Source organism: Cetorhinus maximus, chromosome 7 (assembly GCF_964194155.1).
Source record: "Cetorhinus maximus chromosome 7, sCetMax3.hap1.1, whole genome shotgun sequence".
NCBI classification, from domain to species: domain Eukaryota; kingdom Metazoa; phylum Chordata; class Chondrichthyes; order Lamniformes; family Cetorhinidae; genus Cetorhinus; species Cetorhinus maximus.
Window position 1 is genome coordinate 89,347,761 of NC_135885.1, and position 72,089 is coordinate 89,419,849.

The following is a 72,089-nucleotide window of genomic DNA, read 5'->3' on the forward strand; positions in this document are numbered from 1 at the left end:
CGAAGTCTCGCTGTTTAAACTGTCCCAAACTTTCACTGTCCAAACTGTCCAGAGATCTCACTGTTTAAACTGCCCAGATGTCTCGCTGATTAAACTGACCTGAAGTCTCGCTGATTAAACAGTCCCAAAGTCTCTTTGTTTAAACTATCCTGAAGTGTAGCTGTTTAAACTGTCCAGATGTCTCACTGTTTTAACTGTTCAGCAGTCTTGCTGTTTAAACTGTCCCAAAGTCACAATGTTTAAACTGTCCAGAAGTCTCGCTGTTTAATCAGACCCAAAGTCTCACTGTTTAAACTGCCCAGATTTCTCGCTGTTTAAACTGTCCCGAAGTCTCGATGTTTAAACTGACCAGAAGACTCAATGTTTAAACTGTCCCAAAGCCTCACTGTTTAAACTGTCCAGAAGTCTCACTGTTTAAACGACCCCGAAGACTCGATGTTTAAACTGACCAGAAGTCTCGCTCTTTAAACTGACCCAACGTCCCATTGTTTAAACTGTCCCAAAGTCTCACTTTTAAACTGCCCAGAAGACCCACTGTTTAAAGTGCCCAGAAGTCTCGCTGCTTAAACTGTCCAGAAGACTCGCTGTTTAAACTGTCCCAAAGTCTCGCTGCTCAAACAGTCCAGAAGTCTCACTGTTTAAACTGTCCCAAATTCTCGCTGTTTTAACTGTCCAGAAGTCTCACTGTTTCAATTGCCCTGAAGTCCCGCTGTTTAAAGTACCCAGAAATCTCACTGTTTAAACTGCTCCAAAGTCTCGCTGATTAAACTGTCCAGAGGACTCGCTGTTTAAACTGTCCCAAAGGCTCACTGTTCAATCTGCCCAGAAGGCTCACTGTTCAATCTGCCCAGAAGCCTCACTGTTTAATCTGCCCTGAAGACTCGTTGTTTAAACTGCCCCGAAGTCTCACTGTTTAAACTGTCCAGAAGTCTGACTGTTTAAACTGTCCAGAAGTCTCGCTCTTTAAACTGACCCAACGTCCCATTGTTTAAACTGTCCCAAAGTCTCACTGTTTAAACTGCCCAGAAGACCCACTGTTTAAATTGCCCAGAAGTCTCGCTGCTTAAACTGTCCAGAAGACTCGCTGTTTCAACTGTCCCAAAGTTTCGCTGTTAAAACTGTCCAGAAGTCTCTTTGTTTAACCTGTCCCGAAGTCTCACTGTTTAATCTGCCCCGAAGACTCGTTGTTTAACCTGTCCCGAAGTCTCACTGTTTAAACTGTCCAGAAATCTGACTGTTTAAACTGTACCAAAGTCTCGTTGTTTAACCTGTCCCTAAGTCTCACTGTTTAAACTGTCCAGAAGTCTGACTGTTTAAACTGCCCAGAAGTCTGACTGTTTAAACTGTACCAAAGTCTCACTGTTTAAACAGCCTTGAGGCCTCGCTCTTTAAACGGTCCAGAAGTCTCGTTGTTTAAACTGTACCAAAGTCTCGCTGTTAAACTGTCCAGCAGTCTTATTGTTTAAACCGTACCAAAGTTTCGCTGGTTAAACAGCCCTGAGGCGTCGCTATTTAAACTGCCCAGAAGTCTCACTGTTTAAACTGTCCCAAATTCTCACTGTTTAAACTGTACAGAAATCTTGCTGTTTAAACCGTCCAGTAGTCTCACTGTTTTGACTGCCCAGAAGTCTCACTGTTTAAACTGTCCAGAAGACTTGCTGTTTTAACTGCCCAGAAGTCTCGCTGTTTTAACTGCCCAGAAGTCTCGCTGATTAAACTGTCCAGAAGACTTGCTGTTTAAACGGTACCAAAGTTTCTCTGTTTAAACTGCCCAGAGGTCTCACTGTTTAAATTGCCCCGAAGTCTCGCTGTTTAAACTGCCCAGAAGTCTCGCTGTTTAAACTGTCCCAAAGTCTCACTGTTTAAACTGTCCTGAAGTCTTGCTGTTTAAACTGCCCAGAAGTCTCGCTGTTTAAACTGTCCCAAAGTCTCACTGTTTATACTGTCCTGAAGTCTTGCTGTTTAAACTGCCCAGAAGGCTCGCTGTTTAAACGGTACCAAAGTCTCTCTGTTTATACTGTCCTGAAGTCTTGCTGTTTAAACTGCCCAGAAGGCTCGCTGTTTAAACGGTACCAAAGTCTCTCTGTTTATACTGTCCTGAAGTCTTGCTGTTTAAACTGCCCAGAAGGCTTGCTGTTTAAACGGTACCAAAGTCTCTCTGTTTAAACTGCTCAGAAGTCTCGCTGTTTAAACTGCCCAGAAGTCTCGCTGTTTAAACTGTCCCAAAGTCTCACTGTTTAAACTGTCTTGAGTTTTGCTGTTTAACCTGCCCAGAAGGTTCGCTGTTTAAACTGTCCCGAAGTCTCGCTGTTTAAACTGCCGAGATGTCTCGCTGTTTAAACTGTCCCGAAGTCTCGCTGTTTAAACTGTCCCAAACTCTCACTGTTCAAACTGTCCAGAAGTCTCACTGTTTAAACTGCCCAGAAGTCTCGCTGATTAAACTGACCAGAAGTCTCGCTGTTTAAGCTGTCCCAAAGTCTCGCTGCTCAAACTGTCCAGAAGTCTCACTGTTTAAACTGTCCAAAATTCTCGCTGTTTAAACTGCCCAGAAGTCTCACTGCTTAACCTGCCCAGAAGTCTGACTGTTTAAACTGCCCAGAAGTCTCGCTCTTTAAACTGACCCAACGTCCCATTGTTTAAACTGTCCCAAAGTCTCACTGTTTAAACTGCCCAGAAGATCCACTGTTTAAAGTGCCCAGACGTCTCACTGCTTAAACTGTCCAGAAGACTCGCTGTTTCAACTGTCCCAAAGTCTCGTTGTTTAACCTGTCCCGAAGTCTCACTGTTTAATCTGCCCTGAAGATTCGTTGTTTAACCTGTCCCGAAGTCTCACTGTTTAAACTGTCCAGAAGTCTGACTGTTTAAACTGTACCAAAGTCTCGCTGTTTGAACTGCCCAGAAGTGTCACTGTTTAAACTGTCCAGAAGACTCGCTGTTTTAACTGTCCCAAAGTCTCGTTGTTTAACCTGTCCCTAAGTCTCACTGTTTAAACTGTCCAGAAGTCTGACTGTTTAAACTGCCCAGAAGTCTGACTGTTTAAACTGTACCAAAGTCTCGCTGTTTAAACTGTCCAGCAGTCTCAATGTTTAAACCGTACTAAAGTCTCACTGTTTAAACAGCCTTGATCCCTCGCTCTTTAAACGGTCCAGAAGTCTCGTTGTTTAAACTGTACCAAAGTCTCGCTGTTTAAACTGTCCAGCAGTCTTATTGTTTAAACCGTACCAAAGTTTTGCTGTTTAAACAGCCCTGAGGCCTCGCTATTTAAACTTCCCAGAAGTCTCCCAGTTTTAACTGTCCCAAATTCTCACTGTTTAAACTGTAAAGAAATCTTGCTGTTTAAATTTTCCAGTAGTCTCACTGTTTTAACTGCCCAGAAGTCTCGCTGTTTAAACTGTCCAGAAGTCTCGCTGTTTTAACTGCCCAGAAGTCTCGCTGATTAAACTGTCCAGAAGACTCGCTGTTTAAACTGCCGAGATGTCTCGCTCTTTTAACTGTCCCGAAGTCTTGCTGTTTAAACTGTCCCAAACTCTCACTGTTCAAACTGTCCAGAAATCTCACTGTTTAAACTGCCGAGATGTCTCGCTGTTTAAACTGTCCCGAAGTCTCGCTGTTTAAACTGTCCCGAAGTCTCGCTGTTTAAACTGTCCCAAACTCTCACTGTTCAAACTGTCCAGAAGTCTCACTGTTTAAACTGCCGAGATGTCTCGCTGTTTAAACTGTCCCGAAGTCTCGCTGTTTAAACTGTCCCAAACTCTCACTGTTCAAACTGTTCAGAAGTCGCGCTGTTTAAACTGCCCAGATGTCTCGCTGATTAAACTGACCTGAAGTCTCGCTGATTAAACTGTCCCAAAGTCTCTCTGTTTAAACTGTCCTGAAGTGTAGCTGTTTAAACTGTCCAGATGTCTGACTGTTTAAACTGTTCAACAGTCTTGCTGTTTAAACTGTCCCAAAGTCACAATGTTTAAACTGTTCAGAAGACTCAATGTTTAAACTGCCCCAAAGCCTCACTGTTTAAACTGACCAGAAGTCTGATGTTTAAACTGCCCCGAAGACTCGATGTTTAAATTGTCCAGAAGAATCGCTGTTTATACTTTCCAGAGGTCTCACTGTTTATAATGCCCCGAAGACTCAATTTTTAAACTATCCAGAAATCTCGCTGTTTTAACTGTCCAGATGTCTCGCTGCTTAAACTGTCCCAAAGTCTCGCTGTTTAAACTGCCCAGAAGTCTCACTGTTTAAACTATCCAGAAGTCTGACTGTTTAAACTGTCCAGAAGTCTGACTGTTTAAACTGCCCAGAAGTCTCACTGTTTAAACAGTCCAGATGTCTCACTGTTTAAAGCGTACCAAAGTCTCGCTGTTTAAACAGCCCTGAGGTCTCGCTGTTTAAACTGTCCCGAAGTCTCGCTGTATAAACTGACCCAAAGTCTCACAGTTTAAACTGTCCCAAAGTCTCACTGTTTAAACTGCCCAGAAGTCTCACTGTTTAAACTGTCCTGAAGTCTTGCTGTTTAAATTTTCCCGAAGTCTCGCTGTTTAAGTCTTCCAGAAGTCTCACTATTTAAACTGTCCCAAAGTCTCGCTGTTTAAAATGCCCAGAAGTCTCGCTGTTTAAACAGTCCAAAAGTGTCACTGTTTAAAATGCCCAGAATTCTCGCTGTTTCAACAGTCCCAAAGTCACGTTGTTTAAACTGCCCAGAAGTCTCGCTGTTTAAATCTTCCTGATGTCTCGTTGTTTAAACCGTCCAGAAGCCTCGCTGTTTAAACAGTCCAGTAGGCTCGTTGTTTAAACTGCCCAGAAGTCTCGCTGTTTAAACTGTCCCAAATTCCCACCGTTTAAACTGTCCAGAAGTCTCACTAATTTAACTGTCGAGAAGTCTCGCTGTTTAAACTGCCCTGAGGTCTCGCTATTTAAACTGACCAGAAGTCTCACTGTTTAAATTATTCCAAAGTCTCACTGTTTAAATTGTCCAGAAGTCTCACTAATTTAACTGTCGAGAAGTCTCGCTGTTTAAACTGCCCTGAGGTCTCGCTATTTAAACTGACCAGAAGTCTCGCTGTTTAAATTATTGCAAAGTCTCACTGTTTAAATTGTCCAGAAGTCTCACTAATTTAACTGTCCAGAAGTCTCGCTGTTGAAACTGCCCTGAAGTCTCGCTGTTTAAACTGTCCAGAAGACTCGCTGTTTAAACTGTCCAGAAGTCTCGCTGTATAAACTGTCCAGAAGTATCGCTGTTTAAATTGCCCAGAAGACTCGCTGTTTAAACTGCCGAGATGTCTCGCTCTTTAAACTGTCCAGAAGTCTCGCTGTTTAAACTGCCCAGAAGTCTCGCCATGAAAACTGTCCAGAAGACTCACTGTTTAAACTCTCCCAAAGTCTCACTGTTTAAACTGCCCAGATGTCTTGCTGTTTACATTGTCCGAAAGACTCCCTGTTTAAAATGCCCAAAAGTCTCACTGTTTAAACTGTCCAGTCGTCTCGTTGTTTAATCAGACCCAAAGTCTTGCTGATTAAACTGCCACAAAATCTCATTGTTTAAACTGCCCAGAAGTCTCGCTGTTTAAACTTCCCAGATGTCTTGTTGTTTAAACTGTCCCAAAGTCTCGCTGTTTAAACTGTCCTGAAGTGTCGCTGTTCAAACTGTCCAGATGTCTCACTGTTTAAACTGTCCTGATGTCTCACTGTTTAAACTGTTCAGCAGTCTTGTTGTTTAAACTGTCCCAAAGTCACAATGTTTAAACTGCCTGGAAGACTCAATGTTTAAACTGTCCCTAAGCCTCACTGTTTAAACTGTCCAGAAGTCTCACTATTTATACTGTCCAGAAGACTCGATGTTTAAACTGTCCCGAAGTCTCATTGTTTAAACTGTCCCAAAGCCTCACTGTTTAAATGGTCCAGAAGTCTCACTGTTTAAACTACCCCGAAGACTCGAAGTTTAAACTGTCCAGAAGTCTCGCTGTTTAAACTGTCCAGAAGTCTCACTGTTTAAACTACCCCGGAGACTCGGTGTTTAAACTGTCCAGGTGTCTCGCTGCTTAAACTGTTCCAAAGTCCGTATCTCAGGAAGGATGTGCTGGCCCTGGAGAGGGTCCAGAGGAGGTTCACGAGAACGATCCCAGAAATGAAAGGCTTAACATATTAGGAACGTTTGAGGACTCTTGGTCTATACTCGATGGAGTTTAGAAGGATGAGGGGGGATCCGATTGAAACTTACAGAATACTGAAATGCCTGGAGAGAGTGGATGTGGGGAAGATGTTTCCATTAGTTGGAGAGACCAGGACCTGAGGGCACAGCCTCAGAGTAAAGGGAAGACCTTTTAGAACAGATTTGAGGAGAAACTTCTTTAGCCAGAGAGTGGTGAATCTATGGAATTCATTGTCACAGAAAGTTGTGGAGGCCAGGTCATTGAGTGTATTTAAGACCGAGATAGGTAGGTTCTTGATTGGAAAGGGGATCAAAGGTTACAGGGAGATGGCGGGAGAATGGGGTTGAGAAACTTATCAGCCATGATTGAATGGCGGAGCAGACTCGATGGGCCGAATGGCCTAATTTCTGCTCCCACGTCTTATGGTCTTATGGTCTCGCTGTTTAAACTGCCCAGAAGTCTCACTGTTTAATCTGCCCAGAAGTCTCGCTGTTTAAACTGTCCAGAAGTCTCACTGTTTAATCTGCCCAGAAGTCTCGCTGTTTAAACTGTCCCAAAGTCTCGCTGTTCAAACTGCCCAGAAGTCTCACTGTTTAAACGGCCCCGACAACTCGTTGTTTAAACTGCCCTGAATTCTGACTGTTTAATCTGTCCAGAAGTCTCGCTCTTTAAACTGTCCCAACGTCTTGTTTTTTAAACTGTCCCAAAGTCTCGTTGTTTAAACTGCCCAGATGTCTCGCTGTTTAAACTGTCCCAAAGTCCCGCTGTTTAAACTGCCCAGAAGTCTCGCTGTTTAAACTATTCCAGAAGTCTCGCTCTTTAAACTGCCCCGAAGTCTCACTGTTTAAACTGTTCAGAAGTATCGCTGTTTCAACTGTCCCGAAGTCTCTCTTTTTAAGCCACCTGAAGTCTCGCAAGACCAGAAGTCAGTGTCTATTGATGGGGCAGGCAGAATTTCTGCCCACATCAGATCTTCCAAAAGGGCCTCTGGAGAAACTTCAGAGCTAGACCTTGAAAAATTCAGCCAAACTTCAGCCAAGTCCTATTACAGGTGCCACATAAAGCCAATTGGCAGGATTTATACCTCTAGTGCATGTAATTTAGTTGCAATATTATGGTATACTTTGATTAATTGTTTTCTCCTTATTTACGTCAGTGATTGATGGTTCTGCTTCTAAGTTGTGACCATGTCTGAACTCCATTCAACTTAACAAGCTTCTTTTTTTCCCAAGGTACCTTTTTAAAAGTGTGATTTATTCCTCCCCAACATGTTTAACTACATTTACTATCGTTAATTTATATTTAATTTATATTTACTGTAGTTACCATAGATGCTCTATTTACCTCTCTGTAAGAATATCAGGACCAGGCCCTGAATCTCTGAATCTTGAGCTTGTCATGTGCATGCAATCGGCGGGCTCAGAAGCGGATGTGAAATGCGCTCCCGGCCACGATCAGCCCTCAAGCGCAATATCACACTGGCTGGCCAATTAACGAGCAGCCAGTGTAAAACACGCACTGAGAAAGGCTTGGCACTGGGGGGGCGGGGGTGCGGTGGGAAGAGCGCATGCGCCAAGAAAGGTGAGGGTTGGGGTGGGCACTGCTAATGAGCTCCCTGAAGGCAGACAGCTGCTGCGGACCTGCCTCAGGGAGCTGCAGACCTGGACAGATTAAATGAGAAGAGAAAGGTGCAGCAAACTGTGTCTATGCTGCACATTCAAGCACCTGACAGCAGAAGTCAAAAAACCTCAGACACCCAGACATCTTTTTTTTATTATATTTCACCCCCCAGACATTTCATCCCGCCCTGGATCAAGGTTGTAGCAAAAATGAAAAGCTCACCAGGCCGATTGGCCTGTCTGCCAACCATAAAATTGGACGGGCAATGTAAAATCACGGTCAACAGATTTTTTAATGACCTTAATTGGCCCTTTAATTGTCGGCAGGCATGGCTCCGACTCCCGTGCGCAGCCCCTGACCTCACCATTACACATGTGTGCCATGACACTGGGATGCATGTCCGACGTCATTTCATGCAATTTTACATGCTTTCAGGTCCAGCGCGGGCCTGACCTCAGAATGCAAAATTCAGGCCCAGGAGTAAATAAGGATGAGGTTTTTGGAAGCAGAAGTGGAGATTTATAGAGAGGTGGGCTATGTTATAGAAATATAAGGATGGTATGTTGCTACTAACATGGATATGGGGATTGGAAACTGAGCCCTGGGTGTCACATCTCTTGGCTAATTGCAAGATGGCAGCTGTGAAGTTGATGGAATCAATTTTGGCTCTTGGGGGTGTTAACACACAAATACTTTCACGCTTGGCTTTGTAGACACAAGTGTTTTTTGAATCTTGCTCGTTAACTCAACAAACTCTTTCTCATCAGCCTAGAAGGCTTTATTATTTAGTCCAATTAGACTCATTACCTGAAGTAATTCTTATTAAGAATATATAATATTTTAAATAATTAAATTTAAGGACAAAGGAACAGTAGGAGGCCATTCTACTTTTCAATAGGCAGGTGTTTAATGAGACGGTCTAACTCCATCCACTTGCCTTGGCACCATATACCCTAATACCCTTGGCTAGCAAGAATGTCAGATTAAAATTACTAATGGAGCTGGCTTCTACTGCTAATTTTGGGAGGCAGTTCTGCATTTTAACCACCTTCTGTGACAGTGTTTCCTAACTTCTCTCCTATGATCTATTGTGGTAAAAATCAGTGTCAGTTCATATTAAGTTTGGTGTTGATATATAGAGCAATGACGACCAGCATCCTTTAACTTGTTCTTTATTTTCAACAGGATATACTGAAGTCATAATTTTTGACATGAATAACTTGAATTTATGGATTAGTAGAAAGAAATATTTTGTCTTAATTACCATGAATATTCTAATCTACTTTAAATGCAAATATGTAAGAAATTTCACATAAACATTTACTGCACAACATCGTATATTCATAGTTCAATGTATGCTGAGTGGTACTTTAGATGCTAAAATAATATTGTCTTGTTACAAATTATGCAATAGATTGAGCAAATAAATCAATTGTGAAAGAGTTAATGATTAAACTTCATCGAATAGCTAATTTTGTCTTACATCTAAGATAACCTGTCCATCCTCTGTGAGCAATATTCTTCATGGGTTGGAGTACACAGCAGTGTCGTAGCAAAGCGCATTTATTTAGGGACAATTCATCCACCCTGTTGGTTTGATACGTTTTATTAATAGGTTACGCTTGTATTTGAACACAAAAGGTCCACTTGTGAGGTAGAAAAACCCTGTTGATTCAAAAAAAGTTTTATTTATTATTTGCTTAAAACACTCGAACCACATTTCCTCATGAGTTCTGTCAGATTCATGTTGTAACTCTGGCAGGACACCAGGAGAACATCTTGGAAACAGACAGATGCCAGGTCCCAGCTGACTCCGGTTTGTCTTATAATGGGTAGAATATCTGGCCGCTTCATACAAGACCAATGATGCTGAGAGAGCAGAGCTAGAATAGGGGACAGGGATTCCTGGTGTTGGGATTTCCTGCATTCCTATCCTAGAAAGGATTTGAATAAGGTTCAAAACTGGCATTCTAAGAGAGATGAGATGTATCAGTCAACCGACTGGTGCAAGTGGGTGTCATTGTCAGGCCAGAGAAGCAGCACAGAAGACAGTTACTTGTTTTAAAATTCTGGATTGGCTTCCTGCACAGAAGGGCAGAGGGAGCCCACTAGATCTCTAAGGTTTCCTGGTCATTGACCTGCACATGTTGGCCAAGCCAGATAGGGACAGCATATTCCCCTTCCCTAAAGGGCAACGGCTTCATGGTCATCATTAGGCTTTTAATTCCAGATTTTTATTGGAATCAAATTTTGCCATCTGCCACGGTGGGATTCATACCTACATCCCCAGAGCATTCCTCTGGATTACTAGTTCAGTGACAATACCATTATGCCACCACTTCCCCAGCATATATGTGCATGCAAAACATGCATACATGTGCAGATAACTAAAATCAAATCAGCACAATTTACTTCAAATTTTCACTTTAGCCAGAGGAGCACAGCCAGGAAAAGACAAAATTAAAGGAGCGAAGCACATGCAGTCACAATTTTGATGGTTATTGTTATTCCAGGGGTTCCCTCATAATATAAATATTTCAAATATTGTCCAGATTATGGCTCCAAAACACAGCTGCACTTACCGTTATGTCTAAAAGCTGCATCCACTTGGGAAATTTCAGTAAAGATGTCTCTTATTAAATATGGGCTTCTACGGGTCATTTGATTTCTACGTGTAGAATAGCTAAATAAGAAAGTACATGGTACAATGTGTTATGATCTCCAGGGAAAACACACAACTAAAGCATCAGAAAATGGGTTAAAGGATGAAAAAAAATTCTGAAAGCACATACATCCAGAGTTGGTCACCCACAAAGAATAGTATTGTGTTACGTCGAGCATATGATGCAGCATCTATTTTAGTAACACTGCTTGAAAATCCAAAATCAGAGATAGGCTTTGGGAACCCTGAGTTGAGAACAGTCCCGGTGAAAAGCCAGTACTGAGATCCTGCAAGGTGAACACATCTTATTTTTAAAAAATTATCACAAACTGATTGACCAAACCTATCACTGAATTTTATATCATAACAATACTTACAAGGCTATATACCATTGTGATGATCATACACTCCAACTGATTTGCATTCAGTGTTGGCACACATAGACATAGTCATTGTACTAACAATATTGGGAATAACCGATATAATGACCAACTATGAGGAGGAACATCCTCTCATAACTTGAGCATCATGACTGGAAGGATAATCATGATAATGTCACAAGTTCTAAGAAATTAACTCAAGATGACAGTGCATCCATCAATATCAGTCTAGTGAAACCACTGACCCACCGTACAAAGCCACGGTAAAATTTTAGTATTGTGAACGTGGTGAGAAACTGAAAGGTCAGAGAGGAGAGAGATTCTGAGATGAAGCACAGGAGAAAAAAGAAGATGTCAAGAAAAATAGAGTAGTGTGGTTAGAGGAAGATTATGGGGAAGATAACTTCCCTCCAGGAATAGGAAAATAAACCAACAGGTCAATCTCTGCCACCCTCAGTCATTGCCTATTTGGTTAGAGATGGTTAGATGCCAATCTTTCAACTTGATTATGTCTGCACCATTTATCATATCGACGTGTGAGCAAGTGATCAGTCCATGGAACAGACTTTCAAGGGAGATGATGAAAGAAATTACTACTTATTCCTTCAAATTCAAATTAGATTTCATTCAGAAAATAACACCCTGGGATACATTAATTTGAGACGTAATATGTGGTAGGTGTAGCATGCCTAGGAGGGAAGAAGTGACTTTGAACCTATGGGCTGTGAAATTGGCCTCTGTAGCCCTCTGAAGCCCAAAGCTGCAAAAATGTCAGCTTGAATGCTTCCAGTCACTTCCACTGTGACCTATGTGTCACCGCTCAATTGTCAGTACAGGCATGAGTGTACTGCGCGTGCACCAGAAACATGTAAATAGGTTTTGGTGCATAATCTGGTATTTTGGACCACACAGGTCCAGATTACGCCCTGTTTTAATCACTCCAAGATGTCCAATGCATTTGGCCACCTAGCAGGACTTCCAAACACCCACCAGGAACGCTATTTAAAGCGTAACGTCAACTTTCAGGTGAGGTACTTTTAAGTTCCTTTTCCTGGTGCTGTGTTCGTGAAAGTACTGCTTTCTGTGTTACTGGAGGAAATTTGCAAAGTATTTGGATTTACAAGGGAGTGGTACTGGATCTTGACAAGGTGGTGAGAGGAATTTGAAGCCCTGTCAGACAAAACTTTGCTTCAGAAATAGGGGATGCATCATGAATTGGAAATGGAATCCAGAGAATAGAAGGCCAGGAAGACTACTCCACATTTGTTTAGGGAACATCACCTGCCTTCACCACAGCCACGGAAGCAGTGCTTAAATGTACCGCCTCCTTCAACTGAATCTGCAGCCACAGAGCAGGGCAATGGCAATGCTTCCACTGGCTGTAAGGATTATTGCCCTAAATTTCTGCACCAGCAGACCCTTTCAGGCAGAAGTACGCAACATGAGCAACATCTCACAGTTCAGTGTCAATCGCAGCATTAGGGAGGTGAAAGAGGCCCTAAATAGAAGGAGAGGAAACTTTTTCATCTTCTTATGGACCAGGGAGAAGCAGGAGAAGACAGGAGAAGAAAGGGATACACACTCTGTACCTGACTCATGACTTCCCCTCTGCCACCTGGCCACATAAGGTTAATACACCTACAGTGAGATCCATGCAGAAACCAGGAATGTCATGGAGGAGACCATTGACATTCTGAAACAATGGTTTTGTTGCCAAAGCTGCTTGGTAACTTGGTACTCACTGGAGTGTGTCTCCAAGTTCATGATGGTCTGCTGTGTCCTCCATAACCTTGGAATTAAGCAGGCACAAGCCTTCTCACTAGGCATTCAGAGACTACCTTGGCAGGAGGAGAATTGGAGGAGGCATCTGGGGCTCAGGCTCCAGTTCTCCTCATCACCTTGCTTCACAATTCCCCACCTCTCAATCCATCTGCTATGTGCCATCAGTGTCCTCTAGACCAAAACCCTGAAATAAAAGCCACCACTAAAGTAAAAACATTCTATAATATATTAGCCATCAACACTTCCATTAATGCATACAAAACTAACTTTTCATTCCCGTGCACTTTCTTATTTCATGCCTTATGGGTAGGTTTGCCTGTCTTAGTGCCCCTGCACAGAGCTGCCCCAGCGGTTGCAGCACCGGGTAACAGGCTGCTGAATTTTGCTGGTGGATACTGCAGATGGCCTTGCAGGACAACCTTCAGGAGCTCTGGGCCTCGAAGGTCCAGCTGTGATCTGCTCCATCTTGGGTGGCAGTTCTGGGCTGGTTTACTGACAGGCAAAGGCTGTAACACTGGCAAAGCGGTAATGGTGAGAGCACAAATACTATCATCCTGAGAGAGGACAGCAGGTTGTTGCACAATGGAGCCATGATCTTTCCCCAGGATAGTGCCTTAGCAATTTTAGTAACCAGCTGGAGCAGGGATCACTGAACTGCTGCAAGAGCCTGCATGCTCCTTTGAGCATTGGCATCCATGCTCATGGTGACAGCAGACTGAACCAGTATGCCACCAATTTGGGCTGCCTGGCCACAAGCATGGATCTCATGACCTCAATGTGAGATATTGGGTGGCTTCCATCTGTGCTGCAATGGAAGCTGAGACATTGGCCACCACACACTGCATCATGGGTGGACCTGCAAGTGCTATCATGGAATTGTCCTTCACTCCATGCTGGAAAGGAAGGGCTCCAATCTCTTCTGCGACTTCCCCTCCTCTGAGTTGGCACACAAACTTTCCTTTCTACCTTTCTATGAGAAGCCAGCCTGCAGACCACTCACTCCGAGTGACTCACCACATGCTGACCTTGACTCTATACTGCTCCTTAAAGTTCACTCAGTGCCACTATCTGAGCTGGTGGCTGCAATTATCGCATCAAATAATGATGCTTCTTCATTGGGCATTTGGTGTAGCTCTCGGCCTTCAAAGGGAGACTGCAGTGGCTGGTCAGGTGACAGTTCTTGAATATCCCACAGCAGAAATGCAGAATGGGAGGGTTGGGGTGAAGGAAGATGAGTGAGCTGGAAAGCAAGTGATCCATGATCACACCATCAGGAGCCCACATTTAATGCCAGATGAGGGTGAAATAAGATTTGGGAAGGCGCATATGGCAGGAACATACTGTCATCCTCAATGTTCTCAGTGACGCCGAATGCAACAGAATCAGTCACAGCCGGATCCGTGATGCAGAGCAACATCTCCTCTAGGAGGCTCAGGAGATGCAGGTGGCTTGTCCCCCACTGATTCTCTGCCACGTCCTGTGATTATGTGCTACCTGATCCTGCAAGAGAGCCAGAGGATTGTCATTGAAGCTGTTGCAATTTGTTTAGGTAATGTGCCTGCCATGGCTGAATAGCTGGAGCTAGGGAAGCAGCGTAAGGTGGATGTGAGGCTGACAGCATTAGTAAGTGTGTGACAGTGAAGTGCAGGATCTGAATGTTAAGCATGAATCTTGAGTGCTGAAGAGTAAGTGAGGGGGGTATGGTGTGTTGAGCAGTGTAAGAAGTTAATGGCGTGGGGCATGGGGGATGTCCTTTGCAGGTACATTCACTGACTTTGAATGTGAGGTCTTAGAGTCTTTTTTGGCACAGCAGCCAGGTTCCCAGAACCAGAGCCTGAGAATTGACATCTCTAGCCATCTGCTTCCAACCCCTCCTCAGAGAGTTCCTTGAGAGTCATCAAGAGGGCCAAGCCTCCATTAAGAGGTCCAAGTCTGTGGATTATGCTAACCACACATGCACCTGGGCCCCCTGCTGAACATGCAGCCAGTCAGCAGCATCTTTCACACAGGACTGCACTCTGAAATCATTTCGATGAGCAGGCAGTGTGCCGTTTGTCTGCTGCCTGCTTCAACAAGGCCAAGGACGGGGTAATCACGTATCGCAATCCCCTTACCCAATATCAGGACTTATCCAACCTTTCCCCCATGGTTTCAGAGCTCTCCTCATTACAGTTTTCTTTGTGTCATTTCAGGATCTGTTTCAGACTAATTGATGGAGATGGATCGCTTTGACTAGCCAACAACTCCATTATTATTGTACCATGCGACCACAAGGATGGCAATTGGCCAAACAGGTGAGCTGTGGTGTTCATCACCTAGGAATTCCTGAGTTTCTATATTAATTTTACATGAATGTCAGAAATAATTATACTGCTTAGGATTCTTAACTTTGTTTAAAAGCCCTAAAGATACATCTTGAAGTATTTGAACTACCTATTTTCTGATGAACTGCTGTTGAGAACCAAATGGTGCTGTTCAAATCAATGTAATTGATTAACATTTAACATATGCTTTTGTGCCACAACTACAGTCAGATATACGAATCTGACATATTAAATGAATTATCAGGAGCAGACTGCAATCCAAAGTGATTTTGTGCACTAAAATATGGAATCATGCAACAATTTGAATTAAGCAACATAGATGATACAGCAAAGTTGGAAATTAGTGTTTAAAAACGTGAACTTTCAGGTAATTTCATCTAAACAATTTTGAATTAAGAATAAACACCAAGGGGAAAAATTTTCCCCTTGTTGGGGGAGAAGTGCAGGAGTGGGCACGGGCAGGCGCGCCTCTGATCGGCACCCTGGATCGGGGGTGTGCCGCCATTTTACATGGGCGGGCCAATTAAGGCCCACCCAGCATGACATCTGCCAGAAAACGCTAAGCGCCCCCTGTGCAGGCCGGGGTGGGGGGAGGATTCCTCAGCCAGGAGTGTGCAAGCGCATGAAAGAGCGCACTGATCTCCCTAAGGCTAAGTGCTGCCTCAGGGAGATCAGCTCCAAATTTAAAAATGTTAAAGAGAGGAAAACAAAATTTCCCTGACATGAGTAGGGACATGTCAATCACTTTTAGTGAAACATTTATTAACTATTTAAAAACCCTCATGAAACCTCATCCCGACCGTGGATGAGGTTTCAGGCTTTCTCTGAAGCCCGCCAGGGCTCCCGGCCTGCCCGCCAACCTTAAGGTTGGACGGGCAGGTCCATTAATTATGTTAAGTACTTTTTAAATGGCCTCAATAGGCCGTTGACAGGTCGGCTGGCGCACAGCTGAATTGGCTGCACCCTCACCGACCTGAAAATGGAAATGACACGCAGGGTGACATTGGGAGTTCTGCCCACCATCATCCCGCGTGACTTTACGCATCGGCGAGTGGGCTCCCCACTCACCGACCGGAAGATCCTGCCCATGAGCCAAATCTTCTTGGGATCATAATGAGCTCAAGGTGCATGCAGTTAAATCTGCCAGCAAATTCATTGGATTAAGAGATACACTTTGTGTTGCAAACCCCAGAATTTGTTAGTCAAATCATGTCACTTGGCCATTTGTTTCAGCTAAATGGCATCTCACCTCCCCATTATTTTTATGAACTTGGTAGGGTTGCATATTAATTGACCATTAAACTCAGCTGAAGTATCCTTGTAACAATGTAATAATTGTTAATGCAATAACCAGCCCAGAAAGGGAACAATTTAAACTGTTGAGTCTCACTTTGCCTGTAGGTAATTCTTCTTAGTGATGTTAAACATTGGCTCAGATCTTCTAGTCTCTGAATAGTTGGAGACCAGACGTACCCCGAAAGATGCACGACGCGATCCCTCAGAAGTCCCAACGCACTGGCCCCATGGGAATTGCCCCGGAAGTTTGAACTTACGATGGGCAATTCTTCTGCTCCCCGGTACCCTCCGAAAAGTCTCCAACTCTTGAGATAGACTTGGAGAGTTTGGACAGTTCCAACTTACTTACCTTATAATTATCCAGGAAATGTTGGACAGAAAATCCTATTCTAACTCCTGGGTATCTATACAACTGACACCCCTGGCTCCTTTCCTGACCCCCCAACTATTTCCCCTGATCCCCTGACCACCCCCGACCCGACCTGTCTAGCCCCCGGCCTAACATGACTAGTTCCTCATCTGAGCTGACTCATCCCCACCACTCAACTCCCCTCCCTGACCCACCCACTTACCACCCTTTGAGACATTTAAACTCTTCACTTACCTCGTTCACTTACAGCTCGTGCCACAAAAAAAGCGGGTGTGGGTTATCTCCCCCCGATAATCCACCGCTACAAAGCAGCAATTCCAGTTCAGGCACGCTCTGCATTTCTGGAGAAGCTGGGGTCAGAAGTCCCAACCAGAAATTGGTGGGGGGTGGTGGTGGGGGGTGTGGTGGGGGGGGGGTTGGCTCTGGGGTAGCAGAGAAAAGTAGGGCCAAAGGGGCAATCCAACAGTGATTGCAACTCCTCGGAAGATTTAGACCATTGTAAATTTCATGAAGGCCCTATCACAAACAACAGAATATTATTAACACGTTAATAGATTTATTACAAAAAAAATAGGAAATGTGTAACCTGAGAAAAAAGTGATATTCATTTCCTGTTGGTTTCTGCTGGGGTATCTGATAGCAGCATCAATGTTTGACACCATACTTGGCCAAGTGCTGTTAACTGGGATTACCCGTGAGGATCTTGCAAATGTATAGAACCTATACAACAATGAACAAATTGCATTAGTGATTATCCTGGTTTGATGGGATAATTTGCTACATATGTGTTGATGGCTGGAAATCTCACTGACCGACAGTACATAATCAAAAATAAATCTCAATATTTTATCTTTGTGGGGAAAGAATTGCTGTGCTTACTAAATACAGTTGTAAACTTCTTGGTTGGCAGTTGTTTTATTTCTGCACAATTTGCCTGAAATTGGCCAAACCAGTTTAAAAGTTAAATCAATTTCAAACATAAATTTTGTCCCGTTTCCATAATGTTTTGGCCTAGATTAAAAAGACCTTGCAGAAAGCCAACCCCACCCATATACTTGGTCACACCCCCAGATGGAGTTACCCATGCTAACTGTCCCTATTTGCTGAACTTCAAAGAAATTCTTGACATTAAACATGTTTAAGGGGCAAGGACATAGTAAAGCACATTCTGGAATCTTCTAGGTATTAAAATATCTTAAATCTGTGATGAAACTGACTACAGGCCACCAATGTAATGAGCAAATGGCCCTGTATGGTTTTTAAAATTAATTTAGTTAGAAGCAGGTTACTCACTAGGCACTCTGATTAAAAATGCAAATTTTGTGTGATAAAACTCATTTTTAGCTGTATCAATAAAACTTCAGCAGGATACATCTCCTAAATATATCAGGGAATATTTTGATGCAAATATTATAAATATACAATAGTTTGCCAAATGGTGTCTGATTACATTGGATCATTGAAGATTTTATATTTGGTGGAATGCAAATTAGCTTGAGTGGAAACTTGAGCAAAAAGAACATTTCTGAAAACTGGAGCAATATTTAGCACAATCTGTGCTTGAATTGTTGATTGCGTCGAAGCAGAAAATCTTGGCCGTCCTTTATAAATGTATTTATGGTGCTGCCGCACATAGAGCACTTCCTCCATAAATGACTCGATTGCAGATAAGAAATCTACTTTACTTCGCAATAACCTCAATTAACAACAGCTCAGTAGCAGAAAGGATACTATACAGTAAGTCCCCCGTTAACAATAAAGCAAAACAATGTTGACTGAGTCAATCTCGTTCATAAAATAGGTCATTATATATTTTTACTATTGCAACGTTTGCTATAAAGTCATTTGTCACAGACTTCCTGTTCTGGGGCCTACACATTCCACATGCATACAAATGTCAAATGACATTTTTCCCGCCACTGTTGGGGTCAGTGCACCTGCTCTCTCTGCTTTCGGCCTCAGTCCTGAAGTCTCCCTTCCCCCCACTCCTGTTCCAACTCTCTGTTCTTAACTTTAAAGTCCCAAAACTCCATTGTCACCATCAGGGACTTCTTCAGCTTGCTCTGCTATCCCCCTGCCTCTGTTCCCATTTTCAGCACGAATTGAAGTGTTGGGACCTCCGCAGCAGTTACTGGCACTGACCAACTTCAACCATTGGTTGGAGTCCGATCAATCCGAAACCAGGCAACTCATTTGTGTGTTTTTTTATTAATTCATGGGATGTGAGCTTCGCTGGCTGGGCCAGCATTTACTGACAGTAAATCTCTAGTTGCCCTTGAGAAGGTGATGGTGAGCTGCCTTCTTGAACCACTGCAGTCCATGTGGTGTAGGCACACCCACGGAACTGTTAATTTACAGTATTCATGTTTAGATTGTATTTACTTTATGTTTTTAATTTATTTTATTTTAAAGACTATTTCATTTATGAATGTAGACATTTGGGAATGTATGGAATTTCACCTTATAATATTTTATTGTTTTTTCTGTTGAGAAAGGTCCTAAAGCACCTAATAACAGTACTTCTTTTATATTTAGTGGTTTATTTTCTTTCATAAGTTATTCCAGCTCAGAATGAATGGTACTGCACATGTATGGTACGGTAGTTCAGCTTCTACATTGGTTTTACCTGGTGAGTAATGTGTAATGGAACCTAACTCCGGTTTTACCATTGATTCCTATGGGAACCTATAATTCACTTAAAGCCATTTCACTTAAAGTCATGATTTTCAGGAACGCAACTGCAACTTTAAGTGAGGACTTACTGTACATAAAAATAAGAAAATTTCAACTGCTAACAATCTGAACAAATGATCTATCAGCATTTGAAAAAATAAAAAGCAAATTAACATTGTGGGTTTAAACTCTTCACCAATTGCACACCCTTCTGACAAATACCGAGTTACTCTATTTCTGGCAATTTGATCCTTCCTAGCACAGATATTGCTTTGTTTTACTCTTGCTATCACTAGCTTGTAGTCTTTTTACTTATATAGCATCTAAAATAAACGTCAGACATGCTATTAGCATTCTGTGGTCAATATTAAGTTCAACAGGTGGAAAGGGGAAGGTAGCAGCCCTGGGATCAGACCACTGCAATTCCCAACTCATTCCTGCCTCAATCTCACCCACTGCCTGGTCCTTCACAAGGGTGACTAGGAACCTCAGTCAGTGCCTAATTATATTATTCATATCAAGGCCCTATCTACATGTATACATACATAGGTCCTCATTTGCAATTTCTAGATATGCCACCCACACTTTGTCAATTTGTTCAGAGCAGTGAGTGGTCTAACGACCGATCCATGAAGGGACCGCTTGTGGCCATTCATAAAACACTCCGGGAAACATCTGAAATAAGAACAGAAAATGCTGGAAATATTCAGCAGGCCCAGGAAGTGTCTGTGCTGAGGGAAACAGCCTGCGACCTTTTTATCAGAAGGGGAAATGTCTAACTGTCTTTTAGTGAAGCCAGGTGCAGCAGGAGTGTCACCTCCCCAACCTACTCTCCTACTATTGGCCAGCGCAGCATGGGGGCCAGACAATGTCCCACCTTGCCAAAATGAAGCTGGAGCTATGGGGAATTTGCTTCTTGCTGGCAGGAAGAAAATGTGGCCCGGGCCCCTAAATAGCTCAGATGTCTTCCGCGAAGAAAGGAAAGGTGATATTGTTCTCTGCTGATAGTTAAAATCGGCCCAACTGAATTTTTTTTTGGTTTAGATGAGTTTAGTATAAATATTGAAACATGAGATTCAATAAGTGTGTTATTTACCCGTTCTTGAAAAAAACATAGCTTCCTATATTAACAGCAGCATCTGCAAACAAATTTGGGTCACACGTCGATGGTTCCTTAGTTGAAGTCGGGCCCGGTGCTTGTGTTGTCACAGCTGAAGATCCTAAATTGACAGGGATATGATTTTAAATAACGTGAAATTAAAGGAAAAATTGTTACTATGTAAATACAGTAATTGGATACACAGAAGGAAAGGCCTAATGACACTTTAAATTTATGTTTATCCTTATGATTCTCAGCCAACTCCACTTTTCAGTCAATGTCCCAGACTCCTCCATCACCACTATTGGGTGCACCCTGTCCCATCGGCAGGACAGATCCACCGGAGGTGGCAACACAAGTGAGTGTACAGAGTCAGGAGGAATTAGCTCTCGAAGGCCTCGACATTGATTCCTGACCCCATTAAGAATCATGGTATCAGATCAAACACGGACAAAGAAGCCTGGTGATGACTTCCAACTAACAACTTAGCTGAAGAATCAGTACTCCTCTGTGGTGAATACCATTTGGAAGAGACATTGAGGGTCCCAAAAGCACAGAATGTACTCTGGGCAGGGAACTTCAATGCCCATCATTAAGAGTGGCTGGGTAGCACCATGACTGGCTGAATCCTGAAGGACATAGCTATCAGACAGGGTATTGCAGCAGGTATTATGTGATGAGTGTAAGCTTTCATTAGATGGTTATATTTTAAAACATTTCTTTACTTCAAAGTTAAATGGAGTAATGAAGAGAGACATATGATCTGCTATTAGTTCTGCCTGATGGAAAGCCTGTGTGACCTGGTTACCATGTGGACAGGGGCCCAGGTCGAGCCTTATTGAAAGTCAGATGCCAAACTTAACACCTGAACACAGAGGATAGAGCAGCTGACTTTTTTGTAGGTAGACTTATAGACTGTCAGTCAGTCAGATTCAGAGATCCATGCCGGAAGCAGCACTAAACATACCTAAAAATGAGGTGCCAATCTGATGAAGCTACAAAACAGGACTATATCAATGTTAAACAGAGGAAGCAGCATGCTATAGATATAGTGATCTTACAACCAACAGTTCAGATCCTGTCCTGCCACATCCAGTTATGAAGCATGGTGGATAATTGAACAACTTAACTGAGAAGGTGGCTTAAAAAACACCCCCATCCTCAATAATGGCGGAGCCCAGCATGTCTGTGCAAAAGACAAATCTGAAACATGTGCAACCATTTTCAGCGAGAAGTGCCGAGTGGATGATCTGTCTCGGCCTCCCACTGAGGTCCCCTCCAATATAGATCCAGTCTTCATCCAATTTGACTTACTAAATAAATGGCTGAAGGGGCTGGATACAACTTCCAAAGAATTGTGCTCCAGTCCAGCAACAGTGCTGGTACCTACTCGACAAAGTGGAAAATTGCCCAGCTATGTCCTGTCCACCAAAACCAAGACAAATCCAGTATGGCCAATTACCGCCCCATCAGTCTGCTCTCAACCTTCAGCAAATCGATAGAAGGGGCTGATGACATTGCTATTAAACAGTACTTACTCACCAATCACCTGCTCATTGTTGCTCGGTTTGCGTCCCACCAGGACCATTTGTACCAGGCTTCATTACAACTTTCAAACAAATATGGACAAAATAACTAAATTCCAGAGGGTGAGGTGAGTGTGACTACCCTTGACAACAATTAACCTAGTGTGGCTGCTTATTCAATGATCTTCCCTCTATCATAAGGTCAGAAATGGGGGAGTTTTCTGATGATTACACAGTATTCAGTTCAGTTATAACTCATGAAGCAGTCTTTGCCTATATGCAGCAAAATTTGGCAACATTCAGGCTTGGGCTGTGAAATGACAAGTAACATTCATGCCACATTGGTTTCAGACATTGAGCATCTTCAACAAAAGACAATCTAACCATCTCCTCTTGACATTCAACAGCATTACCATTACTAAACGCCCCACTATCACCCCTGCAGGGTTACTATTGACCAAGAACTTAACTGAACCAACATGAGATACTGTGCTTACAACAGCAGGCCGGAGGCTGGGAATTCTGCAGTCATTAACTTGCCTCCTGATTCCTGAAAGCCTGTTCACCATCTACAAGACACTTGCCTGGATGAGTGCAGCTCCAACATCACTCAAGAAGCTTGACACAATCCAGGACAAAGCAGCCTGATTGTTTGGCAGCCCATCCACCACTTTAAACATTCACTACCTCCACCACCAACACACAGCAGCAGCAGTGTGTACCATCTACAAGAATGCACTGTGGCAACTCACCAAGGCTGCTTCAATAGCACCTTCTAAACCTGTGAATTCTAACACCTAAGACAAGGGTAGCAGGGGTATGCTCAAGTTCCCCTCCCAGTCACACACTATCCTGACTTGGAACTATATCACCGTTCTTTCATCAGTTTTGGCTTAAAATCTTGGAACTCCTTACCTAACAGCACTGCCAGAGCACTCAATCACATGGACTGCATGTAATTCAAAAAGGCAGCTTATCACCACTTTCTCAAGGGCAATTAGGAATGGGCAATAAATACTGACCTTGCTAGCTATCTCCACATCCACTGAACAAATTAAAAACATCAATTGGACTATTAACTTTGTCGGTATGCACTACCTTTATTCAATTCACTTCACTTGAACACATGCTATAAAATTGGTGTGTTTTAAAATCTGTTTTTCATATAACTAAAATAATCACAATCAAATAAATAATTCACAATTACTTTGCCATTCCACACCCAAACCACTCATGAGTTCCAAGAACTTAAATGCATTGCAGAACTATAGCATAACTCCTAACTACATAGAATGCAAAAAAAAATAAATTTTGTAAACCATTGGTTCAGCTTCAACTGAAGTATTCTTGGCACTGCACTTTTGGAAGGATGTGAAAATTTTAGAGAAGGTGCAAAAAAGATTCACAAGCATGGATGAAGGACTTCGGTTATGTGGCGAGATTGGCGAAGCTGGGGTTGTTCTTCTTATGGAAGAGAAGACTGAGAGATTTGATGGCAGTATTCAAAATCATGAGAAACCTTGGTAGTGTAGATGGAGACAAATTGTTCCCATTGGCAGAAGGGCTGAGAACCAGGAGGCACTGATTTAAGGTGATTGCAAAAGAACCAATGGTGACATAAGAATTTTTTTAACCCAGCGAATGCAAAGGATTTGGAATGCAATGCCTGAGTTTGTGCTGGAGGCAAATTCAGTGGTGGCTTCCAAAAGTGAAGTGGGTAAGCAGCTGAAAAGAAAAAATTGCAAGGCTAGAGGAAAAGGGGAGTGGGGGGAAATGGGACTAACTGTTGTTACTACAGAAAGTCTGCATGATTATGACAGGTTGAATGGTCTCCTGCTGTGCTGTAACTATTCTAGGATTCTATATAAAATCACCTGAAATTTCCAGATTGCTTCTCCAGATGCCCTGCATAATTGATCTGGAAAATTGGCAGAAACTCCAGAAAAAATTGCATTATGAAATGTTTATATTGTTACTCCAAAGTTTCCACTGATCATCTGCTAAGGTAATGGCAAGAGATCAATGCTACCCCTGTGGAAATTACACCCAAAATTTTGTAAAAGAGAAAAAGAAACTAACACCAAATTGTGTAGAAGAATTAGGAGAATTGGCATAAGATTGGTTGAGAATAGTTCCAACCTGATTTTAAAGGTGGAGAGAAAAGTGGAAAGGAGAATGGTCTTTAGGAGGAAAATCCAAAGGACAGAGTTAGGCAGTTAAACAGTGCATCAAATATTGGTGCGGTAAAGAGAGGTGGCTGCACATGTTTTGGGTGTACCCACTGACCTACGTTAGCTCCCAGTTAAGCAATGCCTCAATTTTAAAACTGTCATCCTTGATTTCGAATTCCTTGATGGCTTTGACTCCATCTATCTTTGTAATCTCCTCTGCCCTACAACCCTCTAATATATGTGTGCTCTTCTAATTCTGGACCTTGAGCACTCCTGCTTTTAATCACTTTACTATTGACTTCTGTGCTTTCAGCTACCGAGGCGCTAAGCTCCGGAAGTCCCTGCCCAAACCACTCTGCATTTCTATGCCTCTTTCCTCCTTTCATGTGCTACTTCTAACCTACCTCTTTGCTCAAGCTTTTGGTCATCTGCTTTGATATTTCCTTAAGTGATTCAGTGATAAATTTTGTTTGACAACTCCCTAGTGAAGTGCTTGCAAAATTGGATTAATCAATGTCGTTGTACCGTATAAACTCTGGATTCCTTGAATGTCATCACTTGAAAGTTTAAAGCTGTCTCTTGGCACAAACTTATAGAAAGGAAGCATGACAGAGCCAGCAACATCAGAATGGTCGAGTCCCAGAGAGTGTCCAAATTCATGGGTGGCAACAATGAACAAGTTGAATCCTAGAAAAACAATGTGAAAATATCATGTTCACACCTGCCTAACTGAAGTGTATAAGGCATCATTTTTCATGGTTTATATGCATGATATTGCTTCTGTCAATCATGTAAGTTGATATTGAAATTGATTCTAAAATTGCAGAAAAAACAAATGCGCAATGCTTTATCCGTTTGTTTCAGGCATGTCACAGGTTTATATTGTTTCAAAGTGATCCAGGCTCAAATGGACCAGAAAATGATCACAAGAATAAAAAGAAGCAGACAGTATATTACCTATATCATCAGAAGATACTGGCAAGTCAATTCACAATAAGGTAAATTTTCAGATCCCCAACTTCTGATACAGAGTCTAGAGCTTTCGATTCGTCCCACACTTAAATGTTGCACACAAAGGATTGACTATGGTCACAATGGTTTCTGAAATGAATGTAGTGATCTATTGGAGGTTATGCTACAAGTTCAGTTTGCAGTCTGGCAGCAGACAAAGTGGATAGCCTCCATCAACACCAGCAGGTGATGTATCAATGCCTTTTTTTTCACCTCCCCCTAGAAAAAAAGCTGATCAAGGCATCTCAGTATATCTGACCATCACATTCTAATATGCTAAGGAAGATGATCATTTTGACTAGCTATCACCTGTGGATCATAGATAGCATTCTGGCTGTTGGGAAGGAAGTTGAAGGGCGGGCGCACACAGACGCACTACCGATTGGAGGCGCGGTGCCATTTTACATGGGTGGGCCAATTAAGGCCCGCCCAGCGTGACATCCGCACAGAAGCGCTATGTGCACCCTTTGCGGCCGGGGACAGCCCCAAACTCGAGAGTGCACTCTTTCGCGCATGCACACGAAAGAGCGCACTCATATCCCTGAGGCTAAGCGCTGCCTCAGGGTGATTGGCTCAAAATGTTACAAACCTAAAAATAGAAAAATAAAATTTCCCTAACATGTCCCTTCATGTGACACTGTCACATGAGTTGAGACATGCCCATAATTTTTACAAAACCTTTATTAAAATTTTTAAAAATCTACATGAAACCTCATCCCACCCATGGATGAGGTTTTATGCTTTTTCTAGTTCGTGCCGGGGTTCCAGGCCTGCCAGCCAACCTTAAAGTTGGACAGGCAGGTCCTTTAATTACATAATTGACTCTGTCAATGGCCTCAATTGGCCATTGACAGGTTAGCGGGCGCGCAGCTGATTTCGCTGTGCCCCAGCCTTCCTGAGAACTTAAATGGGGCGCGGTTCCCCCCGACATGACCGCGTGTCATTTTACGTGTTGGCGAGCAGGCCCCGCCCCCACTCACCGATACGTAAAATCCTGCCCTGTGGGTTTAAGCCTCAGTCTAGCAGTTTGAATGTATCTTCTAGGCTGACCTCTCAGTGGGAGTGCTGCACTGTTGGAGGTATAGGGTTTTGGATATGACATTTAATCAAGGCCCCATTTGTCCTCTCAATCAAGAATAAGATTCCAGAAGATTTCCCAACATCATTTAAGACTCGACCAAGATTACCAGAACAGATGATCTGGTTGTTTAACACATTGTTTTTTGTAGGACCTGGTTGCCAAGTATCCCAAAATTACAACAGTAACAGCACCTCAAAAAAAATAACTCATTGTCTGTGAGGTCCTTAGGACGTTCATTATTTTAATCCAAGTTCTTCCTTCGCTCTCTCTCTTTTTGGTAGTGGTGGTGAAGGGAAACTGAAGTATATGGAAATATCCCTGTAACCCTGTTATAGATTTCAGATCTCAGTCTTACAAGTTGGGCCAGAGGATGAGATAGGAATCTAAATCATCTGATCTGGTTACAGCCACAAATAACACAGTCTATTGGGCCACTGATAATATTTTAATTGGAAAGTTTACATCACATTTAACCTTTAGCTGGTGCTGCAGTTTTTAACAGTGATGATGTATTAGTTACTTGCCAATTGTTCTTCTCCAATGGCAGGATTTTCGGGCATGGTGGGCGGGCCCGCGAGCGGCCAGGAAACAGCCCACTGCCCCCGATTGGTTCCCCCAATGCAAGTTCACTCTAGCTGGCCAATTAATGGCCAGCCAGCGTAAAAGGCGCACTGAAAGGCTCAGCGCTGCTGCGGTGGGGGCGGGAGAAGGGTGAGTGCTGACGTCAGCACGGACGCAGGGTAGCGACAAATGAAAGCTCCTTGAAGGCAGAGGGCTGCCTCACGGAGCTGAAGAATTTGAAACCATCAAATGAGGATGTAAAAATGCGGAAAAAAATGTCCACACATCTGACTCATTCACCTGAGTATATAGATAATAAAAATTCTGCCCAAACAGTGTTTTTTAGTTAATATCAGAAACCTCATCCCACCTTTGGATCAGGTTTCGTCAAAAATGCAAACTGTGACGTTGGACGGGCAATGGAAAATCACCACTAATTGAAACTTTAATGCCCTTAATAGGCCTCTTAATTGTCGGTGGGTGCACTGCCAACTCTCTTGCGTGAGCGCCTACTGACCAAAATATCATGCTAGTGTGCGACGATGTTGGGACTCTCTCCCAAAGCCATCGCGCACTATTTTACGCCCAATTGGGTCAGGTGCGTGCCCGCTTGCAGGACGTAAAATTCTGCCCCAAGGGATCAATGTTATATAGACTCTCTAGTAGGAATCTCTTCCAAGAAATGACAGTGAGATCATGTATGAAGCGTAGGTTGGCAACAACCCACAGTATGATAGAAGCTTAGAAACTAGATGCTTTAACTAAGACAGTCTTGCAAAGGGGGGAATTTGGGGTATCGCTTTTTAATGCCCGCTCTCCATTCTTTTCTGATTTCTGGTGGCAGGGCTGGCAGCTTCCTCCACCTTTGCTGTGACATCACAGTATGAGGTAGAACTGGCAGGATGACAGTCTTCTGCCTAACATGGAGCATGCCTGAAAAAGTGGGTGTATCTGCCGTATAACAGGCGTTAATTGGGCCCACAATGCCACTTCCCACTGGACAAAAGTGCCAAATTATCAAAGGTTTATTCCAAGGGTCAATTTTCTATTTTAGTTACTTCAGCCCAGATAAGTGTCCAGCATTAAGTTATTTCAGTAAAACTTCAACACTTATCGTTTCCCTCTGCCAGCCTGTGCACCACCCGTTTGCTTTACTACTACCAACCACGCACTGCACCCCCACCCCCCCAAATCCCCATAACTGTCTCCAGCAGGAATTACATCAGGGAAACTTGACTTCACAGCTGGCATAAACTGCTCCGGAGGAAACTGATGAGCTCAAATGGCTGGAATTCTTCAGATCGGGGGCAGAGAGGTCCAACTTTGGACAAACCTCAGGCCTCCACCCTCTAGTGCATTCGTTTAGGGCTAAAAAGGGGTCTAACTGAGTTCATCCACAACTCTCACTTTCATTAATGTCCTGATCAGTTAGTTACTCTAGCAACCTACACCATGCAGATAATATACAATAAACCTAACACACAAGAATGCACAGGCCCTTCAGCTAAAATGCAACATTCCAAGATGCACTAGCAGCAGCAGTGGCTGGTTTTCATCAGCAAGGACTCGAGCAATTTTAGCTTATTGAGTTTTAATTAATGGTGAAGAGCATTTACCATTACTTCCAGTTACCCATCTTTCATCCTCATCAAAATGAGCATCACCTCCAAGATTTGGCCCAGGACCAAATGCATGGGCCAGAACGCGACCAGGTCCATCAAAGGGATTTCCATCGCCATGATCTAGCATGTAAAATTGAACAAAGATTAATTTGCAGCTAAGGATGAAAACATCACGTGCAATTGTTTGAACAATGAAATAAAATAAAAGATTGCTGGTAATGACAGTTGACTGATCAACTAGTCCCATAATGAACTAATTACTCGAATTAATCTATAAGTAGCTAATTACTTGAATTTAGACTCACCAGCTGTTGAGCTGAGATTTGAACTGATGGGCTATATATTTACACTGGGTGGGTGGTAGCGAAGTCTCCATCACCCTGGCGTAAAAGTCAGAAAGGAGCCTGCCTCCACTTGACTCCATTTAATGAGCTGTTGAGCTGTCGATTGGATTCAGTTGGAACTTCTGCTCCATTCCAAGCTGATGTCCAGGAGTTGCATATCAATAAAATGGCCAGCAGCACTCTGACCCTGGTAAGGTGAGTCTGGGAGTCTGACTGGGGCCATGCTAGCCCTGGTGGGGTCGTCGAGGTGGTTGGGGCAAGGTGGTGGCCGGTCGAGGGAGGGGGAATGTGGGGGTAACAAGGTGGGGGGAGGGGGGTGTGGTGTGGTCCCACACCTTCATGGGAAGCCTTGGAAAGGCAGAGGGGCCTGAAAAGGAGACATGATGTCTTTCTGAGCCATCAGCCTTCCAGGTTTCACCTAACATGCTGGAAACCTTGCTCCGTTGGGAGATAGCCCACAAGTGGCCATTTACCGACGATTTAAGGGTCTCAATGGTCCATTTGCGAGTGGGCAGCCCGACGCCTGTCCTGTCACTGCCATTGCACCCAACGTTGCTGCACCACTTAGCTTGCCACCCTGCCCCCCAGCTGGGGTGGGGCCGGGTTGGGCGTAAAATCCATGCCCTGTTTTGGGAACATTCGTCTGGGTCTCCTGATTCCTTGCCCAATAACGTAGTCAATAAGATTTCATAGTGCACGTACCTAAGGTGTTTTTTTTTATTTACAGACTGGTCTACTGAGTATTTCCAGAATTTTCTGTTCCTATTTCAAATTTCCAGCATTTGCAGTTGCTAATTTTATTGTTTGAACATACCTCCAGAAACGAAGATAATTTCAATGTCTGCAGGAGATGTTGTCTGTGTAAATGTCAATGGAGTAACATCAGCCCAACGTTGAAAAGCGTCTTTCAAAATATCATCCACAACATTCCGTGGTAAGTCAGGTGTATATTGCTGTACTCTGTGTAGAGACAAAGTCAATTACATCACGATTCTTAAAAGCTTTAGGGATAATTATGCAGCTTGTTTCTGAGATCAATGTTTGCCCTTCAGAAAACATCTCATGGCACCTGCACCAGTCACTTCCACAGTGACAAACGTTAGCATCCAAACGGGGAGGGGGTGGCGGGTGTGCAGCTGGCCAGCTTCAGGGGGAACACTCTGTGGGTCACTGAGTAAGCGTGAGGATGAATCTCAACAAGAGAACCAGTTCCTGATTTTCTTCAACTGCTCAGCCCACGGTCTTAGAGCTCAAAGGACCTGTCTGCAAATTTAATTTGGAGATTCAGCAGAAGAGCTTAATTTGAGAGCCAAACAGCATGAAATGTTTGGGGCACCTATAGGTGAAACCAGCCTGCATTTGTACTGTGCTGCATAACTGTCTGATGGAGCTGCTGAACACCATGCAGACCAGGGTGTTCTACATCAGGCCCTTGTGGGCAAGGTCTTAAACTCAGACAAAGTTTTCTTGAAGGGTATAGTAGCCTAGTGGTTATGGTGCTACTTACAACCTGAAGGTTGTGTGTTCAAAAATCCTCCATTGCACATGGTGAAATTGGATTTGACAAATCTGATAACTTGTGGGCTAGCATCAGAAAATGACAATGAAAGGTGCTGGATTGCTGTAAAGTTCCAACTAGTTCATTCATGTTCTTCACCCCTACTCACTACAGATTATATGTGATTGTAGTCTCACATGATGTGCAGTTAATGTGATTAATCTGTATTATGGGAGTTCATTTTGGATGAGGTGGAATAAGAATGCTTGTAGAAAAATGATTTTCTCTTCTGACATTAGTTAATGGTGGTTCTCACCTCCTCTCAGCTCACATGGTCAAATGCAGACTATTTCTAATGTTCTGCACTTTGAGGAAACCTGCAAAATAGTACAGTATTGTTTGAAATACCAGCTTGCAGAGGGAAAATATTGAAATCTGCGCCTAACTAAATAGTGAAACTGTCACAAGTGGGAGTCAGCTAGAACTGAAAATTTCAGATATCTCCAGCTGTTGCTCAGAAAGAACAATGGTGAAAAAGCTCGAGGCAATGATCACCCTGGCAGCCGCTGACAAAACTTGTTCTACAAAGGTGTCGTTTCATGCACCTGCACATTCCTGTCACAGCCTCACTTAAAGATTATGCTCTTCCAATGCAGATCTCCTTGGGTATGTCTAGGTATAATTACCTTGGCCTGTATATTAAAGGGATGAGCAGCAAAGAAAAGATGGCTACATTTCAGCACCTACGCTGCAACTGATCTCAATGAGTATATACTTTTTGATCACCCCTTTCTTTCTCCAGATCCAGTAGAAACAGTGGTTGAATATAATGAATACCACTGTAGGTCTGGACAGATTGTGTCTTTCTCACTCTCAGGTTGGAGATCAGGTGCAGTTTTAAAAATTAATTTGTCCCCAAAAAGCCCAGGAGCAAAGCTATGTAACGGTAAAAGCTTTTTTTTCTAATACCTATCAAGCAGACTGCCTTTTAGAAGTTTCAAATGGCTAAAGAGGCATATAAACCAGTAGTGCTGAGCAACTGAAATATAGTTCGGAGGCTCAGCTTGCATTGAAGCATTGGTTATTTAACATAATTTCTGGAGTTTAACAATCCTGCCTAAGCCAAGTGTGGCAGCTCTCATGGTCACATGTTCTACCTAGCCGTAGGACAGTGTACTGAGCAGAATGGACACAGAAGTAGCCTAGTGACTAAATGATGGACAAGATGTATCATTTGTGCCTGATGCACCTGCAATTGAAAGAGATGCTTGTAAAATTGACCAAACGTTACGAAATAAACAGGGCATGTTACATAACCAAGAGCTATACCTGTAAGTGAGGGACGTCTTCTTAAATTTAGGAGAACCAGGCAAAGTAGTAAACTTTTGGAGATCAGTCACTCCACATCGAGGAGCTTCACGTGGATCCATTGTTCCATTGACCAGGTTTCCAGTTATTTTAAGATGATAAGATTTCTGCATTCTCTAGAAGCAGGAAAAGGGTTTATTTTCAAGTGATATTATTTCATTCCGTTTCTTTTATTGTTGTTAAGAGCTGAAATTCTTTTTTAAATGAAAAATAAATGATGTCTATTTTTTACCCATAATTAGCAACCCAATGACTAAAATCATAAAATCACACAACTTTGAAAATCGGGATTTTTGAGACTGTAATTTTGTTAGTGGTTTGTTATTTAAGGGAAACGGCCATTTTCCCAACTTTCATTCAAGGAGAAACTTCTTTCCAATCTTTGTATTATCTAAATAAATATACTCGATAGTTTTAAGTGATTTCTAAAATGTTAAATATCTTAGTATTTTCTTTGTAGCAACTCATTTTCAAAGCCTTCTATACAGCCTCTTATAAGTCCCTTGATGTAAAATCCAAATGCATTGAAGGCTGATGTGGCTTCCCTGAGAATAGGTTGCACTGCTGGTTGTTACCGCTGCAGTCCTGCTAATACTCTCCAGTGATATGGGCGCACACAACTGTGTGCTCCATGAATACATTGAATTGGCACTATATTGGCGTCACACAGCCCTACCAGCTGGTTTGATGCCAGGATTGCAAATCAGAACAATACAGGCCCGAGCAACACCTGTGTAGTCCACTTTTGGAAAAAGAGTGTGGAGCACTGTGATGACATAGGGGTAGGTGACCTGTGCACAGAAAGACTGCAAAAGCTATGAGTGCCTCTGGGCCTGCAGCATGACAGGGAGATCGAGCAGGGGCTGCTGAGAGGGTAGGTTCTGCACTATATCCTCTGTGACATTGGAACTACAGCTCTCCATGCTCCTTGGGAGCAATAGGAAACTGTCTGGCAGGCCAGCCAATGCACACAGCGTCTCAGTGTGCATGCATGTTCAGTGCTCTCCCATATACTTCCCTATTAATCCTCAATGTTCTCAGCAATGCCAGGTGATATAGACCCCTACACAGCTGGCACCATAGTGCAGGGAGCACTCTCCTTCATAGGGCTCAGGAAATGTGAATGCCCTTGTCCCCTTGCTGGATCTGCTCTGTTCCATTCTATTGTCTACCACCCTGTTCTGCCACAGGGAGGGCAGAATGTCAGCGATTATGTTGCACTGTTCTCAGCTGATGATCCCATGATAACTGAATAGCTGAAGAAATGTGGGAGGAACGAGAGGTGGGTGTGGGGATGAGAGCATTGGGAAGTGTGTGAAGGTGAGGTAGGGCATCTGGATGTTAGGCATGAGGGTTAAGTAGCAGGGACTTCTGCTGGGTGAGTGATGGGTTGCGGTACATTGAGCAATGTGAGAGGTTGGTGCTGTGGCAAGGGAGAGATGTCATGCAAAGAGACATTTACTGACACTGAGCCACCCCCATGAGAGACTGACTCAAGGTGATTCCTGAGGGTTTCCTGGCTCCCTGCGGAACTGTTGCCTCTCTTCACATCCACCTGCACCACTAGTGCCTCCAGTGCTGTGTCCATCACTATGGATTCTCTGCCCGCCCTAGAATTCAGTTTCCACAAATTTCCATTGCAGCAATCTGTTTGTCCGGCTTCCCATTCAGAGGCAGTCTGCCTCTAAGAAAGAACTGTACAATGTGATCTCTGCTGGGACTTTCTGCAGTATGCAGAGCTCACCTGCAGCATATGGAGCAAAGATCAGATTTGGACATGTAACAATTAGCACCACAATCATTCAGTTGAGGTGGCTACACAAATTCTGTGTCACACCCACATTGATCTATATGCTATCACATGAATCACAATCTCTGTGCGTAAGAATTGGAACAGATGCATTTCTATCCTTAATACTTTGCTTATTGCTTATGGCTTCACATCACTGCAAGTTGCTCTTACTGGTGCTGCAATTGATGATTTATTCTCTGACCCTTTTTCAATGAACTCCAAGTCTCTAAAGCCAGCTCCCAATATGTTTTTTCCATCATATCATATAATTTCTGTCCTCATTCATTGTCTATTATTGTGTTGCTAATTTCTCTGTATATTCATCAGCTTCCTTTAGATTACTGACCTTTAGAGCTCCCAATCTCTGACCCTTTCAAGTGAATTGTTTAAATCATCACTTCCTCATCTACTCTGAGCCTGAAACTGAGACAACAAAAAAATCTTAGGGCCAATGACCCTTTTCTTCCTTTGCCCGGACACTGTATTAAGGTCGTACCTGATTTGACCTCTATCCACTTGTATTTCTGGGTTCAAGCTAGTAGCCTGGGACAAACGGTCCGCTGTCATAGTTTCCCTCAGTCACACACTTTAGGTCTACCCTGGAAAGTTAGATAAATCACTTATCAATTTCTTTGGATTCCTACCCAACCCACCCCCTGCCACTTTTGAAATGGGAGATCAAAATTGATCCCATTTGTAAGAAGTTCCTCTAGTTGATGCAGTTCTTGTTCGTGGTTTCTGAGCATTTCTGGTAAGGCCAACATTTGCTTTACTTTTATCCCTAATTGCCTTTGAGAAGATGGTGTTGAGCCATGTTCTTGAAGTGCTGCAGACCATCATGGTGTAGGTATACCTAGAGAGTTGTTAGGAAGTGAGTTCTAGGTTCTTGACCCAGAGACAGTGAAGGGGTGGTGATAGAGTTCCAAGTCAGAATCATGTGTGGCTTGGAGGGGAACTTGTAAGTGCTGGTATTCCCATCTGTCTGCTGCCCTAATTCTTCTTGATGGTAGAGCTTGCAGGTTTGGAAGGTGCTGCCGAAAGAAAGAAGCTTGGTGAATTGCTGCAGTGTATCTCTTAAATGATATATATTGCTGCCACTGTGCACCGGTGGTGGAGGGTGTGAATGAATCAAGCAAGCTACTTTGTCCTGGATGGTGTCAAGCTTCTTGAGTGTTGTTGAAGCTGCACTTATCCAGGCAAGTAAATAGTATGCCATCACACAACTGAAATACACCTTTGCAGATGGTGGACAAGCTTTGGGGAATCAGGAGGTGAGTTATTCATCAACGAATTCTGTGTCTCTGTAGCCAGAGTATTTATATGGATGATCCAGTTACATTTCTGGTCAATCATATGCATGAGAATATTGATAGTGAGAGATTCAGTGATCGTAATGCCATTGAACATTAAGGGGAGATAATTAAATTCTCTTTTGTGGGAGATGGTCATTGCCTTGCAATTATGTGGCGTGAATGTTACTTGCCACTTATCAGCCCAAGCCTGCATGTTGTCCACGTCTTGCTACATATGGGCACGGACTAGATCAGTATCTGAGGAGTTGCGAAAACTATGATACCAATTTTAACTTGAGACATAAGTGTGGCTTGCAGAGGCCGACGCTGGTGTCAAACCATCTGACCCTGCAACCTGACTCCTAGAAGTTTAAATCTTGAGCCTCATTTAAATGATAAATTCAGGATTCTGCTGATCTTTTGCAGAGCTTTTGTGGTTCTCTGGGGACTTGAGGGAAGAATTCCTAGCATTAGCTAGGTTATCGAGAGCTGTCTCTGAGGCGGTCATGCTTGCGAAAGAATTGAGCCCAGCCCATTAGGAAATGGAGAAAACAATTAAAAATTATGTTTGTTCACCTCTTCTGGCTCCCCTTCTCCTTGGTGCAAGATTTCACTGGCATCATTGCCATGATTGGCAATTAAGGTTATTTAAGCATCCAAATAACATTATTGGACCTTGATATTGAACATTAATGAGGCCCTTACATGCTTGAGGTGGGCTGCTCCAATGCTACTGGAAACCCAGCAGTTAAAATGGTAACACGGAGGGGAGCGCTCAGCGCTATTTTAAGGACCTGTTCACTCCACTTCCCCTGGCCAGGAAGGATAAAATTTGGGATTTATCAATGTTCACAATTTGGATGTATTTATAATTCACTATACGCAGAGCAATTGGAACAATCCTTTCCCGAAGTCTATTCAATTTACCATGCATCTATATTTTGCATATGGAAAGCAAATTAATAGTAACGTAGATCCTGAAAGTATTTGATCTGAGTTTTATACTTACATTTAAACTATTGACACTTTTTAATGAATGATGAATTTGAAGTTCACTGCCAGTAACAACAAATACTAGAAATTAATTTTGATGACAATATAAACAAATGATTATTCCTTTCAGACACTTTTCCTCTCTCCACAATTTAAATGAAAGAGTTTACCCCTTAAGATAAACTGGTTAATGAACTGGTAAGTTGCAATGAAGAGACTGTTATCACCAACAGCAATTTCTAGCTTTGCAATAATGAGAGCAAAATTTCTCTTTTCAGTAAAATAATCTCTAAGAGTTACTTATCTTCTTTAATACTGGTGACCAATCTAATGGAAACTGGGAACACACAATCATCTTTGCTGTGCAACTCCTGCAAAATCAGGTGGCATCTCCAGTAATAGAACTTAACAGCTCAGATCATGAGGGGTGCGGTTTAATTTTAAAAATCATTTTGTATAACAAAGAGGCCTCCCCAATACAACTTCTGCTGTAAATTCTAGCCCTCCACCTGTGATTGAAACTTCTGGGCAACCTGGTGTAAATTCCTGGACAACTTCAGAGCATCTAGTCTAAGCCTCTAAAGGCAGGAGCAATGTTAGAGGTATCTATGGAGCGTTTTGAATCCTAATGGGAATGGTTTCTCATTCAGGACACAATTCAATCCCTCTGCCCTCCGGAAGTTAGAAGTTTGCACACAAATGCCACGCATGTGCTCACGATGGCACTTTCTCAGGATCTGTTCTTTTGCTGCTACTTCAATCAGAAGATTTGGGAACACTTTTCAATCACCAGGTAACTGTGTAAATATCCCATGTCTTGCTATGTGGGCATAGCACATGCAATGGGCAAAAGATAAAATCAAGAATTGAAGCTGCAAAGGATGCTCGTGGCATTTGGCACATTATAGAGCAATGGAGAGTCCTATAGTTCCCATAGTGTAGCAAAGCTGCAGCTTGGGTAAATACTGACTTAACTCTAGCTTTACCAGGCTTAGTATTTCATATTGTTTAATGGTATTAGCAATGTTTAATCAAAATCATAAAAAAGGAACAGAAACAGAACAAAACAAGAATGTGTTTAGTTTAATCATATTAATTTGATACTCTTACGTACCTAAAAGAAAGAATAGTATTAAATATGCCTGCTTTCATATTAAAATACTTAACTTGAGTTCTTTACATACCTGAGGACCTCTTGTATCTTCCTCCACTAAGAACAATGGAAGTGCAGTTGAAGAAATGGCAAGAAAGCCAAGTTCGAGCACAACGGTAAGATAAAAGCATACTGGCTTCATTTTGGTTGTTTACTGTGTGGTAAACAGCCTCACGATAAAAGGCAGCGTTCATTGCCTATCTTTATATAGAGTTGGAGTATTAATTAACCCAATGACTCAGACCAGAAATTTATGCCTCAGAGTAATTATTGCTGAAACATTGGAAAAGTATTTTCTTGCTTAGTGATTGTGCGGTCAGTTAATGTGATTTTGATAAATCCTTTTCTGTTTAAATGAAAAAGCAAGGAAGCAGAAAGGCATAAAAATCCTAGAAAGTGAGTGATATTTTACATAATAAAGCTTTAGAGAAGTAGTAGGATAAAGTAGAATACATGTAATGTTCTACAAACCCTTGCAGTGATGGAGTTTTTCAGCCCTGGACACTTTAGAGTTCAAATAACTTTTATGAGCTTTGCCAGAATTCAATCTGACATCAAAGAAATACATACCCAGCAACAGACAGCAAGGGTTGCCACAGTTATGATCTGTATAAGTTTAAAATAGTAGCTGACAGTGGTAGCTAGAATTTATTTGTGCTCCCCCCCGCCCCCCACCGCTGGAAGCAAAGTTGGCCTTTGAGGAAAAAATTAATTCCTTATAAACCATCCACAAGGCAATAGATCCTCTTTAAGATCAGTACTTTGGCTATTACAAAATGGTGCCAATATAAATGAAAAGAATCTTCAATTATCTCCGTGTGAAGATAATTTTTTTGTCAAGAACATTATTTTATGTTAATCACATGTTTCTTACAAAGTCCAGAAAACTGGATTTACATTTTCTCATTTTTGTATATTATGATAATTATGATAAGGCTCCTCATTTTGACCTTTAATGTTCCTCAGTAAATCTTAAGGTCAAAAGTCAAAAGCTAGAAAATTAATTTTGAAAAAGAATATTTCATCATTTTTGCTGGTAGTATTTTCAGAGACGGCTTAACAGCTCTGGTCTTTTAGTTAACATCCCACCTCCATTAAGTTGTGTCAATTCTGAAGGTGCCACCTCCAAGAAGGTTGAATTTCTCTTTCATCCTTCTTCAATTTTAACTTTTTAATTTTAAATTCAATTTTTCAAATAGTTTTGTTTCTGTTTCTCTGGGCAGCATATTACAGGGGGGCAGTCAGCTTGCCCCCTCCCACCCACCCCCCACCCCTGGAAGCGAAGTCAGTCTTTGTAAAAGCCTAGCCGGCTTCAATTGCTTCATCACTGTCCTTCCCTCCATCATAATACCAGGGGTGGGGATGTTTGCTGAAGACTGCAGTGTTCAGTGTCACTTGCAACTCCTCAGATATGGAAGCTGTTCAATGCACACATGCAGCAAGGCCTGGATCAAATTCATATTTGGCCTGATGTGTAGCAGGTAATATTTGCCAGGCAATGACAATATTCAACAAGAGAGGATATAACCATCTCCCCTTGACAAAAACAAAAGTACCTGGAAAAACTCAGCAGGCCTGACATTATCTGCGGAGAGGAACACAGTTAACGTTTCGAGTCCGTATGACTCTTCAACAGAACTAAGGAAAAATAGAAAAGAGGTGAAATATAAGCTGGTTTAAGGGTGGGGTGGGGGTGGTGGGACAGGTAGAGCTGGATAGAGGGCCAGTGATAGGTGGAGATAACCAAACGATGTCATAGACAAAAAGACAAAGAGGTGTTGAAGGTGGTGATATTATCTAAGGAATGTGATAATAGGTGACATTAAGGGTAGAAAGCAGGACGAGCAAGGTACAGATAGCCCTAGTGGGGGTGGGGTGGGGGGAAGGGATCGAAATAGGCTAAAAGGCAGAGATAAAACAATGGATGGAAATACATTTAAAAATAATGGAAATAGGTGGGAAAAGAAAAATCTATATAAATTATTGGAAAAAGGGGGATCGGAAAGGGGGTGTGGATGGAAGAGAGAGTTCATGATCTAAAATTGTTGAACTCAATATTCAGTCCGAAAGGCTGTAAAGTGCCTAGTCGGAAAATGAGGTGCTGTTCCTCAAGTTTGCGTTGAGCTTCACTGGAACAATGCAGCAGGCCAAGGACGGACATGTGGGCATGAGTGCAGGGTGGAGTGTTGAAATGGCAAGAGACAGGGAGGTCTGGGTCATGCTTGCGGACAGACTGAAGGTGTTCCGCAAAGCGGTCACCCAGTCTGCGTTTGGTCTCTCCAATGTAGAGGAAACCGCATTGGGAGCAGCAAATGCAATAGACTAAATTGAGGGAAGTGCAAGTGAAATGCTGCTTCACTTGAAAGGAGTGTTTGGGCCTTTGGACAGTGAGGAGAGGGGAAGTAAAGGGGCAGGTGTTGCACCTTCTGCGGTTGCATGGGATGGTGCCGTGGGAGGGGGTTGAGGTGTAGGGGGTGATGGAGAAGTGGACCAGGGTGTCCCGGAGGGAACGATCCCTGCGGAATGCCGCTGGGGTGGGGTGAAGGGAAGATGTGTTTGGTGGTGGCATCATGCTGGAGTTGGCGGAAATGGCGGAGGATGATCCTTTGAATGCGGAGGCTGGAGGGGTGATAAGTGAGGACAAGGGGGACCCTATCATGGTTCTGGGAGGGAGAGGAAGGTGTGAGGGCTGATATGTGGGAGTTGGGCTGGACACAGTTGAGGGCCCTGTCAACCACCGTGGGTGGAAAGCCTCGGTTAAGGAAGAAGGAAGACATGTCAGAGGAACTGTTTTTGAAAGTGGCATCATCAGAACAGATGCGACGGAGGCGAAGGAACTGAGAGAATGGGAGTCCTTACAGGAAGCGGGGTGTGAGGAGCTGTAGTCGAGGTAGCTGTGGGAGTCGGTAGGCTTGTAATGAATATCGGTGGACAGTCTATCACCAGAAATTGAGACAGAGAGGTCAAGGAAGGGAAGAGAAGTGTCAGAGATGGACCATGTGAAAATGATGGAGGGGTGGAAATTGGAAGTAAAATTAATAAATTTTTCCAGGTCCAAATGAGAGCATGAAGCAGCACCGAAGCAATCATCGATGTACCGGAGAAAGAGTTGTAGGAGGGGGCCAGAGTAGGACTGGAACAAGGAATGTTCCACATACCCTATAAAGAGACAGGCATAACTGAGACCCATGCGGGTACCCATAGCCACACCTTTTATTTGGAGAAAGTGAGACGAGTTTAAGGAGAAATTGTTTAGTGAGAGAACAAGTTCAGCCAGACGGAGGAGAGTAGCGGTGGATGGGGATTGTTCGGGCCTCTGTTCGAGGAAGAAGCGGAGAGCCCTCAGACCATCCCGGTGGGGGACGGAGGTGTAGAGGGATTGGACATCCATGGTGAAGAGGAGGTGGTTGGGGCCAGTGAACTGGAAATTATTGATATGATGTAGGGTGTCTGCTCCCCTTGATGTTCAACAGAATTACCTTCACTGAATCTCCCACCATCAACTTCCTGGGGGCTACTATTGACCAGAAACTTAACCAGACCAGCCATATAAATACTGTGGCTACAGTACAAAAGGATTTTCTACATCAGTATGTTTCCAGTGCAGCTTGGAAGTGTAAGGCATTTTGATATGTTGTGTATTTCTGTGATGCTCCCTGTAAGACCGCCCTTTGTTTTTTTTTTAGTATGTATTATCTTTCTACCCGTGTCAAAATGTGACCAGTTGCTGGGTGCGATTTCAAGCCCTAGGTCCCGATCAGCAATGGGGTGCTCTCGATCGCAGATTTTTTTATTCCTCATTCAGCCACATCGCAAAAAAATGGCCGGAAATGTAAAGAAACTCCAGCCGGGGGCGGAACTGTATGGTCATTTCCTGGAAGTTGACCGGATGGCTGGGCTCCATGGTTTGGATGATAAGGAGGAAGGCTGACTGCTCCTTTAACCTTGGCTCCCTTTGTTTATGCAACTCTGCCAAATGAGGCAAAGGCAGGGCAAGGGACATGGGACCAGATGAAAACCCAAGTCACAGCAGCTATGGGACTGACCAGTGGGGGCCCATTTATGTTGTCAGACAGTACTCACCAGAAACCCAGAGAGTCACTGGCGATGTTTGGTTTTGGGCAGTGTATGGTCAGGCCCATGGGGTAAATACAGCTCGACATCGGGAGCACTTACAGACTGGCGCCTTGAATCACTGGTTGCGGATCCTTATAGCCCACTCTCTATCCTATCTGCAGGCAGCTTTTGAGGACTTTGACCCAGATGCTGATAATAATACAGAGGCAGGAATCCTAAGGAAAATGACCCTTAGATTTCAAGGGAGGCAGGGAGAAAAGGCAACTAAAGGGGAAATCCCTAAAGAAAGAGGGAAAGTAAATGAGATAAAAGAGAACAGCCAGAAGTACTAGCATCAAGGGGGAGGCAGAAAAAGGTTGGCCCCCAAGTGTTACAACTGTGGGGGGTAAGGGGCACTTAAAACGAGAATGTAAGAAACCCCTCGCAACAAGTGAGTATCGGCCAGGGGAGGCTCCTGATAAAAGGGTGTCCACAGCTCCATCCTGGGAGGACATGGAAAGGCGACCAGCAGCTCTAGAAAGGAGACAGCTAGAGGGCAAGGTGTGCTCAGTGAGGGATAATTTCAGCATCCTTGAGGATTGAGGGGCATCAGAATTGACAGGGCCGCACCCAGCCCGAGTACCTGTGTCCACTCAAATACGACAGGTACAAGCGACCCTGTGTGGGCAGCAAGTACCTGGTAGATAAGGGAGCTTGCTACACAGTCATCTACTCTTCTTGCCCCCTAAATCTCCAAGGTCCACTGGAGTCCCCTACACACCAGAGAATTTCACAAATGATTGCACAGCTGGAGCAGTGTCAGTCAGAGCTCAGGGGCAGACCATTTTTTTCATTCATGGGATGTGAGCATTGTGGGTGTCATTGGCTAGGCCAGCATTTATTGCCCATCCCTAATTCCCCTTGTTCAGAGGGCATTTAAGAGGCAGCCACATTGCTATGGGTCTGGAGTCACATGTAGGCCAGACCAGGTAAGGGTGGCAGATTTCCTTCCCTAGGGAGCATTATTGAACCAGATAGGTTTTTACAACAATCAGCAATGGTTTCATCAGACTTTTTAAATTTTTATTGAATTCAAACTTCACCATCTGCCACAGTGGGATTTGAACCCAGGCCCCCAAAGTTGTCTAGTGACAATACCACTATGCCACCGCCATCCCTCTGGTCACTAAATGGACCTGTATCCTGACCAAGCAGGCAGACACAGGGATAGGAGTTTTGGGAGCAGGATGGATGCTCCACCACCAGGTGGCAGTAGATATGGCCAACAATTGCTTGTGTGGAGAGGTAACAGAAGAGGATGGTGTTGCAGTCATCCTGGGGAGAAGCCAGAAAAGGTGGCCCGTCACCTCAATGAGATTGTATGACCCTGACACCTTGAAACAGCGAACCCCTCCTGATTATAAAGATTTAATTGGGAAACAGAGGACCTCATTTGCCACCCATAAACCTGATTGCAGGAGGGTGACTGGGATGGAGGTGCTATGGCATGGCCCCAGAAACAATACACCTATCCAAAATAGGCAGAGGACGACTTGGAGAAAGCGGTAGTATCCCTAGTGGAACAGGGAGTCCCCCAACCGATAGCCACCAACATCAATTCCCCCATTTGGACTGTAAAGAAACAGATGGATCATGGAGGATGACAGTGAACTATCGGGTCTTGAATAAGAACATCCCAGCTTGTGCACTCACAGTTGCCATGGCAACAGATTTGATAGCTGCTATCCCGGTCAATGGCCAGATTTTGACTGGCTTAGATATATCAAATGGGTTCTGGTCCATTCCAGTAAGGAAGGAGGACAAATTCCCTTTCACCTTTAAGGGTCAGCAGTATACCTGGATATGTTTTCCCCAGGACTTCCATAACAGCCCCTTCATCTTCCACCAGTGTATGGCTGATGCCCTGAAAGGATTTAGTTGTCTAAGCCACCTCACCCAATATGTGGACAATTTGCTCCTCTTCACTGAGACCAAAGAGGGCCACAAGGAACACCTTGCAGAGTTGCTTGTTTATTAAGAGAAGCAGGTTTTAAAATAAACCCCAAGAAGGCGCAGACATAACAGAGGGAAGTCTAATTTCTAGGCTTGACAATCAGACCAGGAGAATGGGCCATAGACCAGGGGAGACGGGAAACCATAAAGGCACTTAACTGCCCTGGATCAGTGCCAGCCCTCCGATCCTCTTTGGGCCTCACCGGGTATTGCAGGGGGTTCATTGAGGATTATGGTGGGAAATCAGCGCCACGGTTAACCCTGCTTAAGAAGGGAGTAGACAGAGAATGAACACTGCAGTGTGAGGAGGCTTTTGACCAATGGAAGGGAGATTTACAGTCAGCCCTTGCACTGGGTATGCTTGACCAAGTCGGGAAATCACCCTGGTGGTGGCTGCCAGCGTCACCAGCCTAAGCGCAGTTTTGATGCAGGAGATGCATGACCTCTAGCGGCCAGTAGTGTACGTGTCCACAGTCCACACAGAGGTAGAGAAGGAATATTCAGTGTGTGAGTGCCATATGCTAGCCACCTTCTGGGCAGTGATACATTTCGCTGTCTATGCAGGCACTCAGGCAGTGACAGTGACCACCCATCACATACCCACCAGGCTATCACTGGAAAGGTGCATCAAAGATGGGACGATCTCCAGTGCACTAGTGGACAGGTGGACAGATTTGTTGCTGAGCACCATCCGGAAGATAAAGGCACTGAGGAGCCTCGGCTGGCAGCTAACCTCAGGTATCCAGTGGAGTCCCTTACCTGCACCGTAGAGGGGGTCTGGGTGATTGAAGGGGAGTTCTGGGCAGGAATAAACCCAATAGGAGAGATGTTTTTGTGGATGGGTCTAGTTTTGTAGAACAAGGAGAAGGGACAATGGGCTGTGGGATCTGTGAACCCCTCCAGGGCATTGACTCTAAAATTACTGTCCTGCCTCGGGGCCCAACAGTCTGAACTGACTGCTGTCACCTATGTGGTTACCCACCCTCAGGAATTTCCTACCTCCTATACCGTCTCAATGTTTACTTGCAATGCTATGACTGAATTTTTGTCAATCTTGAGGTCTCATGTTGCCAGACGGTCAACTCTTAGTCAGTGCGCCTTTGCTGAAGTCTATTCTCCAAGTGGTTGGGAAAGGGGATGGTGAATATTACATCCACGAGGTTACGGTTCATTCCAAAAGCCAGCCTAGGTGGGAGGGGAATAAGAAGGCAGATGAACTAGCCAAAAGGGGAGCTGTAAAGGGACACCTTGGGAACCCTATCAGTCAGGAATGGTAATGGCAGTTACTCACAGTACACCTGCTGAGATCCCACTCCCACCCAACTTGAAAGATTTACAGATGAAGGATATAGTTCTGAGGGCAGTTATTCAGGCCAAACTAGACAATTCCCCAGCGGTAGGACCCTTCCCAGCTAAGGGAAGGGATGTTATTTATATAGATGGGTTTTCCCAAGGGATATCATCAGGAGATTATTAGTCTATTTCATGGGGGTCCAGAAGCAGGTCACCCCGGACCTGAGACTACCTGGGAATGGATCAAGTCTGTGGCTTGGTGCTCCGGAATTCACCAGGATGTTGACAATCACTATAAAGCCTGTTTGGTCCTGACCCTCAGCATCACAAGGTTTCTATGGGTCATTCTAGGCATGTAGAGGGACTTGGCAGCATGTCCAGATTGACTTCATTGGGCCCCTACCCACCACAAAGAAAGGTCTTTCTCTAGTGGACAATTTCACCAAGTGAGTGGATGCTTTTCCCTGTAAGGCGGCCTCTGCATTGTGGACAGCCAAGATCCTAGTTAGGGAGGTGTTTTCTCGATGGGGGCTACTGCAGGTGGTGGAGTCAGATCAGGGCAGCCACTTCACAGGATGGGTAATTCACGCTACTTTAAAACTATTAGGGATTGAAAGTAAATGGCACGATGCACATAATCTCTAGTCTTCAGGTATTGTGGAACCTATGAACCGTACCCTCAAAAGCGCTATGCATAAAGATTTCCTCGCTCAGGACCTCACCCCATTTCGGTCCTCCCACTGATACTCATGGGTAACCGAGGTACAAAACCCAAAGGGACTGGTTATGTCCCTCATGAACTGGTCACTGGGCATCAGAGGAGAATGCCGTTGCATATACCGGTGCCCACCCTTACTGAGACACAGATTGGGGAAGTGACCAAAGATAAATTTACAGTTGAATTGTGGCAGACATTATGTTTCCTATATTGGAACACCACAATAACTATAGATCACAGTCACCGACATATTTTCTTGAACATGGGGTGTGGGAGATCACATCGTGGTCCAAAATTATGCTAGAGTGGGAGTGTTTGATCCACACTACAAGGGACCATACTCTATAGTGGACAAAGCTAGCCCTATGGTGTATACAGTCAAGCTGCCCAAGCAGGTTAAGTGGTTTCACATCATTCAGATGAAACTTTACCTGGCCACAAACATCGGACAGAAGTCTAACGGTTCTGGCGAAATCACCTCTCTGAGACCCTGTGATCCAATCATGTGGGAGAGTAATGAAGCCCCAATCCCACATAAGGGGGTTATGAGAGATGACGCTCCCATAAACGACAATCCAGATGATGACAGCTGGACTTTAGAAAACTTTTTCCAGGTGGAGACTGGAGATCCTAACATTGTGGCGTCTGGGGGCCACCATCCCCAAGACAGAGACACCCCTGAGAAGGAGTAACAGGGACAGGAAACCCAGATAGGATCCTAATTTCATGTACCATTAAGTTCAATTGTATATAGTTATAATACACCTGTGACCAAATCTGCTCATAGAGCAGGGTTTGTGTTTTTTTTTCCTCTTTCTACAGACTCATGAAGACAGTGCTAATGGTGATGATCCTGGGATTCATGACTGGCAACCTGTGCCTGGGCAAGACATTAGTGCTTCAAGATAATAAGGACGATAAGGATAACACAGAGTCAGTGATTTATCATATCCATCCCACTGAAAACCCGAGAGTTGAGGCAGAGGGATACATCGGGAACACAAGGGAGGGGCAGGGCAAATTGGTGGGGCATAAGAAGGGAGATTATAACGGGGAGTTCCTGGGAAATTGCAAAATATAGTATGCCTTCAACAGCACAATACAGTTTGGAAAGTTCAAGAAGGGAAAGGGGTGTACATTATTTGTGATCCATCTAAAAGGACGATGAAGAAAAATAATACAGTCTGTTTTATGAGGAGAAAAGAAAATGGATGGGCACAGATAGGGGACCCCTGGAATCCACACACTTCTCCTACCAAGTCAGAGTCCCAAATGGAGGTCAGGTTGTGTTGGCCTCGGTGGTGGGGGGAACGTGATGAGGGGGGCTATACGTGTGTAGGAGGTGAGGCCTGGGTTGGGCTCCAGCTTCAGTCAGGATGGTTTGGGAATGCAGCTGTGAAAGGGATATCTTTGTCATTGTTGGGATGGGAGAAGTGCACCCACTCAGCATTGCATGGTACCACCTTACTAAGGAAGGGACATGCACCCCTCAGATATGTGCACCTGGAAAAGGGGGAAATGTTTCGGCTGTAACATTAAAGGTCACAAGGAAGCTCACTCCCTTTGCTAATAAGATCAAGATTAATCCAAAGGCTGTAGGATGCCCTTGCCATACGCCGGGACCAAAGAATGGTCTGGTTGCCATTCCCACACGAATGGTACTATATCATGATAAGCACCATGTTGTAGTGCCAATAATGATTAATTTCACGAATATGGGCTTACCTTCATGGTGTAAACATTAAACACGTGAACTGCAGAATTGAATGCTGCATCAAGTTTTGAGGGAATTCTGAGAGCGTCCTGGCACTGCGATTGATGAGGATGAACGTGTTAGTCTGTATGAGGGTTCAGGGAATCAAACAAAATCTCAATCGCATTGGCAGGTATGATGTAGCTTGATTAATGATGTGACAACCATATTTAACACTGGGGCATCATTTGTGGATAGTTTAGGTTTAGCCACTTTAGATGAATCGGTAAAAACTGTTAGAGATAGGTTAAGGAAGATATTAAGTGAAATGAATGATGTGGAACATGATGAATTAGAGGAAGACGAAATTATGACTGTTCAGTTGCAAGGTGTGGTGGAGACATTGTAAAGGCATGCCCACCGCATGAATGAAATTCTAAAAGAGAATAAAAATGCCTCTGTGGAAGATGTGGAAAATGATGCTTGCACAACGTATGGTTCTTAGTTGGTGGAACAGGCTCGTTTGGAGGATTGTGGAAGGGAGATTGCCTTGCTGGGTCACTGATAAACATCTCAGGGCTATGTCCACTTATCAACTTAGCACCGACATCTGTAAAATCAGGGCACTCGTGCCATCTGGGGAACAGTAACGTGGGCATGCTAGGGTTGTGTGAAGACGGTCCCTTTAAGATCAGTTCAGCTGATTAGGGGTCACGTGATTTGTTCAACCAATGTATGGCTAGCGTGGGGAATAAATTCTAGGGAGGGGTTTCGGAGAAAAAGATGGCTGTATGAGGGGCTGGCTGGATACAAGCAGCCACGGAAGCTCTTGTGTAAATAAAGTTTGTTTTGTTTGACTAAGAAGCCTCCCAGAGCGTGTTTCTACAGGTTGGTTCAGTATTATCCTGTCCTAAAAGGGGAGAAACCTAATCCTCTTTTTAGAGCCTAAAACATTGGAGTAGCAAGTCAGGCCCATGTGTCACATTATGACCAACACCCTAGGTACATGGCATAAGTGATCGGGATTACTTGAGTAGGCCTGGGTTTGTCTGGACGCGCTTGAAGAGGGGATACTTTTGTTTGCCTGTACGATGTAACTGAAAATGCAGCACCAACCTGCGGGTTCACTTAGGATCAGGAAGGGCCCAATCAATCGATCATGGTGACCCAGGGAGCAGAGTTCTACTATCTACAGTCTACCATCCATCATCAGTAAAGTAATGGAAGGAGTCATCAACAGTGCTACCAAGCAGCACTTGCTTCGCAATAACCTGCTCACTGATGCCCAGTTTGGGTTCCGCCAGTGCCACTCAGCTCTTGACCTCATTACAGCCTTGGTTCAAACATAGACAAAAGAGCTGAACTCCCGAGGTGAGATGAGAGTGACTGCCCTTGACATCAAGGCAGCATTTGACCGAGTGTGGCATCAAGCAGCCCTAGCAAAACTGAAGTCAATGGGGATCAGGGGAAAACTCTCTACTCGTTGGAGTCATACCTAGCACAAAGGAAGATGGTTGTGGTTGCTGGAGGTCAGTCATCTCAGCTCCAGGACATCACTGCAGGAGTTCCTCAGGGTAGAATCCTCGGCCCAACCATCTTCACCTGCTTCATCAATGGCCTTGCCTCCATCATAAGGTCCGAAGTGGGGACGTTCGCTGATGATTGCACAATGTTCAGCACCATTCGCGACTTCTCAGATACTGAAGCAGTCCATGCCCAAATGCAGCAAGACCTGGGCAATATCCAGGCTTGGGCAGATAAGTGGCAAGTAACATTCACACCACACAAGTGCCAGGCAATGATCATCTCCAACAAGAGAGAATCCAACCATTGCCCCTTCATGTTCAATGACATTACCATCACTGAATCTCCCACTATCAACATCCTGGGGGTTACCATTGATCAGAAACTGAACTGGACTAGCCATATAAATACTGTGACTGCAAGAGCAGGTCAGAGGCTAGGAATCGTGCAATGAATTAACTCACCTCCTGACTCCCCAAAGCCTGTCCACCATCTACAAGGCACAAGTCAGGAATGTGGTGGAATACTACCCACTTGCCTGGCTGAGCGCAGCTCCTACAACACTCAAGAAGCTGGACACCGTCCAGGACAAAGCAGCCTGCTTGATTGGCGCCACATCCACAAACATTCACTCCCTTCACCACCGATGCACAGTAACAGCGGTGTGTACCATCTACAAGATGCACTGTAGGAATTCACCAAGGCTCCTTAGACAACACCTTCCAAACCCAGGATCACTACCATCTAGAAGGACAAGGGCAGCAGATAGATGGGAGCACCATCACCTGGAAGTTCCCCTCCAAGTCGCTCACCATCCTGACTTGGAAATATATTGCCATTCCTTCACTGCCGCTGGGTCAAAATCCTGGAACTTCTTTCCTAACAGAATTGTGGGTGTATCTACACCATATGGACTGCATCGGTTCAAGAAGGCAGCTCACCACCACCTTCTCAAGAGCAACTGGGGATGGGCAATAAATGCTGGCCCAGCCAGCGAAGCCCAAGTGAATGAACAATAAAAGAAAATCATGTTTAACTAATTGGCATGAGTTTTTGGTGGAGTAACAAAAAGATTGATGAAGGGAATGTAATTGATGTGGTGTACATGGGCTTATAAAAGGCATTTGATAAAGTGCCACATAACAGATTTGTCAGCAAAGTTAGAGCCCATGGAATAAAAGCAGCAGCCTGGATATAAATTGGCTTAGTGACAGGAAACAGAGAATAGTGGTGAACAGTAGTTTTTTTTTTGGACTGGAGGAAGGTATATAGTGAGGTTTCCCAGCGACCAGTATTAGGAACCCTGCTTTTTCTGATATCTATTAATCACCTAGGCTTGGGTATACAGGGCAAAATTTCAAAATTTGCAGCTGACACAAAACTTGGAAGCATTGTGAACTGTGAGGAACAGACTGTTGGGATGGGTGGCCAAGTGGCAGGCAACATTTAATGCAGAGGAGTGCATGTGAAGTGATTCACTTTGGTAGGAAGAACAAAAAGAGGCAATATAAAATAAAGGGTAAAATTCAAAAGTGGGTGCAGGAGCACAGGGACCTGAAAGTATATGTGCACAAATCATTGAAGGGCAAGGCAGGTTGAGAAAGCAGTTAATAAACGATACAGGATCGTGGGCATGGAGTACAAAAGCAAGGAAGTTATGATAAACTTTCAGGTTTATAAAATACTGATTCAACCTCAACTGGAGTATTGTGTCCGCTTCTGGGCACTGCACTTTAGGAAGGATATGAAGACATTAGAGGGGGTGCAAAAAGGATTTACAAGAATGGTTCCTGAGATAAGGGACTTCAGTTACATGGATAGATTGGAAAAGCTGGGGCTGTATCCTTGGAAAAGAGAAGGTTGAGAGGAGAGAGGTGTTCAAAATCATGAGGGATCTGGGCATAGCAGATTAGCAGATGAGGAAAAATTGTTCCCATTATCAGAAGGATCGAGAACTCGAGGGCACCAGTTTAAGGTGATTGGTGAAAGAAGCAGTGGTGGCATGAGGAAAAACCTTTGACGCAGTGAATATTGAGGATCCGGACTGTGCTGTCTGAGAGTTTAGTCCTTCAATCATGGTTTTCGGAAGAGAATTGGGTAATTATCTGAAAAAAAAAAGATTGCAGATCTACAAGGAAAAGGCGGGAGGTTGCGACTAGCTGATTGCTCTCACAGAAAGCTGGTATGGACACAGCAGGATGAGTTGCTTGCGTCTTTGACGTAACTATTCTATGATTCTAAGAACACCTCAAGAGTTTGGAAATTCTGCGGTGAATAGCTCATCTCCTGACTCCCCAAAGCTATCAACAGGACACAAGTCAAGAGGATGGACTATGCTCCATTTGCCTAGCTGGACATGTGTAACTCCGACAACACTCAAGAGGAAAAACAGGCTGCTAGATTGGCCCCCAATCAACCAACTTAAACATTGACTCATTCCACCACTAGTGCACATGGCTGTAGTATGTACCATCTACAAGAGGCACTCCAGCAACTCATGAAGCCTCCTTCGACTGTGTCTTCCAAATCCATAACCTCAATCAACTAGAAGAATAAGGATAGCAGACGGATGGGTTCACCATCACCTCCAAGTTTCTCTCTAACCCACACCCCTCACCGAGCTGGAACTATATCACCATTGCTTCACTGCTACTGCTTCAAAATCCTGGAGCTTCCTTCCTAACAGCACTGTGGGTGTACCTACACCACATGGACTGCAGCGGTTCAAGAAGGCAGCTCACCACCACCTTCTCGAGGGCAACTAGGGATGGGCAACAAAGGGTGACATAGCCAGTGATGGTCAGATCCCATGAGTGAATACAAAGAATACACTTTTAAAAATACATTTTTTAGCCTTTTACTTTTGAATTACAGGGCAAAAGATAAAGCATAAGGAACAGAACCAGCAAAATACAAATAAATGCAAGCAGCTTTGGGCAAGAATTTTCGAAACAAAGTGCAGGATTTTGCTGTCTGACATGGGGCCAAATCATGTTGGACTGGCAATAAAAAAGGCGTTGAGGGGCCTGGGTCTAGAATTCCCACCCCTGTTTCAGATGTCGTCATTTTCTTGGCCATGGGAAAGGGGGCAGGTCTTGAGCTGAAACCTGCAGCGAGGAACGTCAGGCGCACCATAGAAATGACTGCTGAAATTTTGAGGGATGCAGTGGAGGCTTCAGAAGTCTGTATAAACCTTGCCAGTTCAGTGCACTTGGGAACACAGCAGGAAGCCTGTCGGAAGTGCAGGAAAGCTCTGAGCAGTATGCAAGAAAGGAAACTTTTGCAGTACCTCAACCTGAAAACCCTCAAAAGTCGAGGATTTGCACCAGGGAGGGGGGAGGAGACAGTGATGTGGTCCCTGAACAAGCAGAGCCTGGACACAATTCTGCAACCGACAGGGCATCAACCAAGCTTCTGTACTCCAAGAGAGGAATTCTGCCACTGGACATGGGTGCAGTTCCCTCACACCCACAGGCCATTCAGACAGACCAGCAGCACCAGCAGCAGCAGCAGCAGCCTTGCATGTCTCCAGGCAGCAAAAGGCAGCCAGCACAGAGAAGAAGTATCTGAGAATACCTGAGCTCCATATGTATTACAACAGGCTCACCTGGAGATGCCTGAGTGCCAGCGCAGGAAGAGACTTTGACTGTCGAGGGAGGTAACAACAGACCTCTGTGCCCCCCTTAATGATAAATTTTCCTCTAGAATCACCCATCTACAGGCCCTGGCAGTAGCACTGAAATTACCATGGCCCTCAACTCCATCACCTCGGGTTCATTTCAGGGCCCTGCTGTTGGCCTCTGGCAGACGCAGGTGGCTGCTGACCACTGCATCCATACCATCACGGATGCTTTCTTCACAAGGGTCATTGACTTCATCAGCTTCCTGCAGCCTCACAAGCGCAGATGGGATGGGTTTCACATCTATAGCCAGATTCCCCTGGATCCAAGGCATCATAGACTGCCCCCATATTGCCACAAAGGTACCCATGGAGACACCAGACAGATTCATTAATAGAAAGGGATACCATTCTACCAATGTCCAGCTGGCCTGTGACCATTGGAAGAATCTCCCGCATACTATGTATGCTTTCCAGGAAGCTGCCATGATTTCTTGATAGTCCACGAGTCAAGGCTTCTTCTGCCCCACCCAACAGGTACATGGATGGATTCTGGATGATAAGGATTACCCTCTAACTTCTAACTCCACAGAAAGATCCTCAAGGTCCAGCGCGGATACAACAAGAGCCACCTGCACACCAGAACACTTACGAGGTTTTGATGCTTTGACCACTCTGGTGGAGCCCTACAATTCTTGCCTGCCAGGGTCTCCTGAATGGTCATCATGTGCTGCATGCTGCACAACATGGCACTTGAAAAGGCAGAACATGAGGAAGGCCTCATATCATCATCATCGTCATCAGAGGAGGAGGGACATGGAGAAAAGAGACAGGAGACTCGGAGGCAGAGGAAGTTGAACCACAGGGTGAACCACAGAGACATGGTGCAGGTCGGGCCCGGAGATGTGGAGAGGAATCCATGCTATAACATACTGCAGTGATCCACTCAGTGCTCAAGGTGACACAGTGTCCTATGAACTTGCACACTCCTATGCAGAGCTTTTCTTTTTGCCTCAGAGTGAGTGGAGGAAGCCTGTTTGTGTCTTCAGATATGAGGCTGTGCGGACCATGGTGGTCAGCATTGTTGTGCAGGGACATGTTGGAGCCCTTCCTGTGACTGTGCTGCTTATATCTCTGCAGAAGCAGCCGTAATCAATAGGTCCTGGATCACTGATGCTGCCCCTGTCAGATAGCCTGAGGAAACTGAGGGTGGTGAGATTCTCTTATTCTGCATAAAACCCTCATCTTCTCCTGGAACATCCTCAGCCCTTGGTGTGCTGTCCCACTGGCTTAAAGGGATTTGCTGCTGGGCCGCAGCGGGCATCCCCTCCAGCCATTACTGGGCCGCCTGTGAGAGTGTCCTGCTCTGGTTTTGCAGCTCTTCACATATTGCACATAACCCTCAGCACTCAGGTCTAACCTGACTGGTCCAGGTTACAGAGAGAGCTGTAATGTCCCTGTGCAGGACATCGTGCTGCTCCTATACACACTCCATGTGCTGCTGGATGTGGCTCTCCATGAGGTTGGCCACTTTCTCATTGGTGAAGCTCACGCATTGGAATTTCTGCGACATGATCAAACTCATCTGCTCCATAACTCCTCCATTCGCAGCTCATGAGCTCTCAGTGCCTCAGGGAACTATGACAGATGGCCAGATATCTGCTGCTGCTGTGCCCCAAACTGTGACTCCTGAGGCCCTACCTCATTGCCCTGCAGAGATCACTGTGACTGTCCACCCCTCTCCAAGGGGGACTGCCCACAAATGCCTCTCCCTCAGACACCTTCTCCTGCACACTCGTGCGGTGCTCCTCACCCAGTACCCCTGACTCTGAAACTGGGCATGGACCCTCTGAGCTATACAGATCTGTGCTGGGGCCTGATGAGTTAGTGTGGTGTGATGCTTCCACGGACAGGTTTCCCTCTTCTTGCTTTCTCCTGAGGGTGCGGTCAGAACCCTGGGACCTTTGTGAGACACAATAGAAGCTAATGAGAAGAAGGTCTGGACATGTCAACATTTCTCATTGACAAGTATGTCCTCTACACCCAGTGCTTGGCATGCTGTCAGACTAGACTTTCCTAGCAGGTTCAGTGCCACCCTTTCACCTTCCAACACATGCCTCCACCCCACTCCCACCAACATGACCAATTCACAAGATCTATCACCATGACAATCACCACTGGACTATTGCTGCAAATGCCTTTTGTGGCCCTTTGTTTGCCCATTTCTCCTGCGAGGATAGAGGGAGATGAGGCAGTGCACTGCCGCAGAGAAAGGAAACTCCTCCACCTGCTTTGAAACAGCATCCCCTCTTTGGCAGCTTTACCCATTAGCACTGGCACTATGCCAGTGACCTTGGCACAAACACCTCCAAAGTTGCAGAGCAGCATGTGCCTTGTGTCCCCCAGATGCTCTGCATGCTGCAATCCAAGGGATCACCGAATAGCTGGACCTCTCATTCACCCTGCCTGAGTGCAGCAAGTCACTGGACCTCTTGCTGCACTGCACCCAGATTCATTGGTGCTCCCTCCAGGCACTTACCACCTTTGCAATCTGAATCTATGCCCTCTTGGTCATGATTGGGGACATCTTGCAGTCTGCTGGGTATAGGATGTCTCTCCTGTCACTGACCGTCTGCACCATCATGTATCAGCCACGGTTGTTGAAGTGTGGAGCTGGCGTGTCTCAGCTCTTCTGGCTGCTTCTTGGTTCAGCCATCCTGGTATCAGGACGTATGAAGGACATTGGTCAGTAAGTGTGTTGAGTACATCACAATGCTATGATAGCGAGGTGTTGGTGTTTTGCGGTCTGGATACCGGTGTCGTATTCTCCATGTATAGGCTTGCTGGCCTCACTTTTGCTGTGCGAGTGCCAGCATGGCATGTGTTGACGCTGTGTGGCAATGTTCTAAGGGGCCAGATCTCCTGGAGGGGCAGACAAGCCTTGGGAGTGCTCAGTAGTTGCCTTCCTCTGTTGAGGTTGTAGGGAGAGGGATCCGTGTCATTGAGGCCCGAGTGTGGAGTGTGGCCCCTGAGCTGGGTTGCTATGCCCACTTGCCCAACTGTGCTGTGAGCTGCTGCATGTTCATTTGCAGGGGAGTGTAGACAAAGACTGGGCTAGCAGGCTCCTCAGAGCTGGGTCTTCACAGGGAGCAGCAGGACATCAATAGACCATGCAATGGTTAGGAATTTACTGAGAGTTTCTTAATACTGGGTCAACTTCCATAGGGGCAACAGGCTATTAGCCAGCAATGACACCAACAATGACAGTAAGTGCTCACAGGTCAAAATGGAGCCAACAGCTCCAGTGCTATTGATGAGTTCTTCAAAAAAACTTCCTCCAATTCTGACAACACCAAGATGGCAGCAGAGGTGGGCCTTTCATGGGCCCTGAGATGGGAAGGACCTGCCTCTATGCTCTGCACTGTTTCTGCTGCCCATTGCAAGTCCAGTCTGGCGTAAAAATATCGGAGATGTGAAAAAGCTTGTTTGACTGGATGGAACATTTGGAGATGGGAATTCACGTGATGAAAATTCTGGGAACTCCAGCCAGAGTCAGCAACCCTAACTTGAGGGAATATCTAAGGCAAAACTTTAAACATGCAGCAGAAATCAAAGGAAAAAATGAAAGTCAAAAATTGAGGTATTTTCTGCAGCGGTGAGGGAAAGATCGAGTAAAAGTGGCCAGTGTTTTGGAGATGAAACGTGGTGCTCTATGTTGAAGATTGGATGAGAGAAAGGAGATTCTATGTATGGCCGGGCAGGTTACCAAGATTAGCTTGGATTTAGTCTGAGGTGTCACTGGACAGGTTGAAGAAGTTGAGGTGCTGATATGAACCAGTGAGGATAGCTTCAATTTAACCTTTTTATGCCTATGAAATTATGACTCTAGAAGTTTTTATTGCCACAGTCTTTGAAATGAATGTGTTCCAAGTGGTATGAAGTTCAGTCCCTTCAGCACTTACATTAGAATGCTGACCCCATGCTGACAGATAATATTGTTGAATTGTAACATATTTGATGAAAAAGCAGGAATCAAGGGTGGAGTTTAAGGTGTATTAGAGATGATTATTTTGGGTTATTTTGGGTTCTCCACCGGAAAAATACTTTCTCTGAATCAACATAATCGAATCCTTTCACCATTTTAAATATCTCAATTAGTTCATGCCTAAGTCTTAAAAACTCAAAGGAATATAAATTAGGTTTATACATTTGTCTTTATAACTTAACCCTTTAACCCAAAGAATAATTCTGGAAGGCACAGAAGCCAGATTGCAGGACCTCAGATAGGGAAAGGTGAAACTGCTGGAAGTGATAAGAGAGGCTACACACACTCATCCAGTTCCACAGGTGTAGATTTATTGCAAATGGAACCTAATGATGACAAGAAACAAACTGCAACTGGTATTTTCAAATTGTTTATCTGTTTACATTTGTGCACTATGGCACTTCTGTTCAATTTATAAAACATTAAACCTCCAATAATAAGAGTAAAGCAACATACCAATATTTTTCAAAACAGATAGTTACCCAACATCTCTAAATCCTTGTGAAAGTTGCTTAAGAGCTATGGAATCTTGCTTGGCAACAACTGAGGCATGGTGTAATGTAAAAATAGAATTAGGACACTTGAATGTCATTTTGCATCAAATGTTTCACAGTATTTAAGATATGACTAAGCTCTTAAGATGCCCGCTTTGTTCCATCATCTCAATTTATTTATACTTGTGGTTCAAATCACCATAAACTATAACGTACGTAAGATGCATGTTGTAAATTTAGGAAATTACTAGATGGAAGCCTGCATTACTCTCACTTCACAGGTTCAAATTACGGCCTAGTCAAGGAGGAGTCAGAAGGTAAATTTCATCTTAATTTTGTTGGGTTGGGGGGGAATCTGCATTTCTATAGATTTCACAAAAATAACACCAGCTGTTATTACACACCAGGTTCCTCATCTTCCTGAATAAGACTTCATCCTGTGGATCTACCTTTCTTTGTCAGGAATCTGACTGGACCATTGGAAACTGCAACAGTCCAAAGCCAGGAGGTAGCCCCTGGATGCTGTTTTCCCACATGCATCCCTCATCCCCATGGTAACAAGGCCCACATGCACCCCTCATCCCCATGGTAACAAGGCCCACATGTACCCCTCATCACCATGGTAACAAGGTCTATCTTCAAAATTGACTCGGCCTCCTGTTGGACTTGGACATGTCACTGTCAGTTCTCTATCTCGTCATATAGCGTCCTCGGTTATATGAAGGCTGCCTATCATGGTTCATCACACATCTCCATTTCTAGTAGCCTTTTGCCATGTGGAGGCATGTGGAAGAGGCCCCAAGAACTACCTCAGCTAGTAAGGGGACTGAACGGCACTGTCGGTGTAGCACCACACTCATACTGTTTGAGCTAACCAGTTCTTATGTGCCAGTTACCTGGAGGAAAATGTCAGTCTACTGCAGAAAACATTTTTTTAATGTTTTGTTATGATATTTCTACAGAAAATGCATCAATAAAGTCAACAAATACTATCAGGTGAGAACTTTGGAGGGGGGGCTCCAGAGGTAATGGCACAGGGGTGAGATGGAAAGCTTACTGAAGCTGCTTGTGTTATGATCTGAGGAGTAAGCATGAAACAAAATGAAGGCAGTCCACTAAGATGAATGGAGGAAATGTGTTACAGGTGGATGGTGGGATCAACAGTTCTAAATGCTGCAAAGATCAAGGAAAATGAAGAAGAATAACTGCAGGAGGGTTTTGAGCGGGATGAGGTTTCCTAAAGCTTTGACAAATTGAATTTTAAAAATTTCTGAAATATAAAAATATGTCCCATGTCACATGAGATGGGACATGTTTCATTAAATTTTCATTCCATTTATTTATTTATTTCAAAAGCACTTCAATCTCCCTGAGGCAGCTCAGTGCCAAAGGGAGGAAACATGCTGCCCCAAAATTTAGCGACGCCTCCCTCAAGAGCCTACTGGATGCAGTGGAGGCCCGACACAAAGTCCTCTACCCTCGGTCTGGACGAAGACCAGCAAACAAAGTGACAAATCCTTCATGGGAGGCAGTGGCAGCAGTGGTCAGTGCAATAGGGGACATGCACCCAGTGCCAAAAGAAGATGAATGATCTCCTCTGTCCTGCCAAGGTAAGTCATTTTTCTCATCACTCTCAACTCACACACACACAGGCCCATCACATATCTATAGGGATCTCACTCACTGCTAGCTCATGGGACATCACCATTCACTCTCTCACACACACACCATCATCTTCCCAGCAGATCGTGTCCTCATCCCGCCCATGGACCAATCACCACCCACACTTAGAAGGCATCCTTATCATCTGGCCTGGCAGGCGTCCTGCTTGTAGTTTCTCCATCTCTATTCATGCAGGATAAGCTGGAACACAACAAAAGGGAGAGGTCACAGACTGGTGGAGGAATGCCTGACATCAAGGTGCTAACAGGCTTTGAAAATAGAGTCACCCAGCTGGTCGGAGATGATCTGGACCGTTCCTGTGCTGACGGTGAGGTTGGCAGTGCTCAACCAAGTGAAGATCCAGCAGTGCAACATCCATCAGACAACCATGCCATGAGTCAGTTCCCTTGTTCTGTCCTAATTATCCCTCCTTGTTTTTGCAGGCACATCTGGGAAGCAACCGAGGGGGTCCATGACCCAGGTCCTGGACTCAAGCCCAGAAGACACCTCGGAAGAAGAATCTGATAATATCCTCGTTGGAGACTCATCACAGCACTCACCCACACCCTCCACCAGAGCAGAGACAGACACCTCAGTGGGACCCAGCTCTAGAGTAGCCTCGGGATCATAATCTAGTGAGCACATCGCACTGTCTGATCCACAGCAGGCGGCGGCAGGGACTTGCCAGGTTTCTGGCACTCGGAGAACTGCTGGAAGCCAGAAATCTGCTGAGTCTGAGTCAGATGACGAGCCTCCAGACTCAGTCATACCTCAGTTGCTGGAGCTGCAAAGGCAAGCTTGGAAACATCAGAAAGGAATGACTGCTGCACTCCTTAGATTGCAAGGCACAATGGAGAAGTCCATCCATCTTCAGTCTAAGGCGATAGAGCCAGCATGCCAACCCACCGAAGTCAACGCTTGTAGGATGGCGGCCACTATGAAGACCTTGGTCTAGCACATCGATCCTGCACTGCTGTGTGGGCCGAACTCAATCGCTGACGCCATAGTTGGCCTCCAACAATGTCAATGCAAGAGGGATGCGGGGCAGCTCGATCTCACTCCAGCTTCCCCTTCTCCTCAAGGCGTCAGCCAGGTGCCCTCAGATACCCATAGGGAGGAGGACCAGCAGGTGCACACCCTGGGGCCATCCACCCAGGTGACTCCAGGAGTGTCTGGCCCATCCAAATCCTCTCTCCCTGTGATCCCAGCAGCTCCAGCTCCACAGGCCGAGGAGGGGGCCACTGCCACACAGCAAGATCCTGAAAGCAGGCCAGGGCCCTCCAGGTCTCGGCCCTCCACAGGACACCCACCAAGGTAATCACAGACAGGGTGTAGCAGTCAGCAGGCTGCCTCCACCTCCGCTGTGGATGTCGGGGGAGCACCAAGACATGGAGGCAGGGTTGGAAAGGTTAAGAAGATGTAATTTCACTGCATGGGCCTGGTCATTAATCGCTTGTACATAATATTGACAATTGTCAACAAACTCCCAACAATGTCACCTTGTTTATGGCTCCTTGTTCTGATGAGCAGTGTTCATGTCACTCAGGTGTGAAACCTTGGCTCCTGCACAACATAATGGCAGGTATCTCAACCCAGGGCCTCTTCCCTGTGTTTTGTGCAACCTTCCCAGCACACTTATGGTGGGCCTTCACTTTCATTGGACTCATCAGTCATGCCTGCACCTCGATGGGCTTGTCATTGCTGCCAGAATGTCCTGGGCCGGCGTCATAGAGTTCCGTCATTCTCTCTGTGAGCTCCCAGCGCCTTTAAGGTGTGGTTACCACCCCCCCACCCCACCCCACCCCAACTATCCCATCAGCATCTGAGCCCTGTGACAGTGTGCTCCTGAAGGGTTCAACTCACGAAGTTGAAGCTTCCCTGCAGCATCTCCATGATATGACCCTGGTCACAGACCGCAAGCAAAGTACCATCAGCCAGACAGTAGTCAGACATTCACATAAGCTATGTGAGGATCTATGGAGTGTCCCCACTGTATGTCATCATCCTCCTGGAATGTAGGGACTAAGGGCATCCGCTGCATCTCCTTGACAGGAGCCTTATCACAGGGTATGTGCGCTGCCATCAGCCAGACTGGAGTCAAACATCAACAGATGCAATGTGAGGATCTATGGTGTCTCCTCATTGCATGTCATCCTCATCCTCCACCAATCTAGCAGCTATGAGGGACTCCCGAGCGCGCCTGCCTCATCTGGAAAAAGCAATGGTCTCAACGCCGTCACCCTTGCCTTTGAAGACCTCATCACTGTCATGCCCATTGAGGTCCTCCTCATCATAGGAGACCTCCAGCTCCTCCATCTCCTCCTCAAGCAGCTCCTCCCCCCATTGCAGCGCCAGGTTGTAAAGGGCACAACAGGTGATGACAATGTGTGACATCCTCTGTGGACTATATTGCAGGGCACCACCAGACCGGTCCAGGCACTGGAACCTCATTTTCAGCATCCCGATGGTTTGCTCCACCAAGGTGCGAGTTGCTGCATGAGCCTCGTTAAACCTTCTCTCTGCTTCAGTCTGAGGCCGCCGCACGGGTGTCATCAGCCACGTCCTCTGCGGGTAGCCCTTGTCCCCGAGGAGCCAACCCTGCAGCCTCTGTGGGCCCTGGACAAGGTCAGGGATCTGAGGTCTACTGAGAATGAAGGAGTCATGGGAACCGTGCGCAGACCTGCAGGATGTGTTTGTGTTGGTCGCACACCAGCTGAACATTCAGCGAGTGGAAGCCCTTGTGGTTGACATAGTTGACTGCCTGTTGCCACGGAGATCTGAGCATCACATGTATGCAGCCAATGGCACCCTGCACCTGTGGAGAGATCTAGGCAAATCCCAGTGCTCTTGCTTCCTGGCTTTCCTGATCCCGGGCAAAATGCACAAAGTTGTGTGCCTTCACGAATATGGCATCCGTGACTTCCCGGATGCATTTGTGCATGGATGCTTGAGGGACCCCACACAGGTCACCTGTGGAGCCCTGCAAGGAGCCACTGGTGTAACAATTGAGTGCCCTGGTCACTTTCACGGCCACTGGCAGTGGATGCCCTCCATGTACCCGTGTTGCCAAATCCTGCAGCAGGTGGCATATGTGAACGGCCAGTTCCCTGGACATGCGCAGTTTTCAGAGATACTGGTTCTCGGTCATCTTCAGGTATGTCAAGCGCCATCTATAGACCCTAGGCCTAGCTAGGCACCAAACCATGACGGCTTGCTGTGGCTCTTCAGCGGCATGCACAGGAGCTTCATCTGTCCCTTACTCCTGAGGATGCTGCTCCTCCCTCTGCTCACCCAGGGAGCCTCCGTCGGTCTCTTCCCTGTCATCTCTGCTCCCTGTAAGCCATGAGGCATACAGCTAGGTCACCAGGCTCCATGCTCCTGATATACTCCTCCTGCAGGATGATAGAGGGAGATGCCTGGGTTAGCATCAGCTTCCTTGGGACCTCTCATGGTCATGTGTGCGTCTCCAGCTCCGTCTCAAGGCTCCTTAACGCATGCTGGAGAGTGCTGTACACCACTTGGTTGGCCAGAGCTTAGTGCGCTGTATGGCTGCCAGATGCCCCACCCATCTCTACCCCACTCCACCTGACCAATTGGCAGCAGCTTTGCCCATTGGACTGCATGCTGTGCTCTCAGCTCAGACGCAGGCATTCTCCTAACCCGCACTGCAAGGCTGCACTGTTAGCTTCAACCATGGGGGAGACTGGCCCAAAACTTAATGAGGACATTGCAAGGGGCTGTGAGCGCCTCCACCAGTGACTGCTCCATATCCAGCTTTCTCAAGGAGATTGAACAACTTACCCAGTTGTCCAATTGTTCTGCAGTCCACTAAAACATTCATTAATTTGCAGTCTGTGCCAAAGGGGTGCAAAGTTCAGGAGCATTTGGTGGCACTTTGATGCCTGTGTTGCTTGAGTGGGCAGATAAGCTAAAGACCCAACTCCTAGCATGTCAATGTAGCTGCGCCTGAACTGTCTCAGCTGCGGAAGAATGCTCACTTTACACAAGGTTTCCCTAATGCATGGCCACTTCCCTCTGCCCACCTCACATGTGCTTGTGCATCAGACTGCGCTGCCTTGCCCCCCCCAATTCGCCCCAACTGCAGTGCAGCCCTTGCCCCGGCACCGTACTGTTAGCCTGCCCACAGCAAGTGGCTTGCCCGTGTCTTTGCTTGAATGCATGGCACTTCTTCCTTCAAGTCGAACGGGTGACCCTCGCAGGTGCTGCACAATGTTGGTGTGCACTCACCTCTGAGTTCCGCTTGAAGTTCAGCTCAGTAGGTGCACACCGTTTAAATGCTGTTGTGAAACGTGCCGGCATGCAATCACGCCGATGTGCTCGGATGATCCAGAGTGGGGGGATGATTCCGGCAAGCAGAGTTAATAATGAGATGCTAATGTATTGGAATTAGTTCCCAATGTGCAGCCGCGGGAAAGTCGGCCCACCATTGATGGGCGGAGCGGATGATTGCAAACTGGTTTCACGACGACGTAAATCAGATTTTTGGCTTTCCTACCATATTGTATCCCCTGCGCCTGCCATGACACCTGCCGCCAATGGAGATGGAAAATTCCAGCCATAGACTCAGCATTTGATAGTCAAGGAAAGCTTAGAGGGCACATGGAAAGGCTCAGTGACTACAGGAGATAATAAACAGCTGGCCTGAAGCCTGTAGCTGCCAAATTTCTTCCAAGTTGTAATCCAGTGGAGGAATTAAAGGAGATTCAGAGCCCAGTCTCAGCACCAACATATCCTCGCAAGATCAGTTTTTCAAATTTCAAGTACACCTGACTGCGTGCCTGTCACTGGCTTGGGCCCTCTGAACATTCTCCCCATGAGGCTTTGCCCTAAAGAATCAGGGAACATTTTCCAATCTCCATATATAAAAACATTCCAAAGGGCTCTGTGGTATACACACACTCCCAGTTACCTGGCACCACCCAGTCCATAAATATGCTGCATTAGCAAAGGGCAAGACAGCAAAGGCAGAACCAAATGTTAAGTAGTAACAGCCCCAGCTGACTGTGAAGCCCTACTCACAAAATTCCAGAACATTTGAGAACTTCCATTATCATTGACAGAAGCATGAAACCCATGAACTCTGCAGTGCAAGCACCCAAGTAAAATGTTGTATAAATTAAGTTTGAGACTTGTGTCCACAAGTGAAATAGTCCAAACCTGATCACTCAGAAAAACTTGCCATGTGAATGGAATCAAAAAATGATTACTAAATTAAGCAATCTTTACTACAGGAGGCAGAGCAATAACATCTCTATCATCAGAATTCTCAAAGGTCATAAAAAGGTTAGATCAATCCATTCATCCAAAACACTCTTGGGTGTTTGTTAGGTCTGGATACTGAGGGGCTCCTGACACCAATCTGGCCTCAATGGGCCTTCAAACCTGAATCCCCAGTTTCATACAAAGGACAGATTCACCGTTAAGAGAGAACAGAAGTTTCTCAGGAGAATTGCATAATTGTATTTGTAGACTATTACCTGCACTGCTAAGAAAACAAATGACCTCTGATGAAGTAGAATTTTCCCTCTGCAATAGAAGTGTTACATACAAGATAATGTAGTCTGCCATTTTTACAATATTGGCCTGTCTGAACTGTCCATGCAGTGCCAGCCTCTTGTTCCCAATGACAAGGCAGGCTAGCCCGACTGACAGAGGACCTAAATAATGGGCAATCTCCTGAATGCTAACCAAAGATAATATCATTCTGCTGGTGCCATCACACAGACACAGATGTTGCCTGCCTCCTCCAAATAATATCCCTCACATCATTGGTGATTACTGCCCTAAGGAATAAGGGACATTGCGATCCATGCTAAGATTATTATGAATATTTGCAGTTATAAGGAAGGAGGAATGGAAAGGATAAGGCTGATGAAGAGAAGTAAGATAAGGGCTGTTGTCTTTCATCAACACTTTCCCATTAAAAACACTAAAGCTCTGCCTGGGAGCGCCTAAGATGTGTCTCAAATTTCTGAAGGTGAAGTAGATCTGTTGCAGAATGCTAGGAAAATATTGTGGTGCAGCCACAGCCAAACACCACCTATCTTAATCGAGTAGCACCTCATCACATTTTGAAAGATATGACTTCCTGGCCGCCAGTTAGGGTGCCAGAAAGGCCATCAGAAACATGGATGTACCCTCAAATACACTGCCCTCTCCATTAGGCCTGTCCTTGAGGTGGAGGGTCTGCCTGACATGTGCAGATTATTACAGCTCTAAGTACCAGTGGCAAGATGCCATACCACACAACTATGATGGAACATTACTTCTCTAAGCACACATGTGTATAAGGCATCTGCAGGACACATGCCTGGGTATGTGATTTATTGCTTCCACCTAGAATTTGGAAATATCAAGCACAGTAGGCCCTGCTCACAAACCAATACACACTTCTCCAGAGGGAGAGATGGGTTAATAAATACATGGAAATACGTAGAATTTACAACACAGAAACAGGATATTAAATCAAAGCAGACAATTTTAGCTTTTAGACCATGAAATTGGGTTCTAGTTGCGCCACAGGTGCTGATACCATAGCAACTCAAAAGGCATAAAATTGTATGGGATGAGCCTCTGCCCACTTCTGGTGTGCCCCATGTGGCACCCCATGCTGGGAATGGCATTCATGTGGAGGTGTCCCATGTGTGCACCAGAGCCATCAGGAGTGGTGAGATTATGATATCAAACAGCCATTATGGTTGATTTGACCCACGCTGAGGGAACTTCAACTGTAATTGATTTGAGTCAGTCTAAGTCGAGTGGAATGCCTGAGGTGGTGGCTGCAGCGAAGGGTGGTGCGGCCCACAAGGCATCGAAACAGTTGCTGACTAAAGTCACCAAGAAGCCGCCTAAGAAGCGGAGAAACTCTCGCAAGCAGAGCTATTCCACTTATGTGTACAGGGGGCTGACTCAGGTCCACTCTTCCACCAGGATCTCATCCAAGACCATGAGTGTTATGAATTCCTTCGTTGTCGACATTTTTGAGCGCATCGCCTCTGAGGCTTCACACCTCATTCGCTACAAGTGCCACATTCGGCCAGGGAGATCCAGAGCGCTGTCTTCCTCATGCTGCCAGGAGAACTGGCCAAACACACCATCTCTGGAGGCACCAAAGCGGTCGCCAGATACACCAACCCCATTTAGGTCAATCATTCTAAAGAACATAAAGATCCAGTAAATGCTATTGCTAATCACTCATAGCTGAACATGTGTTCAAGCTGCATTGGGGAACTCCATGAGCACTATTTAAAGGGAGGCATTCAACTTGCAGGTGAGGTGCATTTTAATTCTGATATTATAAAGTTTGTGGAAGTGCTCTGGCTTGGTTTTGAAGGTGCGATGGTGATCTGGTGCATTCATTCAGGGAGAGCAGATGATTTGGTCACCCAAGTTTGGACGAGGTATAAGATCAGTAGTTGAAGCTTTTTTTCAATCATGGGATATGGGCATCACTGGCTTGGCCAGCATTTATTGCCCATCCCTAATTGCCCTTGAGAAGGTGGTGGTGAGCTGCTTTCTTGAACCGCTGCAGTCCGTGCGCTGTAGGTACACCCACAGTGCTGTTAAGAAGGGAGTTCCAGGATTTTGACCCAGCAACAGTGAAGGAACGGCGATATATTTCCAAATCAGGATGGCAAGTAGCTTGGAGGGGAACTTCCAGATGGTGATGTTCCCATGTGCCTGTTGCCCTTGTCCTTCTAGATGGTAGTGATCATGGGTTTGGAAGGTGCTGTTTAAGGAGGCTTGGTGAGTTCCTCTGGGTCTGCCTCGTTATCAGAAAAATGGAGCAGAGACTGCAGAGAGAGGAAGCTTTGTAAAGAGAAAGCAAGTGAGGTGAGCTCTCCATAGAAGGCACCACCAACCATGGGTTTTTCACGAGCATTCTCTGACTTCCACCTCAACCAAAAATGTTGCCTGAGGGGACTCAGATTCAAAAGCAGGTGGTTATAGAACTGAGCCTCCTTTGACACAAACTGCAGCCTCACACCAAGATGAGAGCAGTACTGCCAGTTCTTACCAAGATCACAATAATATTAAACTTCGACATGACCAACATTTTCCAGGCAAGACCATGCAACATATCCCCCATCTCCCAGTGCATCATCCATCAATGCATCTGGTAGGTGATGAAGGCCACATATGCAAAGAAAGGCGATGACATTGCGTTCTCTCTAAGAAGGGAAAAGCAGTGGGACCATGGGCATGTGACTTTGCCAGGATAGCAGAATTCATGATGGTGCAGGGAGCCATAGACAGCATGCATGTGGTTCTGTGGAACCCCTTTGTGAATGGAGAGAGGTATGGAAATTGAAAGGGCTACCAACATACAGATGGTCTCACCGGTGGGCAAAGCCTTTATAAAACACTAGTTAGATCCTAGAATTGTGGCCAGTTCTGGGCATCGCGTTTAGGAAGGATGTCAAGGCCTTAGAGAAACTGTAGAAGAAAATGGTTCCAGGGTTAAAAGACTGCAGTTAGATGGAGGAACTCGAAAATGTAGTGCTGTGCTCCTTAGAGCACAGAAAATAAACAAGATATTTGATTGAGGTGTTCCGCATCATAAAAAGTTTTGACAGTAAATAAGGCGAAACTGTTCCCAGAGAAAGAAGGACCTGTAATCAAAGGGCATAGATTAAAGGGAATTAGCAAAAGGAACCTGAGGTGGCAAGAGCAGATAATGGCCAGAATCTTCGGCTCGGCAAGTGGGGACGGGGCCCGCTTGCTGATGTGTAAAATGATGCGCGGTGACGTCAGGCATGCGTCCCGACATCACCATGCATCATTCCGATTTTCAGTTCAGCGGGCGCCCACCAGAGTTGGCTGTGTGCCTGCCAAACAGTCAAAAGCCTATTAAGGCCATTTAAAAACTAATTAAACCACTTAACATAGCTGCCCGTCCAACCTTAAGATTGGCGGGCAGGCGAAGAGCCCAGGCGGCCTTCGCATTGTTCATGAAACCTCATCCATGGGCGGGATGTGGTTTCATGAATGATTTATAAGCGAAATAAAGATTTTCATTAAAATTCATAGACATGTCCCAGCTCATGTGACACTTTCATATGAGGGCACATGTCCTAAATTTTTTTTCTTTATTAAAATTTTTGAAACTCAAACTGATCCGCCTGAGGCTGCTCTGTGCCTCAGGGAGATGTTTGCACACATGCACGGAAGAGCGCAGGTCCCGACTCAGCCTACTTCCCCCGCACAGGGAGCGCTCAGTGCTTCTGAATGCATGTCATGCTGGGCGGGCCTTAATTGGCCCGCCCACATAAATTGGTGGCACGCAGCCTCTTGCATCATGAAACAAATAGTCACCTCCATCAGCAGACATGTGCAACTAACCATAATGTTGCACTTGATCGGTAGTGTCGCAGCTTCTTTGTAGCACAAACAACTTCCAATAAAAATCGAAATGTGGCACTGGAAGGCTGCTGCTATCATAGGCAGAATACGATGAGGCTGTTGGCAACGGGACAAGAAACATGCAATATTTCCGCTCTGGGGTGGGATGGCTGGCCATACAGCAACCAGCCAATTGGCTGTGCATTGGTGGGGAGTGCGGTGAGCCATCCAGCAGAGTGGGTAGTAAGTCGATGTCCTCCCCCACCCTGCCCTCACAGGGTCAATCGTCCAGGCACCATATTTAAAGGGCACCCAGACAGGCATTCATTCCTGCAAGCCAGGAGCATCAGTCCCACTGTCTGTAGGGACACATGCAGCAAATCTTTCTGGTTCCCTCTCCCGATAACCTTAACTACTAACTCACTATTCAGGAGTGATGGCACAGAGAAGATGAGTGGCAGTTCGGCATTGCCTCACTGCAGGTTCACTTCCAGGTCGTCCGGGAAAGGCGGGGAGGTCCTGTTTCCCAGGGGTTGCAGCAGGAGGCTACCCTGTCTGACTAGGCAGCCTGGATGGAGGTTGTAGCATGGGCTATTGCCTGTGGAGCCCACTCCAGAAGCTGGGCAGTGCCGGAAGAAGATGAAAGATCTGCTACACTCCGCCAGGGTAAGTGGTACCATGTAGTCACTACAAAGTGACACTCATAGGAGCATGAAGTAGAGTAAGTGTGTGAATGCAGAGGGATGTCAGACAGAAGTTTGGATTGAAGGCCTCACTGTTAGATGGAACATGTACATTGAATTTGTGGGAGCCACTTCATGCTATGAATGCTGCAGCAGTTGCAGGTCAGTGTGAGTGTTAAACACTTACTGGGGAGGGCTCAGGAGCTGTCGTGGGCATGCATGCTCATAAAGTGGTTATGCACCCATTGGGGTGACACTCAATCATTCTGTCTGTCTTCAGGAGAAAACCACTCATAATAGGAGAGAGCACAATCAGAGGTTCCTCAGATATAAGAATCCTGGCCCCAGCTGAGGAGGAGGCCACGGAACTTGCCTTGGAATACCGGCACCGAGCATGCGCTAATGGAGAGACCGGAGTTTTGCAGCCGACCAGTACGAATGCTTCCAGCCTGGTGTTGACAAAATGGACATACAGGAGTAATGTTTGAAACATTGCGGAGAAAAGGGATTGTGCATAACCATTAGGTAATTCTTTTTATTTTCCACTGCAGGTTCTTGCAGCAAGTAAAAGGCAAAAAAGAGGAGATGGCTTTCCCCCAAACCTGCCTCCAGCTCCACCTCCACCTCCACCTCCAGCTCCACCTCCAGCTCCACCTCCAGATCCACCTCCACCTCCAGATCCACCCCCAGCTCCACCTCCACCTCCAGATCCACCTCCACCTCCACCTCCAGCTCCACCTCTACCTCCAGCTCCACCTCTACCTCCACCTCCACCTCCACCTCCACCTCCACCTCCAGCTCCACCTCCAGCTCCACCTCCAGCTCCACCTCCACCTCCACCTCCAGCTCCACCTCCACCTCCAGCTCCACCTTCACCTCCAGCTCCACCTTCACCTCCAGGTCCACCTTCACCTCCACCTCCAGCTCCATCTCCAGCTCCACCTCCACCTCCAGCTCCACCTCCACCCCCAGCTCCACCTCCAGCTCCACCTCCAGCTGCACCTCCACCTCCAGCTCCAGTTCCACCCCCAGCTCCACCTCCACCTCCAGCTCCACCTCCACCTCCAGCTCCACCTCCACCCCCAGCTCCACCTCCAGCTCCAGCTCCAGCTCCACCTCCAGCTCCACCTCCACCTCTAGCTCCAGCTCCAGCTCCACCTCCACCTCCACCTCCAGCTCCAGCTCCAGCTCCACCTCCACCTCCAGCTCCAGCTCCACCTCCAGCTCCAGCTCCACCTCTAGCTCCACCTCCACCTGTAGCTCCAGCTCCACCTCCAGCTCCACCTCCACCTCTAGCTCCACCTCCACCTCTAGCTCCAGCTCCACCTCCACCTCCAGCTCCACCTCCAGCTCCACCTCCACCTCTAGCTCCAGCTCCACCTCCAGCTCCACCTCCACCTCTAGCTCCAGCTCCAGCTCCACCTCCAGCTCCAGCTCCAGCTCCAGCTCCAGCTCCACCTCCAGTTCTATCTTGTGCACCACCTCTGAGGATGAGGTCTCTGAACGCTCAGAGGAAACACCGTCACAGCATTCCCTTGCACCTTCCACCAACGTAGAGACATTCACCTTGGTGGGTACTAATTAGGCTTAGAGTTGAGATCAGGTGAGCACATCATTGACACTGTGACTGATGGAGGAACTGATAGCCCACGTTTGACACTTGGAGGATGGCTGAAGACCAGGCCCATGTTGAGACCCATGCAATTAAATGACGAACCTCTGGATTCAGCCACAGTCAGGCAGGGGTCCATCAGTCAGAGATGCCAAAGGCCTTGAACAGTATTATGTCAATAATTCATGAAAAAAAAATCAAAACTGTGTGTATCAAAACTTTATTCTTTTTTGCTATTTTAAAATGGATTTCTGCTGAACAACAAAATGGCTGCTACAGGTCACATGACTCACAACATTGGCCATTTGTCCTAAAATTTGCCAACAGAGATTACCAGAACAAAAGAGTTCCACTCTTATCCTTGTGGAATCTCACAACCCATTGTAAGACCACAGTATAATTATGAAACTAGGCAACTAATAGATAAACTCACTTCCTCCAACCAGGGTGAAAGCAAAGACAGAGGCATCTGAAGAAGTGTTAACAGCTGCCATTTTGCTCTGTCAACACCCGGCAGGACATTATATAGAGTAGAAAATATTGGGGTTATACGGGGGGATTGCTATATTAAGTACCACAATATTCCACCATATGCAGTAGACATAGAAGGGAATATAGTTAGCACCACATTAGAAGGGTGTAAGATAGAGACCACCACAGTACTATGCGCACATCCAGTATACGAGATGGAAGAAGCTAAGTGCGGATTTAAAATAACAGTAAACTGTACAATGGAAACTATATGGGCTGCAAAAGAACCGACCCATGTTGCATACACAGGGAATGGGAGATATTGTATCACCACGTGGCAGCAAAAGATCCAGTATGGGAGCAACTGGATGTGCCCCATCCACAATCATTCAATGTGCCTACACCCACAGGTGCCGGCAAGGGTAGGCAAGGTGGAACTGGTCGAAATATGCAAGAGAGGAGTGGCTGCTATTCAGGTCATGGAAAGCCTTAAGGATAACCTGACACAGTATTTGAATCAGTTCTCCTATGAAATTCCTTTATTACCAGAGCACCTAACCATGATTCGGAGACAGGCTCAGCAGATATATACAGAACTTACTATAAACTGCAGCAACGGGTTAGAGCCTTAAAAGAGGATATGGAGCAAATAGGTTTCTCCATATGGTGGTGGTGGAATTGGGGCTCAAATGTACAAATACATCCATGGATTCGGATGATCTCCTATGCCCTGGTTGTGATTCAGCTTATACTAGTTATATATTTAACATACTTGATTCATCATACCCAAAGGTGGCAAAAGAGGTGGTGCTGGGGGAGTTTTAGAAGCCAGAGGCCTGAATTGAAGGGCCAGATGATACAGATTGTCTGACAGTACCCTTTACAACCCAAAGCTGGGTGACTGGCCAGCATCAATGGGCGGCGGTGCATAAAGGGACGGACAGGACCACTATAGTTGGCTACCTTGGGCTCCATGCCTCCTGACTCCATGGATAAATCCCCTTTTTGGTCCCTAATCGGCCCTACTCCTCTTTTTACCATCCTTTTACTATTCATGTGCCTATAGAAGATTTTGGGCTGCCAGTCTTTTCCCATAATCCCTCTTCACTTCTTTTATTTGCTTCTTCACCTCCCCTCTGAACCTCTGTATTCAGCTTGGCTCTCAATTGTATTTTCTACCTGACACCTGCCATACACACACTTTTTCTTCTTTATCTCAATTTCTATCTCCTTTTTCATCCAGGGAGCTCTGGATCTGTTTGCCCTACTTTTCTCTTTTGAGGGAATATACCTTAACTGTGCCCAAACCATTTCTTCTTTGAAGGTAGCCCATTGTTCAGCTATAGTTTTTCCATCCCACCTTTCGCTCCAGTCTATCCAGCCCAGCTCCATTCATGCCCCATTGAAGTGGGCTCTCCCCAGTTAATTATTCTTACTTTGGATTGCCCATTGTCCTTTTCTACCATTATCCGAAACCTTATGACACAATAATCACTGTTCCCTAAATGTTCTCCCACTGATGATTGGTCTACCTGGCCCACCTCATTTTCAAGGACCAGGTCTAGCAGTGCCTCCTTTCTTGTTGGATTGGACACATACTGCTGTAGAAAATTCTCCTGAACACACTCTAGGAACTCTTGTCCCTCTCTGCCCTTTACACTACCACTATCCCAGTCGATATTCAGGTAATCAAAGTCCCCCATTATAACTACTCTATGATGCTTGTACCTCTTTGTAATTTCCCTGCAGATTTGTTCCTCTACATCCTTCCCACCAATTGGTGGCCTATAGACTACATCGAGCAATGTAACTGCACACTTTTTATTCCTTATCTCTAGCCAAATTGATTCTGTCCTTGAACACTCTGGGACATCTTCCTTCTCCAGCACTGCAATGCCCTCCTTAACCAATACAGCCACCCCTGCTTCTTTTCTTCCTGACCTATCTTTCCTGAACACTTTGTACCCAGGAATATTTAGCACCCAGTCCTGCCCATCCTTGAGCCAGCTCTCTGTTATTGCCACAACATCATAATTTCTCATGGCAATCTCTGCCCTCATGCCCCTGTGGCTGCTGTCT

The 72,089-nt window shown here is 45.3% G+C and overlaps 1 protein-coding gene across 1 annotated transcript; it reads right to left on the reverse strand.

Moving 5' to 3' along the window:
- Window positions 1-8,922: 8,922 nt before the first annotated feature.
- Window positions 8,923-36,933, reverse strand: LOC144682930 (stromelysin-1-like). Its single transcript, XM_078545835.1, has 10 exons — window positions 36,796-36,933; window positions 31,496-31,650; window positions 29,483-29,628; window positions 28,319-28,444; window positions 24,575-24,736; window positions 20,350-20,473; window positions 17,167-17,300; window positions 10,559-10,715; window positions 10,349-10,449; window positions 8,923-9,431 (listed from the first exon to the last, which is right to left on the reverse strand). The coding sequence occupies exons 1-10, from the start codon at window positions 36,904-36,906 to the stop codon at window positions 9,334-9,336; spliced, it is 1,314 nt and encodes a 437-aa protein (XP_078401961.1). The 5' UTR covers window positions 36,907-36,933; the 3' UTR covers window positions 8,923-9,333.
- Between the last annotated feature and the right edge of the window lie 35,156 nt (window positions 36,934-72,089).

What these genes read in the sequence shown, in the direction of transcription:
- LOC144682930 (XM_078545835.1), bottom strand. Translation starts at nt 36,906, where the DNA reads ATGAAGCCAGTATGCTTTTATCTTACCGTTGTGCTCGAACTTGGCTTT. An exon ending in AAGACGTCCCTCACTTACAG is followed by an intron (nt 29,629 to 31,495) that starts GTATAGCTCTTG and finishes GTCTCTACACAG; the next exon opens with AGTACAGCAATATACACCTG. An exon ending in AATTATCTTCGTTTCTGGAG is followed by an intron (nt 28,445 to 29,482) that starts GTATGTTCAAAC and finishes TTTACATGCTAG; the next exon opens with ATCATGGCGATGGAAATCCC.